Source organism: Kogia breviceps, chromosome 19 (genome assembly GCF_026419965.1).
Source record: "Kogia breviceps isolate mKogBre1 chromosome 19, mKogBre1 haplotype 1, whole genome shotgun sequence".
Taxonomy (NCBI): domain Eukaryota; kingdom Metazoa; phylum Chordata; class Mammalia; order Artiodactyla; family Physeteridae; genus Kogia; species Kogia breviceps.
In genome coordinates, this window is record NC_081328.1 from 36,296,555 (window position 1) to 36,353,922 (window position 57,368).

At 52.5% G+C, this 57,368-nt stretch overlaps 2 protein-coding genes across 9 annotated transcripts in view; both read right to left on the reverse strand.

The window, feature by feature from the left end:
* Window positions 1-18,010: 18,010 nt before the first annotated feature.
* TBX21 (T-box transcription factor 21) lies at window positions 18,011-28,957 on the reverse strand. The gene is made up of 6 exons (XM_059046607.2): window positions 28,246-28,957; window positions 21,113-21,267; window positions 20,629-20,750; window positions 19,839-19,997; window positions 19,622-19,683; window positions 18,011-19,386 (listed from the first exon to the last, which is right to left on the reverse strand). The coding sequence occupies exons 1-6, from the start codon at window positions 28,734-28,736 to the stop codon at window positions 18,768-18,770; spliced, it is 1,608 nt and encodes a 535-aa protein (XP_058902590.1). The 5' UTR covers window positions 28,737-28,957; the 3' UTR covers window positions 18,011-18,767.
* A 19,990-nt stretch (window positions 28,958-48,947) lies between these two features.
* TBKBP1 (TBK1 binding protein 1) overlaps window positions 48,948-57,368 on the reverse strand; it is a 17,444-nt gene continuing 9,023 nt past the window's right edge. For all 8 annotated transcript variants that reach the window (XM_067021021.1, XM_059046520.2, XM_067021017.1 and 5 more), the window contains 3 exons: window positions 52,426-52,544; window positions 51,478-52,205; window positions 48,948-50,446 (listed from right to left, as the gene is read on the reverse strand). In XM_067021021.1, the coding sequence (XP_066877122.1) occupies window positions 50,318-50,446; window positions 51,478-52,205; window positions 52,426-52,544 (976 nt within the window). In that variant the 3' untranslated portion in view covers window positions 48,948-50,317. The remainder of the gene's footprint in view (window positions 50,447-51,477; window positions 52,206-52,425; window positions 52,545-57,368) is intronic.

Below are 57,368 nucleotides of genomic sequence, written 5' to 3' on the forward strand. Positions count from 1 at the left end.
TTGTGGTTTTACAATAAATGTGCATTTTTCTGAAAATGGTTTATTATATTTTCAAAAGGGGGTGAAAGTGTGTGATCTGCTGGTCCCCCATCGTATACAAATGTACACCTTTAATTCACAGGACTTGAGGTGCCTTTTCGTTGTCATCCTGCAGCCTCCCCAGCCCCTAAGTCACTAATTCTGAGGGGTAGAAGGTCGCCAGGACTGGGCTCCCGGGCCTGCCCTCTCTGCAGGGGGAAGCGCCGCAGGCGGGGGCGCGGTGCCGGGCTCTGCAGCGCTCGGTGCACGTGTTGGGTGAGGGGACCGGCGTGCGGAGGGAGGGCACGGAGACTCCGGTCGCCCCGGCGGACCCCGCGCCTCCCCCGCGCCCCGAGCCCCGCAGCCCACGGGGAAGCGCAGAGGTGACCGAGAACTCGGCCGCTCCCTCCCGCCTGGCCCGGGCCCCGCGCTCGGGCTCCGCCCCGCAGCTACCGGGCCAGCTGCACCCGAGCGGCCGGGCTGGGCGGCGCGGCTCTACCTCCGGGTCTTCTGCGAAGCTGGGTGTCCACACGCGCCCGGGCCACCTGCCACCCCGGCCACCCGTGTCGGTGCCACAGGTGAAGGTGAAGGTGAAGGTGAGGCCTAGGGCAGGTGCCCACTTCTGCCCCCTTAACCCTCATCTTTGTCAGCCAGGGACTTGCTGCCCTTCCAGGACTTTCTGGCCCCTTTTAGCCTGGAGTCTCTCCTGTGTCTGAGGTGGGTGGATCCGGAGCCCCTCACAGCCCAAGACTCCTTAATTGGGGAGGGAGATCAGTCAACTAACAGACACAGGCATGCCGTGTTCCGTCCCGTCCCAGGAACTGGTGGGGAGGGACCCACAGAGGTGAGGGACCCTGTCTTTTGAGGGAGATCTCAGGTCACTATCTGCTCTGTTCCAGCTGCAACTAAGCCGTTAAGTAATTTTAGGAACTGATTTGGGCAGTTGGCAGGACCCTTATCCCTCCCAGTCTTCACGCTTGGATCCCATCTCCTCCAGGAGCCAGTCAGCAACCCCATTGCCTGAGCTGGGTGGCATCCTTATCCCCACCTTAAGGATGAGGAAATTGAGACTGAGGGAGGTGACAACAGTCAATGACAGTGCCAAGCATAGAACCAAGGTCTCCTATAGAGCCCAGTGCTGTTTCCTCTGCCCCCTGACTCCCTCTGTTGTGAAGCAGGGAGGGGGGTGGGAGTGATTCTGCCCTGTCTGGGTCCCGGAGCGCGACATCCCCACACAGCTGGCTGCAGGAAGGTGGCCCTGGGCCTGGATTGTGGGGAGGAAGGGAAAGGTGGAGAGGGACAGTCTGTGGGACTTCCCTTCCCTACCCTCCACCTTCTCTACCCTCCAGCTTCTCTACCCCGTACTAGAGAGACCCAAGAGCAGTGGTGTCCCATGTTGATCCTGAGTTATCTGCTGAATCAGGAGCTGGGTGTAATCTCCCCACTTCAAACGTCAGCATCTCAGTGGGGCCAGGCCAAGGAGAGTCTCTGGTCTCACCACCTCACTCCCCCACCGCAACTTCTGGCTATCTCTGGAAGACCAGAGATGAGGACCAGAGCTGGACTCACACAACCCAGTCCAGACTCTGGTCAGGCTCGGGTAGCTGGGAGAGCAGGAGCAGTGGGTGAGGGGTCTGTGATGGCATGAGGGTAAGAACCATTTTGAGAGCCTGACGGGTGAGGTTAGTGGCGGGATCTGACTCCCGGGGGTTCGGTGGGGATGGGGTTGAGGGAACTAGCAAATATAGGCATGGAAGCATCTGGCACTCCCTTTCCCAAACATCCAGACCTCAGGGTAGCAGGTTCAGGGACAGTGCTAAAGGGTGAGGATATCTGGGTCTCTGAGGAGTAAGAGGTGGTGTGTATTGGGGTGCGCACAGCCTGAGTTTGGAGATGATTTTGTATGAGTCATTTATCATCACTGGACAGCACCTTCATCCAACATGGCTCATGGAGGCAGTAGGTCCCCTGAGGTTCTACATAACGAAGTGGGCTCTTTCGGGAAATTGGGTGCCCTCTTGTGGATACTTGAGGAAATTCACTATATCTTTTCCATTCTCCAAGTCGTTCCATGACCATTTCCACCCCTGCACTCACAGACAACTGAGGGGTCTCTTTATTAAGGATGAAAAGTGTTCTGGGATCCTATGATTGAATTTCAAAACATGAAACCCAAATATAGTCTAAACAAGCATCTACATAGCGCTTACTATGTGCTTTACAAATATCAACTCATGTGTCCCTCACAGCTACTCATGAGGTTAGTATTATTATTCCTATTCTACAGATGAGGCAGTTGTGGCACAGAGAAATTAGGTGACTTGCTTAAGGTCACACAGCCACTCTGGGTCCCAGACCCTCCACCACACTGCCTCTCAATGGTGGAGAAGCCTCTTACAGCAACACAGGCACAGCAAGAGGATGTGTGTGCTGCGATGGAGAGAATCTCCCCAGACCCCGTCCCTCACTCCCCCGAAGCTCACCCCACACCTCGCAAAGATTAATCTGCCACGTGCCTGCCACATGAACAGAGGGCCAGGAGATTCCCAAGAACCTCCCTTCTCTGACCTTGTTGGTTCTCGGAGGTGGACAGTGAGAGAGGAGGCGGGGCTACTTAAAGCTCTGCAGAACTCAGGGAGGGTCCGAGCTCTCTAAGGCAATAGGGTCCCATCACTCACTGAACCAGAAGCCAGAGCAGACACAGGCCAGTCAGATGGCATCCACACTGCCCTCCCACTCTCCACCCTCTTGGCATGGAGGGGGTCCTGGGGAGGGATCACAAGACTCACCTTTCTTCTGAAACCTGAAACCTGGAGGTGTGTGGGGTCAGAAGAACTCCCTTTCTGCCATTTAACAGAGAAGGAAATGAAGCCTCTTCCTAAGACCTCCACTCACTCACCACATGTTAGTTGACAGTATGCTGTGGGTGTTGGGAGATGGGGACACAGAGGTAGATAAAGAGCAGCTCTCTGCCCTTAAGGAACTCTGTCTAGCAGAGGAAGGACAGGTGAGTAAACGACAATTGAAATTCCGTGCGACGGGTGGACAACGGAGGCGACTGCTGCAGAAAAGAGGGCTGGACTCTGCTTGGGGGTGGTGGGGGGAAGGTTTTGAAGGAGGTGCCACTTGAGACTGGCCTTGGACGGTGAATTGGGATTCGTGGGCAGGAGGGAGCATTCCAGGCTGAGGCTCAGGCAAAGATGCAGCAGTCAGGAACAACAGGGCGAGCGCAGGATTGTGAGCATTTATCTGGCTGGCACAAAGGCTGCCTGGGAGGAGGACGGGAGATTGGCCGGCGAGTTGCGGTCAGATTGCAAAGGTCTCACTTGCCAGGCTGAGGAGTTCAGAATTGACACCATAAGTGCAGGCAGGGATGGTATCAACCTCTCCAAAGAGCATAGATTAGGAGGCATCTTGCCATGCTCAGAGGGAGCACGTGGGAGAGAGAGGCACTGTAGATGGCCCACTTGGTTTATTAATGCTTTCCTTGCACTTTTATGGAGTTCTCTACTAGTCAGAACTCTTTCAGTTCAAGTGATAGAAATCCACTCAAACCACCTTAAACAAAAAGGGAATTTGTTGGTTCACACGACTGGGGGTGGTACTGTGAGCGCCTAAAGGAGAGAAGGAAGGACAACACGAGCCGCCGGAGCTCCACTCCTGCCCGCGGCTCGTCTCCATCTCTGCTCGGCTCTGCTCTGCAGAGAGACTCCTTCACGTGGAGGGAAGGTGGTCACCCAGAGCCCCATGCCCGTGTCATCTCATCTAGCACTCCCAACATGAAGAGGACCTCCTTCCTGTGTCTGCATATTAATCCCAAGGAACGGTCTCATTGGTCCTGTTCGGTCAGCGATACACGTTGGTCTAATTATTGTTGCTGAGACTGTGATTAACCCAGCCTGGGTCATGTGTTCGCCTCTTTAGAGGAGGCAGAAGTGAGGGAGTACCCCCAACTCACAGCTCTTCAGGACCACGTGGAGTGGAGAGGATTCCCCAAAGAAAAGGGGGTTCAGTTATGAGGAGGTATGTACAAAATGAACTGGACAGCACAGAAAAAAAAAAAAAAAAAAAGGAAGCTTCCACTTTTCTGTGCCAAACCCTCTACTAGATGCTGGGGATTCAGAGATAAGATCCCGTCTCTACCATCAAATAGCTCCAGTCCAGGGCTTCCCTGGTGGCGCAGTGGTTGAGAATCCGCCTGCCGATGCAGGAGACACGGGATCGTGCCCTGGTCCGGGAAGATCCCACATGCCGTGGAGCAACTAAGCCCGTGAGCCATGGCCACTAGGCCTGCGCGTCCGGAGCCTGTGCTCCGCAACGGGAGAGGCCACAACAGTGAGAGGCCCGCATACCGCAAAAAAAAAAAAAAATAGCTCCAGTCCAGATGAGGGGTCGGATGGTTAGAAATTATCACGATGATGAGGAGATACAGGGACTCTCCAGACACCTTGGGAACCCAAGGGAGGGGCACCCAACCCAGACTGAGGCAGAAAGAAACCAGGAAACACATTCCCCCAAAAGTTGCCCCTCAACTGAGTTATGAAAAATGAACAAGAACTAGCCAAGGGGGGCTTCCCTGGTGGCTCAGTGGTTAAGAATCCGTCTGCCAATGCAGGGGACATGGGTTCGATCCCTGGTCTGGGAAGATCCCCCATGCCTCAGAGCAACTAAGCCCACGTGCCCTAGAGCCTGTACTCCACGACAAGAGAAGCCATCGCAATGAGAAGCCCGCGCACCACAGCCAAAAATAATTTAGAAAAAAAAGAACTGGCCAAGGGAAGAAAGGAAGAAGGAAGTTCAGGGAGAGGAAGCAACATACAGGAAAACGGCAGGTTCCTGGCACGTGCAGAAGGGAAAATTGCTGGCAGTTCCTCAAGAGAGGGACACAGAGGAATTGCAAACTGGGGTGAGAGGAACGGAAGAGGTCAGAGCGGCAATGAGGGGTCTGGGGGCCCATGAGTCTGTCAGGTGGAGAGACCAGTAGATGAGTGTGTTGTTTTGGATCTAGAGACTGAGAAGAAACTTAAGCTGTGGATATAATTTGGGGATTCACCCCAGTGGGTGGTAGCAAAAGCCACAGGAGGATGCTGTCACTCAGGGAGAGTGAGAGGAAAGCTGAGAACACCCACGTTGGCTGAGTGGGTGGACAGAGAGGACACAAAAAGGAAGGAGTCTGCGAAAAGGACGAACAGGTCAGCAGCACATGGTGAGAACATGATTTGTGCTCTCAGGTCCCAAGGCCTCTGCAGATGTAGTTCTCTCCCATTTGAAACTTTCTAAGGGAAAGATCAGATTACCTGCAAAGGAATGAAAATCAGATTGTCAACAGACATCTCATTGGCAACCCCTGATTCAAGAAGAAGGTAGAGCGAACCCTGTAAGGGAAGAGGGAGTGACAAGACTGCTACTTGTCCCCAGCGTCTGCTCCCTCATTCTTCCTTTGTAGTAGAACCTTTGGTGTTTAGCTGTGCACAGAGCCACCCGGAATCGAGGTTGGATTTCCAGCCTCCCTTGAAGCTGTGTGGCCATGCAAGTTCCAGCTGTGCCTTCCCCTTTGCACCTTCCTCCCTCCATACTGCTGCCTGGAAAGCTAATAAGAGGCCATCATCTCGGACTGTGATAACAAGGACCACATCTTACGTGTGGCAGAAAACTGGGAGGAGCCTAGTCCCCTGCCATCTTTTACATGAAAAAAAACCCCTGCAACTTGTTTGAGCCACCGCTATTTTGGGTCTCTTGTTTACAGCTGAACCTGGTTCATATTGATATTTAGGGGAAATTATACCCAGCCAATGTATCATTCAAAGAGAATAAAATGAAGTCATTTTTATATAGGCAACAACCCAAAGAGAAGTCAAGAAAGAGATGTTTAAATGTGTTATTTAAAGCCCTAAATGTAAGTAATAGAAGGAGTAAATAAATAGGTGACTGGCAGGGATTAGGGAAAGACAGGAAATGGTGAAAGCAAGCTAAATGCATCACCTTTCATTGCAGGGAGTCAGGAGATACTGTTTAAACTTGATGAATTAGGTAAGAGATATTAGCATATTTTCTGGCATCATGGAAGTATTATCAGGAAGGTGAGAAGGAGAAATGGTTGAAGATGATTACTTCAGGGGAATGGGCCTCAGAATTGATGGAGGAAGACTTTAATTTTTCAGTTTTACTATGTACACTTTAGATGTACATAGGAAAACCTCAGAAGGATACAGACCTCTTTTTTTTTTTTTTTACAGTACGCGGGCCTCTCACTGTTGTGACCTCTCCCATTGCGGAGCACAAGCTCCGGACGTGCAGGCTCAGCGGCCATGGCTCACGGGCCTAACCGCTCCGCGGCATGTGGGATCTTCCCAGAGCGGGGCACGAACCCGTGTCCTCTGAATTGGCAGGCGGACTCTCAACCACTGCGCCACCAGGGAAGCCCATTTCTTGGTGATTTTGAACAAGGAGCTGCTGTCAGCCATGAGGACTGTTGGGACTATAAGGGGAGTTATCCAACACTGAAGAAGCAGAATAAAAAGATGAAGAAAAAAAGAAAAAAAAAACCTAGGTTATGATTACAATGGATTGTTTCCTCTGGCTCCTCTTAACTTTAGCATAGAAAATAAAATTCAGCTTTTGCAATTACAGGTAACTCACAATTGTCTCTCAGTGATCTTAGATGATTGGTCTTAAGATCATTGGTTAGATCTTTATTAACAAAGCTAATTATCCAAACCTCCTCTGATGGTCCAGCTTAAAGGAAAGATTTTTGTTATCTTGTAGCACCATATGAAGACCACAAGTAGTACATCACTTTCAATATCTAATAAAAATATGTAATATTTTTCTATGAAACCGCCAATAATTCCACCAGCATTGGGCACATAGTCTGAGCCCTAAAGTATAACAGGAGATGGTTAGATGAGCTAATCCATTTCCATGAGGATAATAAAATTGGAAAGAATGTCTTTATTATTGCTTTCCATACCATTTGGCCAGGTCCACGTTTTAAATTCTGTGACATACAACACCCCACTTCTCGTACCAGATCTTCTTGGTAAAGATTCTCTTAGTTGCAAATAAAGCAACCTCACTCAAAGTAATTTAAAGAAGAGGGGGCTTTTTGGCTCATGGGATGGGAAAGGCAGGGGTATATTGAAAATAGGGACAAAATACTGCTCGCACACTCTCTCTCACTTTCTCTCAGTTGTCTTGCTTTCATACTCTGTTTCAGCTTAATTGTCTTCCAAGTTAGGGTGGCTTTCTGTAAGCAAATTAGAGAACATTGGCCACCAGTGGCATCCAGGATTGTACCTGACAACTCCATGACCAGAAAAGAAACAAACCTCCTGCATGTCAACAACAACCATAAAAAATCCCAGGAAGGGTTTTGATTGGTTTATCTTGGGTCATGTGTTACACCTATCATCCAGGAGCATAAGACGCTGTGATTGACTTGTACTAGATTATATATGTGCTCGTGCAACAGTTACCAGAAGAAATGGGGAAGGGGATGCTTAGAAGAGAAAAAAAAGCCACTGAAAAAATTTATGAAAAGACTGAGTAAAGTGTCCAGGTACAAGATAAATATATAGAAAACAATGACTCTATATACATTCACAATGACCAGTTAGAAAGTGCTAGTTAGTAATATCCCATTTACAATTAAAAAAAACCCCTGGGGCTTCCCTGGTGGCGCAGTGGTTGAGAGTCCGCCTGCCGATGCAGGGGATGCGGGTTCGTGCCCCGGTCCGGGAAGATCCCACATGCCGCGGAGCTGCTGGGCCCGTGAGCCATGGCCGCTGAGCCTGCGCATCCGGAGCCTGTGCTCCGCAACGGGAGAGGCCACAACAGTGCGAGGCCCGCGTACCAAAAAAAAAAAAAAAAAAAAAACCCCTGTAACTGTAAGAATAAATCTAACGAAAAGTGTTCAGGGAAACTATGGATCTTCAATAAAGAGGATAAAATACAGCATGAATAAAAATAAAGAGATTTTGATCTTAGATGGAATAACTTAATATTCTAATACAGTGGATACCCTCTCCTCTATAAATTTAATATAATCCCAGTCAAAATTCTAGTGGGATTTTTTAAAAAGGGAATTTGAAGTGCTAATTCTAAAGTTAACCTGGAGGGACTTTCCTAGTGGTCCAGTGGTTAACAATCCACCTTCCAAGGCAGGGGACATGGATTTCATCCCTGGTCAGGGAACTAAGATCCCACATGCTGCAGGGCACCTAAGCCTGCGTGCCACAATTAGAAAGTCCACGTGCCGCAACTAGAGAGCCCACACGCCACAACTAGAGAGACTGTGGTCTCAACTACTGAGCCCGCACACCCTGGATCCTGTGTGCCACAACTAGGGAGAAGCCCCCGTGCCACAACAAAAGATCCCGCATGCTGCAACTAAGACCCAGTGCAGCCAGATAAATAAATAAATAAATATTTTTAAAAAATAAAAATAGGGCTTCCCTGGTGGCACAGTGGTTATGAATCTGCCTGCCAATGCAGGGGACATGGATTCGAGCCCTGGTCCGGGAAGATCCCACATACCATGGAACAACTAAGTTCATGTGTCACAACTACTGAGCCTGTGCTCTAGAGCCTGCGAGCCACAACTACTGAGCCCACGTGCCACAATTACTGAAGCCCATGTGCCAGAACTACTGAAGCCCATGTGCTGAGAACCCGTGCTCCACAACAAGAGAAGGCACCACAATGGGAAGCCCACGCACCACAACTAAGAGTAGCCCCCACTTGCCACAACTAGAGAAAGCCTGCATGCAGCAACAAAGACCCAACACAGCCAAAAATAAAATAAAAAAATAAATATTTTTATTTATTTATTTATTTTGTGTGTGTGTGTGTGGTACGCGGGCCTCTCACTGTTGTGGCCTCTCCCGTTGCGGAGCACAGGCTCCGGATGCGCAGGCTCAGCGGCCATGGCTCACGGGTCCAGCTGCTCCGCGGCATGTGGGATCTTCCCGGACCGGGGCACAAACCCGCGTTTTAAAATTTTAAAATACATTGAACTAATTTAAAATGAAAAGAAAACATATCAAAATTCATGAGATAGAGCAGTGCTTGAGAGAGAAATTTGTAGAAAATAAGAAATGGTCTAAAAGATCTAAATACACCAATTAGAAGACATACTGGCACAAGGAGTGAAAAAATATGATCCATCTATATGCTCATTCTCAAAAGATTCATTTCAGATACAAGGACATGAAGAGGCTGAGGTGAAAGGATGAAAAAGATACTTCATGCAAACAGTAACCAAAAGAGAGCTGTGGTGCCTATATTATTGTCAAAGTAGACTTTAATTTTTTTTTAAAGTTTACAAGAGACAAAAAAGGAAATTTTTATATTGTTAAAAAGTTTGATAACAATTACAAACATATACGCACCTAATAACAGGGCTCCCAAAATATATGAAGCAAAAATTGACAGAGAACAAATTAGTGGATAACCCCCTAGGGGTTAAGGTGAGGGTGGGGTCAGAACGGAAGTGAGTGTGGTTATAGAAGGTCACAGGAGGTATTGTAGTGATGAGAATGTTCTCTCTTAATGGTATCAATGTTGATATCCGGGTTGTGATATTGTATCATAGTTTAGCAAGTGTTACCATTGAGAGAACTGGGTAAAGAGTATATAGACTCTCTCTGTGTTATTTCTTACAGCTGCATATAAGTCTACAATTATCTCAAAGTAAAATGCCATTTAAAAAGTGTATTATTGGTATAGTAATAGGCAAAGAAATGAGTTTTTAAAAAGAAAGTACCCAGAAAGATACCCATGTATCTACACCCAGTTTGATGTACGGTAATGACGGCTTTGCAAATAAGTGGAGAACTAATGGACTAGTCAACAAATGGTGTTATGATAATGACTATCTGTTATCTTTAATGCACATGTTTCCCCTGATAACTTAGTCGGGAGGGGGTGTATTGATTAGGACAGGTTAAGCTGCTGTAACAAACAGACCTCAATGTTTAGTGGCTCAGAGAAAATAATATACTTCTTTTCCTTGTAGATCTCTAATTTAGGGTGAGTAGGTGGCTCACCTCTGGGCACAATTAGAAGATATGTATTATTCAGGTGCCCCTATCTTTGAATATATGACACCAGACCCTGCCTGAATTTCATTTACAATCCCTCTCACTACAAATTTGGTCAAAAAGTTCTAGCTGGACAACCAGATAGGCTGTTCATTCTAATGTGATTCTCTCTCTCTCCATATATATATATGGAGTTATATATATATATATATATATATAAAACTATACTATATAATATACTATATTCTGCTATAGTATATTATTCATATATATGTCTTATATATATATATAAAATTTGTAGGAAAAGAAGGGGAAAGAAGAACAAGTTAAATGATACCATGAAAAAAAGCAGTCAGGGGACTTCCCTGGTGGCACAGTGGTTGGGAATCCGCCTTCCAATGCAGGGGACAAGGGTTCAAGCCCTGGTCCGGGAAGATCCCACATGTCGCAGAGCAACTAAGCCTGTGTGCCACAACTCCTGAGCCTGCGCTCTAGAGCACAGAAGCCACAAATACTGAAGTCCATGTGCCTAGAGCCCATGCTCCACAACAAGAGAAGCTACCATAATGAGAAGCCTGCGCACTGCAATGAAGAGTAGCCCCCGCTCACCACAACTAGAAAAAGCCTGTGCACAGCAACAATGACCCAACATAGCCAAAAATAAAAACAAACAAATAAATAAATAAATTTATTTTTTTTAAAAAAGCAATCAGATCCAGAAGGTGAGCTACTCCTCTACAGAGCAGCAGAGCAGCTGATCTGGCTTCTTAGAAAGTCAACAGCATGAAAGAAAAGGTGGGGGACTGTTCCATATTAAAATATGTTTAAGAGGAATAACAACCAAATGAAAGCTGTGGCCTTTGGGAGCTGTACAGACAAATCAATAGTGAAATATATTTGGGGGACAGTTTTGTAAATATGAATAAGGACTTAGTATGGGAACATATTAGGAATTGTTGATTTTCGTCAGTGTGTTAATGGCATTGCTGTTATGTAAGAACGTGTCCTTATTTTTAAAATATTTATTTATTTATTTTGGCTGCACTGGGTCTTCACTGCAGCACCTGGGATCCTAGGCTATGTCATGCAGACTTCTTGAGTTGAGGCAGGCAAGCGGGATCTAGTTCCCCAATCAGGGATCGAACCCAGACCCCCTGCATTGGGAGCACAGAGTCTTACCCACTGGACAACCAGGAAGTCCTGTAAGTGTCCTTATTTTTAAGAGATGCAGACTGAAATATTTGGAGATGAAATACCATAATGTTCATAATTTTAAATACATCTGGAAAGAAAAGATGAAACAATATGGAAAAATATCAACAGTTGTTAAATCTGAGGTGTTTTTTGTATGTTTGAAATTTTTCATAATATGTTTCAAAAGAAGAAAGCTGTCACTGAATATAGCATCCAAGAACCCCCGTGGCCCTGGTGATGTTCAAGGGCCACCTTGGAGAATGCCCTTGATCCCTGCCAACCTGCTGTCAGTCCCAAAGGCTTGATTCCCATCTAGATGAATCTGTCTTCTTTCTTTTTAAAAGACAACCTGCTGTTCCTCCAAAGTCACAGCATCCATCAAAAATGTATGCCCACTGCTTTTTCACTGACCTGCAGCGCTAGGTTTCTCTGGCTAATATTGAACATGAGAAGCAGGCAAGCCTTGGATATGACCCTCTACTTCAGCCTATGGTTGGGGTCCTCACCACCAAGTTAAAAGCTCTCACTCACCTTTAATTCCATGATCAGGAATTGGCTATTAGCTAAGCTTCACAAGCTTTTGCTACTCATATGGAACCCACAGCTCAGTACTTCAGCAAGACCTAGGAAAGGGGGGGCCTAGCTTCTGAGGAATCAGAAAATAATTTCCACAGAGGTAAAATGAGGTTGTGGTCTCTGTTCCCTCATCTTAACCCACCCTCACACTTTTTCACCTTGTTTCCTAATCCTCTAATATTACTTTGGGATAAGCTGGATACATATCCTCTCACTATTGGGACAGGATGTGAAACATCTCTTTCAACCTCTTACTCACAATGATATAATTTGCTGATTACGGCTAGGAAGGGATGCCTTAATCAATGTTCTCTTAGTAGTCTCAGACTCCTACTCCAAACTAAAAGGAAATTGTTGTTAGCACATGGATGCGGCTCAGAGGACAAGATGAAGTTCAATAGGACCTTAAGAGGAACTGGAACAAGGAAGTGCTTTCTCACTATCGCTCTTGCTATCACTCCCTCCCTCCTCTCTCATACTCTATTCCTATATATCTTTGCACATCTTCTTCTGCTCCAGTATCCACAAACTGCATTCTTTGTGTTTTCATATACTTGGCTGCCTTGTTGAACCACAGTTTGCACAATCTAAACTCAAGCAATACCCCAAAGTAACTAGTAACTCCCAACCCCAATTCCTTCATGCATCAATATGTCTTCCAACCAGCTATGATGGGGTATGAGGCAGGGCAGAGTCACACTATATAAGCGTGGCCTTCAGGGTCTTACCCCTGGAGGGAAGGGGGTGTCGTTAGAGTTTGCATAAAGGAGGAGTATGGTCCTAAGACACATATCTATTATTTTCCCCAAAACTGCTATTGTTCAATTATTCATTTAACTGATTTGTAGCTAATAATCCCAATTAGTAAGCTGCCTCACTCAACTATCTTGCCATTTCAAGATCCAAAAGAAAATTCCAGAGAACTATTCAGCATGCTCAATTAAGTAAAAGAAATCTATTAGGAAAGAATTGTTATCCAAGGTTAAGTAGGCCAGGATGAAGGAGAGATAGATGGGATAAGACAAAATTAAAAAGGAAACTCAAATCCAATATCCGAATTTAAACTCTCAGTGACGCTCTAAAGAGCACAATTGAACTGTGGGAAAAATGAATCAGTGTAGTGAAGGATCATTCTTCTTTTTTTTTTTAAGATTTATATATTATTTATTTATTTCTATATTGTTGATTTATTTTTGGCTGCGTCAGGTCTTAGCTGAGGCACACAGGATCTTCGCTGTGGTGTGCAGGGTTCTCTCTAGTTGTGGCGTGTGGGTTTTCTCTTCTCTAGTTGTGGCGTGCAGGCTCCAGGGCATGTGGGCTCTGTAGTTGTGGTGTGTAGGCTCCAGAGCATGTGGGCTCTGTAGCTTGGGGCACGCGGGCTCTAGTTGAGGTGTGAGCTCAGTAGTTGTGGCACGCGGGCCTAGTTGCCCTGCGGCATGGGGGAATCCCAGTTCCCTGACCAGGGATCGAACCGGTGTCCCCTGCATTGTAAGGCGGATTCTTTACCACTGAACCAGCAGCGAAGTCCCGAAAGATCATTCTGATGTGTGTGTTTTGACATGATTCAGCCACCTATCTTTGCCACAATTTCTCTTTCATCACAGAGGGAGACTTGTCATATAAGGACAAGAGCATAGGCAGTTATGTTTTCTCAGATATTTCCTGACACAATTCTTGTGTCTGTTTTCCCCACTTGGAGGAACCATTGGTAATATACATACAAGTAACTCAAACAGGCTGGGTTTTGCTAAGTCTGAGAAAAGATTAGACTAGTGTTTAATGTAGTTTCAAATCTTGAGCCCAACAGTTACTTTTATATCCAGCTATTTAGAACTCTTGCCATTATTAACTCTCATAAAACAACATATTAAACATAGTTGTAACCATAGATATTCACAAAGGCATTCATGTAAATTATAAGTACAGGTATTAACCTTTTGGATCTCTCTCCCCTAAGAAATTAGTCTCCAGCCATCCCCAAGTTCGTATTCCACTACTGCGAAAAATTTGGAAACCTCTCTCAGAGTACAGAATATAAATTTTAAAAGATGAAAATAAAGTCATAGGGAGAGAAAAAGAAGGTAGAGAGCAAGTCAAAGAATCACACATGTCCCTGAAAAATAAAAGCTAAGTGGATGAGAGGTAATCTGAGACAAAATTAAATAAAACTTTCCTAAATGGGGGGGATAAAAGCCCAAATTATAAAGACTGAGAGATTTACAAATTTCCATTCAAATTCAATGAAAAGTATTTAGTTTAAAAATAGTATATTAGTCCTGCCCCCGCCACCCTCACCCCACAACCAGCCACCTTAGGACACGAGCTCAGTTACCCTGGGACATGAGCCCACCCACCAGTGGGCTGGCACCAACCCCAGGACCCCTGGGATGCGCAGCCAGCTGCACCTGGACACAGCCCCACCTATCAGCATGGCTGCAGCTACTACACAAGACAGGGCCTGGCAGCCAACCATGCTGGGGGCTGCCTACCAGCTTGCCCACAGTAGTAAGTCCTACCACAACAGAAAGGCCCACACACCCTGCATGACGGGTATGAGCATATGAGCACCTAGAGCGTATACCTCTGGTGACCAGAGGGGAGTGTGCAGCTGGGCCCCCTAGGACGTCTCCTACATAAATCCACTTCTCCAAATCCAGGAAATGTAACCAACTTACCTGATACATAGAAATAAACACAGAGAATTAGGCAAAATGATGAGACAGAGGAACATGTTCCAAATGAAGAAACAAGACAAACCCTGAGAAAAAAGAACTAAGTAAGAAAGCACAGAGTCCCAAATAAGATGACCCCAAAGAGATTCACACCAAGACACATTATAATTGAAATGGCAAAAATTAAAGGTAATCTTAAAAGCATCAGGAGGAAAGCAACTAGTTACATACAAGGGAATTCCCATAAGACTATTAGCTGGGACTTCCCTGGTGGTCCAGTGGGTAAGACTCAGCGTTTCCAATGCGGGAGGCCTGGGTTCAATCCCTGGTCGGGGAACTAGATCCCGTATGCATGCCGCAACTAAAAGTCCGCATCCTGCAACTAAGAAGGCCGCGTGCCACAACTAAGAAGGCTGCGGGCTGCAACTAAGAGATGCCACAACAAAGATCCCACGTGCTGCAACTAAGACCCAGTGCAGCCAAAAAAGAAAAAATTAAACAAATAAATAAATAAATCTTTAAAGGAAAAAAAACTATCAGCTGACTTTTCAGCAGAAACTTTGCAGGACAGAAGGGATTGGCATGATATATTCAAAGTGATGAAAGGAAAAAACCTACAACCAAGAATACTCTACATGACAAGGCTATCATTCAGAATTGAAGAGTTTTACAGACAAGCAAAAACTACAGAAGTTCAGCACTACTAAACTGGCTTTATAAGAAATGTTAAGAGAACTTCTCTCAGTGGAAGCGAAAAGACCATAACTAAAAATATGAAAATTATGAAAGGAAAATATCTCATTGGTAAAGGCAAACATACAGTAAAGGTAGTAGATCAGCCACTTATTAAGCAGGTAGGAACAATAAAGGACAAAAGTAGTAAAATCACCTATACCTACAGTAAGTAGTTAAGGGATACATAAAACAAATAGATATAAAAAATGATGAATGATGTCAAAAACATTAAACGTGGTGGGAGGAGTAAAAAGGCAGGGTTGTTAGAATACATTCAAACTTGAGATCATCAACCTAAAATAATCACACACATATATATATAAAGATATATATATGTATAACATATACATACATATGCTAAGCCACAAAACAAGTCTCAATATATTTAAAAAGATTGAAAACATATCATACCAAGCATCTTTCCTGGCCACAGTGGCTTGAGACTAGAAATCAACCACAAGAAAAAAACTGCAAAAAAACACACACAAACACCTGGAGGCTAAACAATATGCTACTAAACAATATGTGTCACTGAAGAAATCAAAGAAGAAATTTAAAAATACCTGTAAACAAATGAAAATGGAAACAACAATCCATAATCTATGGGGCATGGTAAAAGCAGTTCTAAGAGGGATGTTTATAATGATACAAGCCTACCTCAGGAAATAAGAAATGCTCAAATAAAAAATCTTACCTTACACCTAAAGGAACTAGAAAAAGAAGCACAAACAAAATCCAAAGTCAGTAGAAGGAAAGAAATAATAAAGATCAGAGCAGAGATAAATGAAATAGAGATTTAAAAAACAGTAGAGGACTTCCCTGGTGGCGCAGTGGTTAGGGATCCTCCTGCCAATGCAGGGACACATGTTCGATCCCTGGTCTGGGAAGATTCCAAGTCCCATGGAACAACTAAACCTGTGTGCCACAACTATTGAGCCTGTGCTCTAGAGCCCATGAGCCACAACTACTGAAGACCGTGTGCCTAGACCCCATGTTCCACAACAAGAGAAGCCACCACAATGAGAAGCCTGTGCACCACAACAAAGAGTAGCCCCCGCTCTCCACAACTACAGAAAGCCCGCATGCAGCAACGAAGACCCAACACAGCCAAAAATAAATAAATTTATCTAAAAAAATAGAAATGATCAATGAAACTAAGAGCAGGTTCTTTGAAAAGATAAACAAATTCACAAACCTTTACCTAGACTCATCAAGAAAAAAAGAGAGAGGGCCCAAATAAATAAAATCAGAAACGAAAGAGAAGTTACAACCAACACCAGAGAAATACAAAGGATCAAAGAGATTACTGCAAACAATTATATGCCATAAAATGGACAACCTAGAAGTAATGGATATGGGCTTCCCTGGTGGCGCAGTGGTTGAGAGCCCGCCTGCCGATGCAGGGGACGCGGGTTCGTGCCCCGGTCCGGGAAGATCCCACATGCTGCGGAGCGACTGGGCCTGTGAGCCATGGCCGCTGAGCCTGCGCATCCGGAGCCTGTGCTCCGCAACGGGAGAGGCCACAGCAGTGAGAGGCCAGTGTACCGCAAAAAAAAAAAAAAAAAAAGAGGGAATGTGAACTGTGAGACATTAGACATTTTCCAGGCTCCAAAAGAATTGGAAGAACTCCTATACAGCCTATAATGATGTTCCCACGTTAGAATGGGGTACACTCTGGACTGGGGTGAGGCAAACAGTAACTCTAACCTCATAAGCTCCTTTTTTAACCTTCGAGTGCTCTTTCAGGAAATATCTCTTATCATGAAGGAAGATTTGACTTTGGCAATTGTCCTCATTCACTTGAGATTCTTGGGGGTTTTGATGGTTTGGTGGGTTATTATTATTAACTTCTATTAATGAAAATTCAATCGGTTTCATTAAGAAAAAGAATTTTCAGTATGATTCCAATATTATAAAAATGTTTCTGCCTCTCCAATCCATCTAATGTTTGGGGTTTTTTTTTTTGCTGCTCTGCGGCATGTGGGATCCTCCCGGACCGAGGCACAAACCCGTGTCCCCTTCATCGGCAGGCGGACTCTCAACCACTGTGCCACCAGGGAAGCCCAATCCATCTAATGTTAATGATAATTATTGATGGGTGGTAAGATTCAGGATAATTTATTGTTGTCTTTATAGTTTTCTGCATTGCTTCAATTCTTTAAAAGAAGCACGTATCATTTTACAAATGCAATTCAGTATGTGTATAAGGAGAGAGAGAAACAGCTAGAGAATGATAATAATGACAATGATGAGAGTTTACACTCTGAGTGCTTACTGTTTATCTGGCACTGTTCTAAACCCTTTACATGTACTAGGGTAAAATATATGACATTGCCAATATTTGGCTGTTTTTGACCTACAAAAACAGCAATTTCATGTGGTCCTGTTTACATTTACTCTGTTAATCCTTGAACAACCCCTAAGATGAAGATGGGGGATCCAAAGCTGCTAGAAATGCAGAGAGAAATCAAGTGCCGTCCTTCTCCTCAGACCCACCCGCCGCGATCCAGCCCCCACCCTCTGGCCTTGCCCTCACACCCTGCTCTACAGGTCAGGGTATCCCAAGACACCTTAAGAGGTGGCATCAGGACACGAAGCATTGCTCTAACTCAGTTTTATCCCCTGAATGAAGTCACCTCTGATTTCTAGAAGGTACATGGTCTTCGGAACTTCAAGTTCTGTTGTAGAGCAGAGAGAACAGCTTTGGTGCACTTGCAGTTCCCGGTAGAGTCCCCGCCCATGTCCCCCACCCAGGCACTAAAGCAGGACACACTTGATAGTTTCGTGTTTATTTTCAGAAAGTGATGAAGACAAAAGCAATATATCCGACACCACTCTCTGTACAATAAATAGCCTCCCCCGTTCCCAAAAAATAAAAAAGAAAAATGCACTCTCACACCCCCCCCCCAAGTCCTTGCTTCTTGAGTCGTGCACAATCCCCCCCCGCTTCCCAGCCCCTTCCTTGGGACCCCACTGCCTCTAAGAGGGTGTGGCTCAAGCCAGCTGCCCAAAGTCATTGGGTCCTCTCCCCTGACTGTGGCTGGCTGGCTGTTATAAAATTCATGTGTCTTTATTTCCAGATCAGGGATTAACACACACACACAAATGTTGAAAGTTACTCTGCAGAGGAAAGAGATCTGAGTCTCCAGTCTGGCTGTCCCACCTGATCCTGAACCCCCCATTCCCACCCCTACACCCCGCAGAAGGGAGGAAGCTCCTTTGTGTCCCAGACCTTCCATTGTCTGTTTTCTGTTCTCCAGCTGGGAACCCACAGCCAGAAGCAGCACCAGGTAAATGACTGTAGTTGGGACAGAGGAAGGGGGCAGAGAACACTCCTCGCAGGTTTCATGGTGGGCCAGGAGGCAGCAAGTCAACCCCAGAATCCTTCTTGGCCCCCTTCTTCCTCAACCAGCTACAGAAGGAGATGGGACAGAGGGAGCTGGGGACGGCTCAGTCCTGGGTCTGTGGTCTACGTTAGTTGGTGTCACCAACCTAATGACACTCTTTCTGTTCCTTTCACCATGTCATCTGCTCAATTGGGAAAATAGTTATAAAACTGGCCTTCGGTTTCCTTATCAAAAGGAGAAGGGGCCCCCGCAGGGGAGGAGCTGTCACCACTAGAAGGATAGGGGGACACACGCCTCCTCTTAGAGTCTCCTTCACCCAGTCCTGAGTCGCTGGACTCTGGCCGGATGGGGGTGATCTCAGTCCACAAGGAGGGGGAGCCCTGGTCTTCTGGCCCCCGCCCCTCTGAGGCTCTAGGGCCAGGTTCCATGGGCAGAGTTCGCGTGGAGCGGAACCAGCTGGTTGGGCCCATCTTGGGAGGGTACTGGGGGGTCACAGGCCAGCCAGCTCCAGGCGCCAGGACCTCCTGGCTTCGGTAGTAGGACATAGTGGACCCAGGGGCGGAGGGCAGGAATGAAGGCTTCATGCTGATAGCTCGAAACTCGGCCTCGTAGCTGTGGTCCCGAGGGGCCCCCAGCCAGTAAGGCTGGGGAACCACATCCTTGGCCTGGCTGGGAAGGTTGGGGTAGAAACAGCTGGGAACGGGATACTGGTTGGGGAGCAGAGGAGAGTAGTGGTCTCCCCCAAGCAATTGACAGTTGGGTCCAGGCGGGGAGAGGACACTGGTGTCAACAGATGCATACATGCTAAAAAAAACCAGGAAGCAAAAGACAGGGGTCATGAACAGAACTGGTCACTTAGGAGCCTGCCTGTCTCACGTCCCTCCCCAGACCCTCCTTCCGGACTTGCCCGCCGCCCTCCAGTACCCAGCCCACACTTCCGCACCGCAGAGGCAGAGAGGGGACGTGCTGAGCACTTGTCTGGTCTCAGAGGGACAAGAGGAGGCCTCTGCAAACATGAGATGAACCCAGTGGCACTTACGACTCAAAGTTCTCCCGGAATCCTTTGGCAAAAGGGTTATTATCAATTTTCAGTTGAGTAATCTAGAGAGAAGTGAAACAGAGTCACTTGAGTCCCGAGTCCGAGGCTGGGGGAACTTCCAAAATCGCTCCCAGGAAGACTGAGGGCTCCACTCTCCCCCTCGTCGTCCCCGCACCCTGCCACAGGCTCAGCCCACCCTCGCCCAGGGAGCCCTCACCTCGGCGTTCTGGTAGGCGGTGACGGCGATGAACTGGGTTTCTTGGAAAGTAAAGATGTGTGTGTTGGAAGCGTTGCAGGCCGCCTCTGGCTCTCCGTCACTGACCTCGACAATGTGCAGCCGGGGCTGGTACTTATGGAGGGACTGGAGCACGATCATCTGAGAGAGGGTAGGACGGCTGTGAGGGAGGGATGGGGGAGTTCAAAGGAACCCTCTCCCAGCCCCACCTATGGCCAGCCCTACAGCCAAGCTAGAAAGGACCCTGAGGTCATCGTGCCCATTCCTCTGCCCTGCCGCCACATAACTTCTCCCAGGCTTCCAACCCCAGTCCCTAGCCTCTTCAGGGCACCAATTTTATTCTCTTGCCCCTTCAGGGCACCAATTTTATTCTCTTGCCCCTTTACCTATCCCCAGATGTCCATTGTGACCAACATATTAGCACAAACAGGGCTTTTCAGGGATAAGGGCACTTTTAATAGAATTGCTCAACTCAAAGAAACTTTGCATCCGTTCCCTGGGACCACCGGTACCAACTCTATACCCAGTATGGTACACGAGTGATGGTAGCCCAGGATTCGGTGAAGAAACCCCCTGGCTGGTTTGGTCCGTGTTGGCCCGAATGTGACGCCTGTCTGCCCTGAGATTCAGCTTCCTCCCAAGGTGGGTGGAAAAGAACCCGAGTCAGAGAGGGAGAGAAGTCGCTCTTACAGAACAGAAGCAGCCTGCAGGACCCGCTGCGACCTCAGGGACAGGGAGGGGTGCGGGGCTATCCCACGGGGAGGAGTCCCACCTGGGTCACATTGTTGGAGGCCCCTTTGTTGTTCGTGAGCTTTAGTTTCCCAAATGAAACTTCCTGGCGCATCCAGTGGGCTCCAGTGTTGGGAGAATCTGGGTGGACGTACAGGTGGTTCCCTGTGGACAGTTAATCTCTTTGGCATGCAGCCTCTGGGACCAGACCCCTGGTGATGTGGGGTTTCTTTGTCTGTTCTGAGGGGGACGCAAGAAGGATGCCGGGGGAGGACAGACGGGAAAGGACAGGGGGAGGTGTGGGCAGAGGACTGGCTAGAGCAAAGGAGAAGAGATGACAAACAGAACGGAAGTGAGAAGTGGGAGGGGAGGGGGTTGGCTGGAGTGGGGTAGGGTGGGATGGGATGGAACAGAGAATGAAATCCTAGGAGTCAGGGCCAGGGGCTTGGGGGTTCCTCTTGGATCCACCAGGGGGCGCCCAGTATTAGACAAAAAGCATGCCCCCCAGTTCGCAAGGAGGCACGTACCTGGCATATTGCCCCCAGCCTTTCCACACGGCACCCACTTTCCGCTCTGATAACGCCAGTGGTGCTGGTCCACCAAGACCACGTCCACAAATATCCGGTAATGGCTGGTGGGCTCCAGCCCAGCCACAGTAAATGACAGGAATGGGAACATCCGCCTGGGGAGAACAGAGAGACGCAAATATCCATCAGCCCCCAACCCCCCGGACAGCCGTGCCCTGCGCAAAGGCTGTCCGTCACTGGTGTGCTGGAGTCGGCTCCCACACCTCACCAGAACCAGCTGGAGAAGTCCAGGAAGTCTGCCAGCCAGTTGTTAAACAGCCACGAAAAATTAAATCACATAAATTTACAATTAAATATATTACATTACAAGCCAAGGTAATAAATACTCAGAAAAATCGCTTCGCAATTTTTTTAAAACTACAGTTTACTATTATCTCTGCTCTTGGGATTGTTTACATCTATTGTACCTGTCCGGCGGAGATACCAGATTATGTGCACTACCGCATGACTCTTCCCAACTCCGCATTCAGTAATATCACATGGGCAGCTTACAAGCAGCCATTATAGGGGTATTTACCACGGAAATCAGCAAACACTATGAATCGGGGCTCTTTTCTTTTTTTTTTTTTGTGGTACGCGGGCCTGTCACTGTTGGGGCCCCTCCCGTTGCGGAGCACAGGCTCTGGACGCGCAGGCTCAGCGGCCATGGCTCACGGGCCCAGCCTCTCCGCGGCATGTGGGATCCTCCCAGACCGGGGCACGAACCCGTGTCCCCTGCATCGGCAGGCGGACTCTCAACCACTGCGCCACCAGGGAAGCCCTCAATCGGGGCTTTTAAAAATGTTTTTCTTTCAGAGGGTCAGTTGCTAGACATTAGCTGCACACCCCTGTCCCTAGCCTTAGCTTGCTCCCTAGAGGGGGAGCAAAGCCACAAGCCAGCCCCACACAGGCAGTTCCTAGTAGGTCCTCATCTCTCAGTTCCCTGAACCCTGGTCTGGCCTCAGTCTGTCATCCATCCTCTCCATCGTGGCTCTAACGGTGCTAACATGCAACTAGCCCCAGAGCACCCATCCACAGGCTCTCCCTGCCCCATCCTCCCGGGCCTGATGTCTGTAGCACAGCCTGCTCCAGGGTCTTCAGAGAAGTAACTGAAGTCCTAGCTGAGCTTCCCATCCACGTGGAAGAGGGACTCTATTGAGCACAATCCTCACGTTCAAAGTCCTGGTTCCCAGGAAAAGTGGAGGAAGTTGGATTTGGGATGCTGTACTATTGTGCTGAGCAATAGATTTCAGAGGAAGAAGCACTACCATACCACAACCATCTCCACCACCTCCACCATCACCACCCCATCACCACCACCACTAAAACCATCATGTCCACTATCACTACCCCCAACATCACATCACTACATCCAACGCCTCCACCATCACCACCATTACTACAGCCAACACCACCCCCATTACTGCCATCACTACAACCAACACCTCCACCATCACTACCCCCACAACCACCACAACCACCACCTTCCCCATCACTGCCATCACTACCCCCACCCCCTCCACAACCACAACCACCACCAGCCCATCACCACCATCACTACAACCAACACCTCTACCATCACTAACCCCTCACCACTACTACAACCACCACCACCCCATCACCGCCACTACAACCACCACCTCCACCATCACCACCACTACAACAAATACCTCCACCATCACTACCCCCACCACCACTACAACCACCACCAGCCCATCACCACCACCACAACCAGCACCTCCACCATCACCACCACCACTACAACCAACACCTCCACCATCACTACCCCCACCACCACCACTACAACCACCACCAGCCCATCACCACCATCACTACAACCAGCACATCTATGGCTTAGTCTTTCTCTTCTAACCCAAGCAGGAAGAGCAGAGTTTTTAAGCTGGCAGAGTCAAATCCTCATCAGAATTACTTTTCATTCCCACACACTTCTCCCTTCCCCTACAAGAAGCCCTGCAGGTTGGGAAGAAAGGGACTGGTTCATGAGTGAGGAAACCTGGGGGAGGGAGAGTTCTAGGGGCCTAGGAGCACTTTTGGGTGGATTCTAGTCCCCAGAGGGTCCCAGATCAACATCGCTAATAACCTTGGGAAGATCTCCTGGGAGGGTACTGTCACATTCCTGTCTTCCCAAGACTCTCCTGGGCTGAGAAAAAGAGACTTAGTGGCCCTATGGCCTTGGATAAGTTAATTCCCAAGCCAAACCTCACTTTCTTCACCCATAAATGGAGATAATAACTCCTGTCCATCTTTCCTCCGAGAGCTGTTAAGGCGTTTGAAGGATGTGAAACTCAGCTCACCGTCTCTCCCATCCCACCCCCATCCCACCTTCTCCCAGGCCCAGAACTATCAAAGCCCTCTGGCCTGGCTGAAGAACCCCAAAGCAAGAGTCCAGAGTTCTGGTCTGAGGCCCTCAGTCCCAGGAGCTCGGTAGGCCAGTCAACTGGAGAGATCAAAGGTTAGGGATGAGACTTTGAGCAATCGAGGGGTGGGAGAATATTTTCAACCCATTTCTACCACCAGCTCATTCTACAACAGTGGTCAGGTCATTCATGTTTCCTATATTGTAACCAGTTCCTATCTAAACATGTAGTAATAGAGAGAAGGGAACATATTCATTCAAGTGCCACTACTTATGCAGCAGCCAGTTCACTGAACCAGTCCTTTGAGATATAAAATGTTATTTCCAATTTATACTTGAAGATAATGACACTCAGAGAGGTTTGGTGATGGCTCCACGGTGGGAGAGCAGAAATGCGGTCTCCTGACGGTAGCACATGCTACCGTCTCACCCCATCCTGCTTATCGCTGGTAGAGTGAAAGGCAGGAGACACGGGAAGACTGTGGGGAAGAGGGAGAGGAGAAGGGAGGTCTCAACTTTACCCTAAAAATCTAGACTCACCACCAGCTGGGATCCCCAAATAGCCTCTGATTTACACGACACTTTGCTGGGAAGGAACCAGGAGTGAAGATGGGTCTGGTGCCAAACTGAGCCCCTAGGAAAGACCGCTCACCACTCACTCAGCCCTCAGAGGACAGGGTCCAAGACCCCAAGTTCCTCTGCTGCTTCTAAGGACTATCCAGTTTGAAATGATTCACAAAGTCATCATATCCCATCCCCATCCTGTACACCTCTGACAATGCTCCAATTCGCCATCGTTAAGTACAAATTAAAAGATGGTTTTTATCAGTCATGTTGGCAAAATGTTTTCAAAATTGACAATATCTAATGCTGATGAACCTGTGGGATAATGGGTCCTCTCGGCCACTATTGGTGGGAGTGTAAATCGGTACCACCTTTGAGGAGGGTATTCTGGCAATGCCTTGTACCAATCCAAATGCAAAAAGCACTCGGGCATCAAGGGATAGCCTCTTCCCGCCAACCTCGGACCCACTGAATAGAAATCAGACAGCCACCAGCAAACGATGCAAGAGAAAGCAAAGCCGTTTTCACCTGCTCCAGAAGAAATAAAGCCAGTCAGCCCCAATTAAAGCAGGCTTAAAGCTAAAAAATAAAAAAAATTTTTTTTAATTTTTTAATCTAAAAAGTTCTTGGAGTTGGAGTGTAGAGAAGAGAAAACCAAAAGGGCTGAGGCCGGTGATCGAGGATGGTACGGGACTGAAATTGTTTTATCAAGCCCTAACTTCGCACACACATATACCAATGCAAACTGAGCTGCTTAACAACAGAGTTACCTTAATTATAATAATCAACTAATTACACCCAGAAAAGTGGGGATTGCCGGCAATTACTGCACACCCACACACCCACGCACGAGACAGCCGCCTCTCTCTTCCTCTACTGAGAATGTCTACCATCGACTATCATACACCGGCCGACTTGGGCGCAGCACACAGACTGCCTCCCAGAAACAACATGAGGCCGGGCAACATGAGCGGGCCTATCAGGCCATGAACCTCCACAAACACACAAACTTGAACTCTCAGCCTTCCAGCTGGCCAGTCCATCTTCTTGTCCTCCGTTCCCCCTCCCAGCCCCATCTGAGCTGCCTGGATCAGTCTCTGGACCCTGGAATCACCCCCTGCTCCCCACCCCATTCTTGCCCATGGAGGAGAGCATTACTGTGTGCACACCAAGCAATGGGTCTAGGGTCGGTGGGAGAGGAAGCATCTGGGAGGGAGTGAGTCAGCCCAAGGCAAAAGGCTACGGGGCTGTGGGTGGGCCTGGGCTGGAAGGATTTTTCAAAAAGGAAGAAAGCCGTGGGTGATGTGGTGGTGACTGGTGGGTCACTGGAAACCATGGAAGGACAGGCCAGCCCACCAAAGCAGGAGGACAGAAAGGGAGCTGTTCTTTGAGCCCAAGTGTTCCTTTTCAGAAGCCAGTAGCAGAAGGAAATGGCTGCCGACTTCCCAGATCACTGGAGCCCAAGCTCACAGTCAGGGGTGCTGAATTGGGGGCGGTGTGTCCTCCGTCCTCTCCACCCCACCATGGGGCCCCCAGGGCCTGATCCAAGAGGAGGCCTCAGAGGAAGTGGTGAGGGGCCACTGCCCCCTTCCAACGGCCCCACAGCCCACAGTGTCCGAAGCAGTCCTTTAGGATGGATTGAAAGTGTGAGGATTGTAAAACATGTGTGCTCGCTCACACACAAAACAATCAGGGAAATTTGATGATATTTAAGAGTTTCTTTTCAGGTTTGCTAATGGCATTGTGTTTATTTTTAAAAAGCCATTTTTAGAGGTGCACGGAGAACTACTTAAGGATAAAGTAATACAGTGCCTAGGATTTACTTACACTATCACTAATATAGTTTCAGACCACAAGTTAAGTGAGCGAGGATAAAGCAGAAACAAGATTGGACCAGTATTGACAGCTGTTGAAGCTGGATAATGGGTAGATGGAGATCTGTTACATGTTTCTCTTCACTTTTGTATATATTGGAATTTTTCATAATAAAAGAAATTAAGTGTGTGGATCTAAAAGAGAGACAACAAAACTTGTCCAGAGAGGATTATTCAGCAGGAAAATAAAGGAAAGAAGGAGGCTGTAGGTGTAAAGGAGGCAACCAGTACAGAAAGACGCATCCACCTAAGACCCCCAGCTAGCCCTGCACCCCCAGAGCCCTGAGGTTCTGCTGAAGCTCCATCTACCTCATCCTTCAGGACTGGAGGGGCTGGGGCCTGGCTGCAAGGCTGTGGGGAGACCCCCACCAGGCCCCAGGGTGGGAAGGCTTCCTGACCACTCAACAGAGTTCAGGCCTGAGCCTGAGTTCAGGTCTGCCGTGTAACCCAGTGTAAGCCACCAGCTCCCCTGGGCCTCAGTGCCCTCAGCTGTAAATGGGGAGGCTGCTTGGCGTACCTAGCACACAGTGAAATAATGGAAGTGAAAGCACTCTGAATGCATCAAGGCCTTCGGACAGTGTGGGTGGCTGTTTTTACTCCTGGTTGTGGGGGACCAGAGAAAGAAACCCAGGCGCATAACATCTGCGTGCTGGTGCCAGTTCTGCCAGAGAAGAATGTGCTGTGTAACCTCAGAAAAGTCTCTTACTGTCTCTGTGTCTATTTCCCTCTCTGTCCAGGGAGAAGATGGGACAGGATCTTCTGAGTCTCCTCCAATTCAGACACGATAGCCTAGAAGCCTAGGCTATGCCTGGGTGCACCCAGACAGGGGCTAGGGCTGGGGGAGCGGAGAGGAATTATCAGAAGGCCTAGAAGATGAAGGCCGCGCCGTGAAAGAAAATGCCAACTTTCCCGGGTTCACCCCCGAGAAAGAGGAACAGTTCGGCAACTTGAAGCCGCTTGTGGTTGGTGGACAGGTCCCTCAATCCCAAGCCACCCCACCGAAATCATCCATCAGGAGGGAAGAATGTTCCAGCAATGCCCAGATTGAATGCCAACCCTCAGGCCCAGCATGGCCTCTCCCTTCTCCCTCCCCAAGCCCAACCCTTGGTATCTGCTCTTTAACACCTCCCAGGTCCACTGATGACATAGCCCCTCCACACAGAGGCCCTCGCTGGTCCGCCGCCCACACGGGCCACCACCGGGAAGGGTGGGTGCTCACTCACACACCAGACACAGGCAGGGCCCACTCAGAGTGTTGCTTACTAAACAAATACCACACAAGTTGCAAGTTTCTCTTTCTTTCCCCTTGTAGGAGAACCGCTCCGGAAACAGCACCCTTGGCCCCAAACCCTACCCCGCAGGCACGGAGCTCAGGGGACCCTGAACCATGGAACCATGGGTTCCCCAGGATGGACTGGTGAGTATCTGGATAAGGGTGGGGCAGGCTTTCAGGGACAAGCCTTGAAGGGTACAGAGTGTGGGACTGGCTGCCAGCTGGGACCCATGGGTTAGCTTCACCTGCTCAGCCCATGGACATCTGTGCCCTCGGGGAGGGGACTGTGTCTGGAAGGAATCTATGCCCCCTCCCACTTTACCCTCTCCCCCCTGCCAACACATGCGCACACCAGACATAGGATCTCAAAATACTACCGGAAAGAAAACTTGGCGACCACTTCTCCATGTCACCAAATCCCAGTTTTACCACACACACACACCCCAGAGCTGACCTGTACACAACAGCAGCAAGGGGGCTGGGAGAGGTGGGCACAAGGGGCCCCGGAGATGAGGGCTAGATTGCTGTCCACCCCACTGTAAGACTGCCCTCCGCTCCGTTTCCCCACCCATAGGGGCTAAGAGGTGCCCTGCTCTGTCAGACCCACAGCACACACTCCCCCTGCGCCCTCCGCGCCCCCCACCAGGCAGGGACCGCACCCCAATGCTGAGTGAAACCATAGGCACCCTCCTCCTAAACGAGACGACGGCTCACTGCGCCCCTCTCCTCCGTCTCCCTTTTGAGTCGTGCCTGTTGGTCCTGAGAGTAAACAACCCCCAGAACTTTCCTGTCCGAAACTCAACTCCTCTTTCCCCCCAAAGCCTGAGCCAAAACTGTGAGGGACACAGAGACACTAGCAAAGTCTAGACAGAAAAAAAAAAAAAAAAAAAAAAAAAAAAAATAGAAGAAGAAAAGAAAAAAGAAAAAGAAAAGCGCGTCGCTGTCCGGGCCGGCGGGACCGAGGAGGCTCCCACAGCTCGGCGCTCCCGGCGCGCGCCTCACTTACCGTCCCTGCTTGGTGATGATCATCTCCGTCTGGTGCTGATTAAACTTGGACCACAACAGGTGGTTGTTGAGCGCGACTCTCAGCTTCCCGGATACCTCCAGCCCCGCCGGCAGCGCACAGTCCTCGCGCGGCCCCGGGTAGAGTGTGGCGCGCGGGTCCGGGGCGGTGTAGGCGTCCCCCGGCTGATAGCCCTCGGCGCCCGGCGTCGGCGGGAAGGGCTCGCCAGCCCCGGGGAAGCCGGTGGCCTGGGGTCGGGGCGGGTAGGCGTAGGCTCCGAGGAAGCGGCCCGGCGGGGCAGGCACCAGGGCATCCCCGGCGTAGGGAGCCCCCAGGCTGGCGCCCACGCGACGGTCGGCCGCGTCCTGTGCGCCTGGCTCCGGGTAGAAGTAGCGGTTCTGCGAGTCGGCGCCTGGCGCCCGGCCCTCGTCGCTCGCCGGCATCGGGTCGGTGCCCGTCAGCATGTCTCGGCAGCCTGGCTCCAAGATGCCCATCCGGGGCGGGCTGGCACCTTCCCGCGGCCGTCGAGGACCGGCCCTTCTCCGCGCGGGGGCGGGCGCGAGGGATCGGCTGGGAGGAGGCTGGCGGGGGTGGGGCGGGGGCGGGGGCGGGGGCCCCACCGGAGCCCGGGCTCGGACGCCTGGGTCCTGCGCCCGCGTTTGGCGGGCGCGCGGCAGCTCCCGGGCTCCGTCTTCAGCGGGCCGCTGTCACTAGCGTCGCAGCGCCTTTGCTGTGGCTTTATGAAGCTCTCTGGGCCTCCCCCCCACCCCCCTCGGCCCCGCCCCGCCTCACCCCGCCCCTCGTGGCTAATACTCGGCAAATTCTAAGCGGTTGGTTAGGACTGCAGGGCCCCCACCGTGTAGACCAGCGAGTCCCCGAGCGCTTTGTAGTTCGCATACTTTGCCTTCTGGGAGAATCAACCCCTCTCCACCTGAAACGCCAGACTGTTTCTCTTCTCTGGACCCTCTGGAAATTCCACCCATTCTTGAAGGCTCAGCTCAAAGGCCCCCTCCTACGGGAAGCCTTCGGTGATGGCCCAGATGGGCTTACTCGCAGGCTCCGAGCCTCTTCGCCCGTGGGCATGTGACAGATGTTCATTGATGCTCACTGTGTGCCCAGGCTCCGTGCTCAGTGGCCTTGTGTGAAGTGTTTGCATTCTTTCTCTTTGCCAGAGACCCAAGTGGATTGTGTCCGATGCATCTTGTTCCTTCAGCCCCAGGGCAGACCTGGGACCTGGTGGGCAGCAAGAAGAGTTCCTTCAAACGAATTGCAACAGCTGAGGGTTTGCAGGGTCCTAGGCTGGTCCAGGCACACAAAAGCTCCACCACCGGGGCCTGGCAGCCATGCGCACTAGAAGTAGCACTGGGCTGCCAGTACTGAGTCCCAGGACTGGCTCTGCCCCTCACTCAGTTATGTGTGAACCTGGGCAAGTCACTCCCCTTGCCTGAAAGTCAGCCTCAAGTGCCTCAAGTCCCCTAGGCTAGAGAAAACAAACTGATGTACTTTTCAGAGGGGCTGTGAGCCTTACATGAGAGGGCACACCTGGGCAGCACTTTCCAGTCTATTGTTATACCTGGATGGAAAAGCCAGATTGAACAGATTCAGATTTGAACAGATTCAGAGCTGGCTGACAGGAAGGAAAACCACCACATATTCTGAAGGGCCGCCTTGGTGATAGGACTACAGGAGCTTTTCTTTCTCTGTTTTCCTTTTCTGCTGACTAATGTACTTATATTCCTTTTATCATGAAAACAATCCTTTTTCCCCCCCGTTGAAAATATCATCACTGGGAGTTTTCCTGTGTGTAAAGATAAAACATACTCATATAGAAAATTTCAGCAGTAGAAAAAAGTAAAAATAGGACTGTATAAATCATGCCAAATTCTACCCCCCAGAGGCAAACAGGATTAAGATTTCGGTGAACACCCTTCCAGACATCACTCCTTGCACACCCCCCCTCTGTCTTTTGCACATGCGCACACACACACATATATGTGTGTGTGTGTGTGTATATATATATATATATATATATATATATATATAAAATTTTGTATAAACACCACACGTGCTGCTTTGTAATATATTTTTTTCACTCGACAAGGTGTCGTGGAATTTTTTGCATGTCAATATATAGATAAATCTTTACATTTGTAAGAGCGTTTTGAAAAATAACGTCTTTGGGGCTTCCCTGGTGGTGCAGTGGTTGAGAGTCCGCCTGCCGATGCAGGGGACATGGGTTCGTGCCCCGGTCCGGGAAGATCCCACATGCCGCGGAGCAGCTAGGCCCGTGAGCCAGGAAATAAATTAATTAATTTTTAAAATAATAATAATAACAGTTTCATCATGTTAAAAGTTAACCTATTCTCTCCCCCCTTCCACCCCAGCCCTCCTCAATTCTCCCCTGGGGGCTGGCCCCGTCTCTGCATCCCTGCCCCAGCCCAACAGGGCTTCACCCTTAGGGGCCCATGGGGACTCTCTGCTCCCAACTAGAGCTGAACCGAGAGGCAGGTTGGCAGGTAAAGGCAAAGCTGGGGACCCCCAGGAGGCGGGCATGACCCAGGGAGGGAGGAGAGAGAATTAGTGTATCCCCGAGCATGGAGGCCAGCACACAACAGCACCAGAACCGGGGACTGGCCTCCTCCTGGCCCTTTACCTGCCATTCCCCATTCTTACGGAAGGGGGAAGTTTCTGCCTGCTCTTGCAGCCGGGCAGCATTGCTTGAAAGAGAGGGTAACCTTGGGACCCTTGGCTACTTTGGGGGAAATGTGAAAGATTTTAGTAAGTCTTCCCTGAATGACTGATTTCCCCAGGAGACATGAGACTGTTGAATGCTGACATCTCTTTTGGGAGACATTTTAGCTAAGTGCTTGGCTATGGAGGGCCGAGCAGAGCCTTGTTCCTCCCTCTCTCTCCCAACTCCTCTTCTCTGTGCTAATCCTCAGGTCAAGGGATCCATCCCCCTACCTCTGAACAGAAGGACCTGAGCTCCTACCCAGCTTTTGGGGCAGGAGGGATTATGAATCTCAGAATCAGGTGGACCTGGGGACTTGTCCCTGGGGGAAGAGGGTGGCTGGGGGCACTCTTTCGTAACTTGATGGACTGTTAGAGGGTCTTACAGCCTGGCTCATCAACCCCAGATTCCTCACCCCCTCCCTCCAATTCCTTCTACCCAAAAAAGAAAGTACTTGTGAAAAGCGGGGGCTGAGTGGCCCTGGTGTCACCAGTGCCAGTCCTGCCCCTCTGCCAGCTTGGGTGAGAAGAATTCTGGCAGTGACACCTCCTCCTCCTGTTGCCACCTCACCCTCTTCCCAGGCCCCAGGGCTGGAGAGGTGGGGAAGGTGGAGAAGGCTGTGACGAGGCCCCCTGGGATCCCCTCACTTCCCATCACTGCCCTTCCCCCCTACCTCATGAGTCGACCCACTGAGCATCCAGAAGGCTGGCCCTGGTGGGGCAGAAGCAAAGATACACAGGGTGTGTGTCCAGGATGGGAGAGACACCGTCTCCAACAAACATCAAATATTACGAGACAGGCTGGATGGTAAATATGGGAGGATGAATGACTTACCAAACTCTCACATCCCATTTGTAGCAGAACCAGGGCTGCAATCCTGGTCTCTTGACTCCTGATCCAGTGCTCTTCCCACAACAGTGTTTGCCTTCCCATTTTGAGGGAGAACAATCGTAATAAATGAAAAGTCATATGATCACATCAGAAAAGGTTTGGAAACCAGAAAAGAAAATTGCTTTCCCCCCACCCGCCACCAGCCTGGACAGAGGTCTTCTTCACCCTGTTGTCCTCTGCCTGTATTCAAGGCTTCTTTTCAAGTCATTTCTTATCAAGACTCAAATTGAGCTTGGCTCACCTGATGCCACACAGTACCTGCCACACCTGTGGGTTGCAGACGGTGCCAGGAAGCTGTTAAAATGTGGATTCCTGGGATGGGCCTCTAGAGATTCTGATTCCCAGGCCTGTGGTGGGTTCCCCCAGAATCTGTATGTTGAAGGACTCCAGGTGATGCTGGACCCCACAGAGTCCATGTATCCCACTCTCAGGCCCCCTCCCACTTTGCTATTCCACCTCCAAGTTATGTCCCAGCCTGAGAAAGCCTGTGCCCTGGCCCTGCTTGCTGTGTGCTCCTCGGCGCCTGGAAGACTGTGTAATGGCTGAGGATGGCCACTACAGGCATTGAGAAGATTTTCTTATTGAAGCTTCAGGATCAGTCAATTCCTCACCCCAGAATCTAACAGTCACCTGGGTCCTCTCCTTAAAATGTGTGGGTGCTAAGCCCTCTTGGGACCCAGAAGGCTCTCTTTTTTAAAAACATATTTATTGGAGTATAATTGCTTTACAATGTTGCGTTAGTTTCTGCTGTATAACAAAGTGAATCAGCTATATGTATACATATATCCCTGTATCCGCTCCCTCCCGCTCTCCCTATCCCACCCCTCTAGGTGGTCACAAAGCACCAAGCTGATCTCCCCGTGCTATGCAGCTGCTTCCCATTAGCTACCTATTTCAATCCTGAGAAAGAAAAACGGAGTTGGAGGAATCAGGCTCCCTGACTTCAGACTATACTACAAAGCTACAGTAATCAAGACAGTATGGTACTGGAAGGCTCTTGAATGGGTTTATACTGTAAGATGCAGGGAGGGCTGAGCGGCCCGTGGGGGAGTTGGGGAGGGGTGGCTATTGGTGGAGACCTAGAACATAAAGACAGCAGGGCCAAGGGTTTCTGCCCTTCAAACTGCTGGGCACAGCCTGAGAGGCTGTGAGAGGGTAGATGAGTGAAGAGGGGGTGGTGTGTTGGGGATGAAGCAGTACAGGAAAGAGAGAACACAGAGTGAGGGGTCTGGGCTGAGTTTCTGAATGATTCAGAGATGGAGAGGGACAGGAACCACAAAGTCAGAAACCCAGAGTGTGACTTAGTGAGAAAATCTCAGGCCAGGAAAAGGGGGATGCAAGAAAGAAGAAAAGAGGGAGATGAGCCAGGGAGAGGTGGAGACACCTGTGGGGACTGGAGGCTGGGGCCGAGGGAAATGGGGTAACAGGCTTGGAACCCCAATTCCAACTGTCTGTGTGGCCTGTTCAAGTATCTTCACCGCTCTGGTTTCCTTGACAGTAAATGGAGCTAACAGACATTCTGCCAGGACAAGCCAGGTCTCAAGTGAGGTGTAAGGTAGTGTAAAGGCTGAGGGGGTCTTCCCCAAGGCAAGAACAGAGCAGAGGCACGGGCTGTGCTAAAGTGCCTCCTCTTCCCCTCCTCCGAGCTGCCTGCTGCTTCCCCTTCCTCCCTCTGGCATCCATTTGTTCCCCACAAAGTGTCTTTCAATTCCAGACTCCAGCTTCCCCTAAGGGCCTTGGGCCCAGAGAGAACCTCTCTGTTTGTAAGACCCCATCTCAGAAAGGACAGCCTTCCTCTCCTGATGCCCATACACCATTCCTGGGGACTGGGATAAGCCAGACCCTGGGGACTCTGGGATCACAGAGATAAATTAGGCTCAGCTTCTTCATCCAAAGAACTCCTAGCAAGGTGACCTGGGAGTCAGAGTTCTCCCCTCAGGGCACTTGTCCTTCAGATGCAGACTTGAAACACAGCAGCCTGTGCACCTACAACGAATGACGCCCATGTGTACACAAGAGCTTGCGCATGCACACACACACACACACACACACACACACACACACACACACACACACACGGCCCACAGAGCAATGCTAGACAAATCCCTGCGATCCAGTTCTTGCAGCCACACCCCTCTCTTGTCCCACATGCAGCCTCCCTGAGCTCCTTGGCATCTGCCCTGCTCACCCACACCCGCCCTGAACCCCCTCCCGTTCTGGGCCGAGACTGCCAGTCCTTCAGAGAGCAAGGCCGGAACCATTGGCTTAACAGCCAGAGAGGGCAGAAGGGGAGTGACAAGCACCTGTAGAAGCCCCTCCCCCCATGACAGCTGGAGGAGTTCCGAGTCCCCAGCACCCAGCACCAGGTGGTCAGTGTGGGCTCATCCTAAGGTCAAGGGCTCCGGGTTCTCACCCCAAGGCTGGTTCCCCTTCCCCACCCCCTACACCCTTCAAGGCTGGGCAGCCTTACCCTTTGGCTCCAGGCCATGCCTGGCTCCTCCTGCATTTCAGTCCTCCCTCCATGGGCATCCTATCTCAGATCAGCTTTTCCCTTTTTCTCTAACCACGGTCACCCCAGCCCCAGCCCTTCATACTAGACCCCCCCCACCCCCCAAAACACACACACACACACACACACACATGCACAGAGCACCTCAACCCCACTGTGCTCCCGGGCTAGGGTCCCTGCCCCTCCTGAAGGGACCTTAGGTTGTTGGGTACTTGAGCAATCTGTAGTCTTGGGGGTATGCCAGGCTATGGGTGGGCAAGCCTGAGCTCCAGGGAGGCCGAGGAGAGACTGTGTCCCTCCCCTTCCTGGGGAATCTCAGCAGACAGGCCCTTAATCTCAGGCAGGAAGCAGGGTCCGGTTACCAGGAGTGGGGGTGGGGGGAATACCCAGGGCTTTGGGTAAAGGGAGCTGGGGTGGGGGGCAGGAAGGAAAAGAAGAGCTGAGTAGTGGGATGCAGGCCAAGGGTTGACCCCCTCCGCAGGCAGGCTCCTCTCTTCTCTCCCATCCCGTGCTCTTGGAGACTGCACAACCCCCTGGCACAGTCGGGCTCCGCCAGGCCAGGCCACCATGGAAGGCCATTCCCCGGGGCCTCTGGCCACAGGGCAGCCAAACAGCCCCTGCCTGGTCCCCTCGCTCTCCAAGGCCCTCGCCTGGCTTCCTGTGAGCTGTATGTATCCCTGTTTGCCCCGTGACTCTACTGGTCTCTCAGGGCTCTGAGTCTCTGTGTTTCTCTGCTCTGTTTGTCTGATTCTGTGTCTCTCGGGGTCCCCAGTGTTTCTGCCTGCCTGGCTCTGAGTATTCTTTACACTCACCTCTATCTCTGGGATCTGTAAAATCTTAGTGTGCTTGTCCCGAGTGTAGGTTCTGTGTCCATCTCTCTGCGTCTGTCCATCTGCTTTTCTCTGGGGCTGAGTCTGCAAAGGTCTCCATGTCTCTGTCGGTGCCTTGAGGTCTTTCTAGGTCTCAGTGTGCCTGCTGCATGTCTGTCTGTCTGGGACTGGGCCCCCATCTGTGAGTCTGCTCTGGGCCTGTCTCTGGCCTGAGGCCCTTTGGCTTGTGCATCTGGTTAACACTGCGGGGTGGGGACTAGATGGGGCAAACTTATGCAGTGGACCAGGGATGGACCAAAGAGGAAGGGACAAAGGGGACACAGGCGGTAGTGGCGGGGGGAGGAGATGAAGGGACAAATCCCTTTCCTAAACGTTGCCTGAAGCAAGCTGGATAGCCCCGGAAAACCAGGAGGAAGCTCTTCCAGGCCAGTGGGCAAGGGAGAGAGGGACATGGCAGGGAACACTTCTGGTCAGGGTCAAGGGTAGAGTTGCACAGAAACTGAAACAGACGTCAAATGGGGAGGACTCAGAAGTAAATGGAAATACAGAAGGGGAGCTCTGGGTTCTGACCCTGGCTCCACCACTAGCCCCCGATGACCTTGGTCTGGGTGCTTTCCCTCACTGTGCCTCGGTTTTCTGCTCTGTAAAATGAAACAGTCAGTCGAGACCATCCTCCTGAATTCTGTGAGAGAGCCAAGCGGGCAGCAGACTTCCCTAAACCCAGGGCAGGAGACGGGTTGCCCTTTTCTGTCCCTTGAGAGGTATTCCAAGGTCCCTTCCAGTACCAACATCCTCTGTGTCTGTGATTCAGCTCCCAGCCAGCTTAGAGGGAAGAATGGGGGTTAGATAGCAGGAAGGACTTCCTGCCACACAGCAGGAGGGTGAGGAGGCCCCAGATTCTCCTCCCAGCGGGTCCTGGGGCACCTCCATTGGGGCTGGGGGTGGAGGCCTAGCAGCTGGGGAATTAGCCATCACTCTCAGGCCCTGGGGGAGGGGCCGGCTGGACTGAGAAACCAACGCAAAGTGACAGGGGCAGTTTTGACACGTGGTGAAGCTGACGGGCCCAGAGGGCCAGGGCTTAGGTTTGGTGGTGGTGGGGGATCCCATCAGATGATTAATAAATAGGTCAGAGGGAAGAAGCCGCAGCCGGCACGGGGGTCCGTGGTGAGAACGCCATGTAGCTTCCCCAGGGCTGTGGGCCAAGATGGGGTGGGGGAGCTGAGGGACGTCTGCCGGCGGCGGGAGCGCTAGGAGGGGCAACGAGGAGGCTGCAGGCCCAGCAGCTGGCCCTCTGTCTCCCTCATCCCTATCTCGTGGGGCACTTTGGAATTCTACCTGCAGTCCCCCTCCTGGCCTTCCTGTTGTGCCATCTCCTCCTCAAGGGCAGGAAGATGCAGATCTTCCTCTGTCCAGCCCTACCCCACCCACAATATACATACAAATCCTGTTCCAGAAACACCCAAGACTACTGCCCGCTTTGGAAACCCTCCTTACCTTCTACCTCAGGTCCTCCTGCTGTAAAGGCAGCTTGCCGACTTATCCTACATTTCTTGCCTGTCTGAACAAATTCGCCTGCTTGGGATCCACTTTGGCCCTCCAGATTGTACTCAGGGCTTCCTTTTATCCCTCCTTCCCTCCTTTTCCTCCCTCTCAACTCCATGAAATGTAACAGTGGCCTGGGAATGGCATAAGGCAGAGAGCAAGGAGGAGTGACGTAGGAGACCCAGGAGCCTGGGGCAGGTTGATCTCCCGGCACTTCATAGGTGGAGGCTAAGTGATCGCGTCCGGATTGTACAGAACTCTGAGACACCTGGTAGTGTTCCCTCCGTTTAAGCAGTTTAGAGCCCCCTCCCACCTCATCCACTTAAGGCTAAGAAGCTGTCTTCCCTCAGCCCTTCATACTACAGCTCAGTCTCATTGCCTTTTCTGAGATCCCCCAAACCTATGGCGAGATTAACACCCCCAGCTTGGGAGTGGAATGGAGGCCTAGGCCCCGTATGCTGTGCTCCATTCCTCATAAATCCCAGGCACGGGCAGAAAGCAGGCATACAACCAGCGTCTGGGCATGGGGACAGAGCAGGCATTAGCAGTGCCATCTCCGGCTGAGTGGACACCTGGGTCCCAGCCACTGCAACAGTGGGCACCCAAGGCCAGGTAGGCGTGGACATAGATTGGTTCGGTCTGACCTTGAGTTTAACCCCACTTACCGTACCAGACACAGATCCGCTCTGACACACAAGCCTGAGATTTCCCTGGGAGCCCGTTGTCTGTCGCCCACCCCCCTCAGTTACCCAGGAAGTGTCACAAGGCGACCTGCCAACCTCTTTCCTCCAGAGCCATGGGCAGCTGGCAGCCCCTGGACCCTCATCTCCAGCCACAGGGGGTCGTGAAGCTAGTGTGGCTGCCCGTAGCCTCCCCACCTCATGCCTGCCTCCGTTTCTTTCCAGTCACTGGCACCAGAACCTGCCATGTTCTGTGGGTTGGGGAGGGATGGCTGTGGTTAGGCGAGTTCTTAGCAACTGGACCAGTGGCTCGGGATTGAGATACCGGGCCCAGGGTCTTTGCGTTTCACAGATACACACACGCGCACACTGACCTGACCTGGAATCACCACCCAAGGCTCAGGGCCCCAGGAGTGGGCTGTGTACCAGGGTTCTCAGGCTCCCACTACCCTGGACGTAGCGCTGAGTCCGGCTTGTACTTTGTCTCATCCCTTGACTCCCAGTGAGTTTGGAAACTGGAAACACCCGAGTTCTTCCTGGTGCTCCTACTGCTACTTAAGGGCACAGACGATGAGAAAAGAGAACACTCCCAGGCAATGCATACCCTTGATTTCATTAGGCTCCACAAGGCTGCAGGTCAGTGGGGCAGGGACCACTGTACCCATTTTGCAGGAAGGAAACTGAGGTATAGAGAAGTTAAGTACCTTGTCAAGCTGGTGACCCTATGCTGAACCCTGATGCTCGCACTGTGCCCTTCCCATGACCCCACCTGTAAAGAAGATACTATCGTTCTTCATTTCACAGATGAGGAAACTGATGCTCAGAGGGTGGCTTTATTTCCCCAGGCTCTCAGTTATTTTTATCCCCTATCCCTCTCTGCTCACCAAGTATCCGACGCACCCCAGTTCCACCTCAGAATCCTTCCCCTCCCTCTGGAGAAAGGCAAGACCTTAAGGCCTCCCCAGGTCCCCTCTGGTGTGTGTCCCCTGTACTTTGAGAAGTCATTCCTAGTGTCCTTTTCTGTCCGACGGCCCTGCAGAATTGAGCTCCATTTCTCAGCAAAACCCACCCCACTTATGGGGCAAGACGCCGAGGGGGAGAGGGGGGCCGAGCAGGACTGAGGAACGAAAAGGGGCAGGGACTGGCTCAGACGCACAGCCCAGGCTGCGCTGGGCATGGTGGCCGTGGAGGAAAACGGGTCCAGACAGAAGAACCCAGGAGTCCAGGAGTCCTGTTTCCAGGTGTAGGGGTGGGGGCAGGGGCATTCCTCACTTTTTTGAGCTCCCCACCCCTGAAAACTGGGCCCACTGCCACACATCCAAGCGGTTTGGTATTTCTGTGTGAGTGGGGAGGGGGCCTGGGCAGCTCTTAGAAATAGGAGGAGGACGCCACTGGGCATGCCCAGTGCCTACAGGCAGTGTTGCCCCCCTCTCTCTGCGTACTCCGAGGTTCATCACACGTTCAGCTCTGCCCTTCTGCTAATAGAACCTGCCTTTGCTCCCCATCTTGCTTCTCACCTTGGGACCTGTGAGCCAGTGGCCAAGAGGGGACCTGCAGAGCCAGGGCCGGCTGCCCCACCCCTCTCTATGCCAACCCAGCTGCCTGTGATTCTGGGGACCCCTGTATGCCCCTGCTGCAGCCTCAGTAGCTCTGGGACAGCAAGTGGGGCTTAAAAGCTCCTGTTCTTGTCTGGGAGGGAGGAAGGGGCTTTGTCTGACAGCTTATGTGGGGAAATCAAGGGCCCCATCCTCTGGCCTGAGACTGACTCTTCTCAAGACTTAAACTCCCTGAAACATACCATCCTTCCTGAACAAACCCAGGGAAGACTTCCAAAAAGATCATCTGAGACAGAGGCCTTTCCTTGCCTGGACTGTAAGTTCTTCCTCGAGCCTGTGATCCCTTGCAGAGGGGTGGAAGGGGGCAGAGATGAATCGCAGTTTCTTATAAACCTGGTGGCTTCTTGTTCCCCGACGACAATACAGCGGACGAGCTCTGTGGTTCTGGCTCTGAGTCAGGCCCCATCGCCTGGGCGTCCCCAGTGCCACCTTGCTCCGCCCCGCCTCAGACTGGAAAATCAGGCTCATGCCTCTGCCCGAGTCAGTGCTTCCCCTGCTTCCCCTCACGATCTCGCTTTCCCCTAAAGGGAGGTATTTCCTCGAAGCTGGGAAAAGTCAAGGGGGCAATTACCGGGAGGCGGATAGTGGGCATGGGGCATGGGATGGGGGTGGGGCTACCCTGCCTTCCTGCCCCTCCTCTCCCCTCATTCAGCCCAGCTTCCCAGTCCTGCTCTTCTAGCTCATGTGTGTGCGAGTGCAGGAGTGTAGTGTGTGTGTGTGTGTGTGTGTGTGTGTGTGCTTAACACACACAAACGGTTGGTATTAGGGGTGAGCCCCCTAACCCCCAAGGGTGAGAGTGGGGTGGAGGAAGGGAGATGTCATGCCTTTGGTGTGTCTATGAGTGTCACAGGTTTTTTTCCCCACATATGTTATTCGTATGTTCCTTGTCCACATGTACTCTCCATCCTTCCCAGAATCACAAGTCTGCTTCATGTGGGCCCTACTGCTTGCAGCCTGGGGTATTAAACAGAGTCCCTCCCTCTCCTGAAGTGAGAAGCCCCACCTTGGGCCTCTCCAGAGTTTGGGGAATTCAGGAATCAGTGAGGAGGTAGGTCCATCCCTTCACAGAAAAATGACCCTTCTTCCTCCAACCAGGGGACCCTCAACCCTCAGCTGGTCGGGACAGGTCACAGATAGGTCATGCAGACCCTCAACCTTCCCACCTGGTCAAAGGCTCAAAGAGATGTGAACCCCATGAACCCCACTCCAGGACCCTGGATGAGGGCAGGCGAGTTTGGGGAAACTGAATCCCCGGGAGGGGGCAGTTAGAAGAGCCTGAGTCCGCCATCTAGAACTCACGTGCGCCCACCCGCAGCCTGGGGGCGGGGCGTGGAGAAGGAGGGAGTGAAACAGGAAGAGAGGTGGAGAGACCGAATGAAAGCCGGAGGGAGAAACTGAGACGATGGACCGAAAGAGATCAGAGTCAGAAAGAGATCGAAGGGCAGAACTGGGTAGGGAGGGGGCCACTAGGAGCAGAACTGCGGTGGGTGGCGCGGGGCGGGGGGGCGGGGGGCGCGGGCCGCAGGGGTCAAGGGAAGAGTTGCCTTTTCCCTTTCTTCACCAGCATCACAGATGCACAAGCGGTCAGCGCTGAGAGAATGCAAGTCTTTCAGGTCAAGAAGGGGAAATCGAGGTTTAGTTAGCGAGTCACTTAAAAGGGAGAACCGAGCCGGGGAGAACCCACCCTCCTGCCTCCCGGACCAAGCTCGTTTTCAAAGCCCAGACGGTTTCGGAGGATCAGGCAGCCGGATGATCAGGCTCAGCCGTCACTCCCCACATTTTCTATGGTGGAGCTTGGGGGTGGCAAGGGGGAAGGAGACTGGACATTGGTCTTGACGTGTATTTGTACGGCAAGCGCACTTCTTCCTTTGAGATGTTACAGATCAATAAAAATAGCAAAACTTTCTAAATGATGCTTTTATTCCACTTTACATAACATAACATTGAGAGGAGAGGATGCAACCTTCTCCCTTGGTGCTGGCTACCACTGATGCACAGGAAGGAGGAGATAAGGAAAGGGGCCAAGAGTGTTTCAAGAGATAAGAAAAGGGGCCAAGAGTGTTTCAATATCCAGAAGAAAGAAAGAAAGTGTCTCTTTTACCCACGCCACCTCCATCCAAACTCAGGATCACCTGGATTGTCTCCTCCTGACTCTGGGAAGGATGGAGAATTAGGCCCTGTCAAACCCCAGACTATCAAACTCTAGGCAACACTGACCGGGGGGCTGGGCGTTCACAGCGCAGCCTGGCTTCTCCCATTTGCAGTACCCTGCCTGAAAGACCACCAGCACAATCTGGCCCAGAGAGGGGAGGGGACTGTCTCCGGGTCACGCAGCCATCTGGGAGGGAGGTGGGAGAACTCCAGCCGAGGACACTGATCCCAGGCCCAGGCACCAGCTGGGCTGCCAGGCTGATACCCAGGCCCTGCCCATGGGACCCACCATGCCCAGTCACGCCCTCAGCAGCAGCTCGGCTCCTGGCTCCCTTGAGGATTGGAATTGGAAGAGGCAGATTGAAAGGAGACTCATTGGAGACCTAAGTGTCCTCATCCTTTCCCCCTCCCTCTCCAAGCTGTTGGGTGAGGTAGCCCAGGAATAATGTTACCCTCCACCTTGGTGACCTCCCAAACCCTTGGGCCCACAGACATGCTGCAATACAGTGCCTGCAGCCTTGCCATCTGGGAGCTCAGATTCCAGCAAAAGCCTCCAAAAGAAACCACTTTTCCATGTCTGCCTCTGATTCCTCTGAAAATTTGGGGGGCTAATAGGAGGGGCTTCCACCCCCCTTAGTCATCCTAGGAAGCCAAGCTGAATAGCAGTGACTGATATTCACCCAACCACAAGCCAATTTTGTGGTTTCAGTTGTTTTCAGAAGGGGCAGCAATGCAGCAGCAGGAGGCTGTGGGCAGAGGAGTGGGCTGCCTCCTGGACCCCAGCCCCTGCCCGGGGCACTGATGGGGCAGAGTGAAGGCACTCAACTCTGCCCTGGCACGACTCAGCCCAAACTCAGGAAGGCCCGGAACTGCCCCCACCTCACAGAGTCACAGGGAAGAGTTTGTAACAACCAGGAACACCGCTCCCCCCACATCCTCTCCATGTCCCCCCAGCAACTTGACTGCTTAGGCTGGCTGCTTCCTGGATCCAGGGTGAACCCTTTTCTTTTCCTTCCTTTTTGTTTCATTTCGTTTTTCTTCCCTTTCTTTCATTTCCTTTCCTTTTCCTTCCATTCATTCTCTCTCCTTTTTCTTTCTTTCTTTTTTCCTCCCTTCCTTCCTTTTTCTCTTCCTTCTTTCCTCCCTCTCTCCTCTCTCTCCCTCCCCTCCCCTTTTCCTCTAATATGTGTGTGTGGCAGGAATAATTCAGGAGCCACAGCGAAGAGAACAGAGGCTGCTGGAAGGTCCCCCAGATGAAAATGGGCTGTCAGGCCGCAGATCCAAACCTACAGATGCCCAGGCCTAGCCTCCAGCTCCTTTGGCTATGGCACTCACTGCCCCCAGTCCCCAAACCATGTCTGTTCACTTCCCTCGTGAGCTGAGAAGGGATCCGGATTAGCAATAAGGGAGTAGATTTTAGAAGAATCTCAGAAATATAGAATGCCAAAAGGTCAGAGCCAAGAGGGAAATTAAAATAACCCAGTGTCCAGTCCCTTCCCTTTTTTTTTTCTAATTGAGGAGCATTGGGTAGAACGAGAGGTCCTCACTCTCAGAACAGGCTGTAAGCAGCGCCTGTCACTGCCCTACAAGGTGCAAATTTTCCCCCTTCTCAGCTTTTAAGGTTGACCAGACTTCTGGTCCTAATGACCAGGGGGAAGAATCAGGAAACGAGGGGTGGGTCAGGCACAAGGGGGCAGATACAGAGCATCAGAAGCTAGGCACAGAGAGGTTTTGCATTTTTCTGAGAACATGCGGCATCTCCTTGTCCTCTTCCTACTGGAAGCCTGCCTGAAGTAGCTTTGGGCCTGTCACCCTCCATACCTGGGACAGGAAGTGGGGTCTGGACAGGAGCGGGGTGTGTGGGGTGGAGAAGCTAGGGAAGGGGAGGCACCCCCATGGGGAAACAGCTGCCTTAATGAGTCACTGCTGCCCAGGGGCAGCCCTCCTGTGGGCTGCCCATCTGCGGTTAAGGTTTACCATGTGATTTCTACAAAGGATAGTGGAGTGGTGGGCTAGAGCTGGCTTACACCAGCTCGCAAGAGCTGATTATGTGTCTCTTCCCAATGCACAGTGCTATCCTAGTGGCAGCTCAAATTGGAGAGCCCGTTGTTGAACACTTACCAGCACACCACTGGATAACGGGGTCAACTTCAAAGCCAGGAGCATATGCACGTGGGACTTCATGCATGTGTTGGTGTGCACTGTTTCTGGGGTCCACGTGGGGTCATGTGCGAATGAATGGCAGGGCGTGCCCATGTCCCTGTGGCACCTGGGACATACTGTGTGGCACTCTGCTCCTGGTTGTCTGAGACTGTGCGTGCGGGCCATGCGTGTTGGGAAGAGTGTGTCTCTGCAGGTGGGTGTCACTGGGAGCCTGGTAAGTGAGGAAGGGTGTGTGTGTGCTTTGTGCATCTGGGGCTATGTGTGACAGGATGAGTCTAGAGGACCACCGTGGGGAAAAGACCCACATGTGCTCACTGTGGGGGACTAGGGCCACGCCTGAGACCTGAGACACACAAATCCCTGAGCTCGGAGACCCCCTGTGCCAAGTCCTGCTCAGTCCCTCCTCTGTCCTCAGGCTTAACCACCTGCCAGTTCAGGAGGGAGTGGGATGCCAGGGCAGGCAAGGGGCCCTCTGATCTCCCAGGTAAGTTCCTGTGTGTGCTGGGCCCACCATAAAGGCCAGCACCAGGGGGCACTGTCCTCTTCCCTGCCCCTCACCCATGCCCTCTGGGTGACCTATCTCCTTCACACCATCCCCTGATCCTCCCCCACCTCCCATCCACAGATTGCCTTTGCTGTTGGGGGGTGGGGAATGGGAGAGTTCAGCTCCTGCAACACCCACAAGGCCACGGGCCCCAGGAAGGTGGAGGGATGTAATCATCATTCAAGTGGCCCCATCCCCTTACTCACCGTGGGCTGGAAGCCTGGACTGGCCATCCCTCTGGAGCAGGGGGCCCTGGATGGAATAACACGGGCTCCTGCATTCCCCCCTGCCCCTCTGCCCCTCCGATCACCCCCCAGCTCCTCTAGCACAGGGAATTTGGCTCCAGTACCCCCATTTCCCCTGGCCAAGAAGTCCTACAGGCCTCTTGCTCCAGGCACAGGGGAAGGAGCCCATTCACTGTGGCTGCTTTCCCCTCCTCTCCTTCCCTCCCTGGTCTATAAGGGCCAGAAGAAGAAAAGTCTGATGCTAGGACAGTGGGAGAGGGACCGAGATGAGACAGGCTTTCTCACCTGTGGTCTTCTAACTCAAATCCCTCACCCATGTCTGGGGTGGGGACATATGTCTTCTGACACGTGAACCCACTCTCATCCTTCCTCCCTGGAGCCTTTCAGACGCCCGCTGCCTGCAGTGGGTCATTTTGCTCATCTGTCTGCCTCTGGCCTGCACTGCCTCAATGCCAGCCCAAACTCCCAGCCTTAGAGAGACGGAGGGATTCACTGTGGAAAATATGCAGGGGACCAGAGCCCTCGGTTCATCTGGGAAATGTGTCCCAGTGTCTTCACAGGAAGTTCTGCCTAAAGTCTAACCTAACATTCCTTCTACGGCAGCCGAGCCCAGCACCTTCTTCCCATCTCAGCCAACCTTGCTCCTTCAGATGAAGCTGAGCTCTCAGGCAGATAAGAGCCAAGCTCCAAAAACGAAAACAAAAGTCTCCCCTTGTCCCCAGTGCTCTCTACACGCTCTGCCCGCCCCCTGTCCCCAGCTACCACAGAAACCCGCAGGGCATTGGAGCCTTCATCCCAAAATGAGTCAGGGCCCCTCAGAAGGGTTGAGCTGGGGCACAGGAATTTCCCTTCATGCCAAGCAAGGCTCTAATTCACACTGACCTCTGTCCAGCCTCCTTCGCCCAAAAGAGCAAGATGGGCTTCCACCCGGAGGGCCTGGACCTCCTGTGGGTGAACCCAGCTGGCCCTGGAAGCAGCCTCTGCCCTGGTCTCTTTTAACACCAAATTCTCTCCCTGTTTGATGCTAGAGGGGGATCCATGCTGAGTGCCTAAGTATGGAGCTGGGGACAAGAAGTGCACAGGCCCCCGGAGCCGTACTCGGTGCCTGTCTCACCCTGTGCCCCATGGTACCTTCCACGTTTTCATTCCAAGGCAGTCATGGAAATAGAAGCTTCTCCCTAGGTCTGAGGACCCAGGGGACCCTCAGGAGGGTGCCGAGAAGCCAGCTGCAAATCTCCAAGCTCTTTCTTTCTCCTCCTGCGCTCAAGAGAGCAAGATTTTCCCAATGAGGAGGCAAGGGCTGGGGGGGGGGAGGGTGCGGGGGGTGTCCCAGGGCCAGTGAAGATGGCTGACCGGGCAGAGTGGAGGCAGAGGGGGGCGGGGTCCCGCTGATGCCTGTGGAAGCTGCCATACTCCCCCCACCCTGCCCCCTGCACTGCATATATTCTCTCCCTCCAAAATAGCATCTCTGGAGGGGAGTGGGGAAGTTCTCAGCTCATCCTTCGCTCCTCCCCACAGTGTGTTCACAGCTCTCTTGGCTGTCTCTCGCGACCTGGTTTCCCTGCCAGGTCCTTCTTCTCTGCCTCCACCCTCACCGTTGGCTCGTCCAGGTCCCAGGACCCTCCGGCAGAGGGTCCCGTCTCCACCTCCTCAGCCCATCACACGCGCCGCCTCCCGCCTCCAAGCCTTGGCTGCCACATCATTCCCTGCCCTCTTTGGGACAGAAGTAAATTCAGTGCATATAAATTGAGCACCAAATGTGTTGGTGGGGGTCGGTGCAGTAGTCCCTGGGGCAGAGGAAACATACGTCAGAATGGAACGGTCCTGGTCCCTTTTTCCAAGGATCTTACAGGGCAGAGACCTGACATCTAGCAATACCTCTGATGGACAGAGTCCTCTTCCAGTGGAGCTGGGAGTCCCCTCTCCCTCTCACCCCGTAGCCCTAGGGCTGGGGTCTCACACTGGACCCTGGTCTACCTCACACCAGGGTGTGAGGTGGAATCTACTCACAAGCTCCCCTGCTATTGTTTGGATTATTTCTCATGCAGAATGTTCTCTTGAGCAGCTCCCAGGTTGGCAGGGGCTGTCTGGGCCCTGCCCTGGGAAATGCCTAGTCTCAAGGGGGAGGCAGGAGGGTCTAGAGAGAACAACTCCTCAGCTGGGCAGAGCTGGGGTCAGCGAAGGTGTGAGGGGGGCTCCAGGGAGAGGGTTCCCAGAGGAAGGAAATGTGGGTGGCATAGGCTCCCAGGAAGGAAAGAGGCAGGGCTGGGGGCTCTGGGGCCAAGGGAAACGGGAGGCCGGGATGGGGTGTCTGGAGCAGCAGTAGGTGCATTTCCCTCACCAGGGGCCGGCTGTGGGGCTGCCCTCTTGCCCTCAGCACCGGGAGCTTGGAGGCAAGGAAAGAGAACCTCAAAGGCCCCCTCAGGGAATCACCTCCCCTTTTGTTATTTCGGGCTCCATTTTCTTGGTCCAGAAGGGTGTCAGCGGTAATGCAAATTAGGAGGTGTTGGAGGTGCTGCCTACACCCATCCTGTCCCCCCGCAGCCTCTGCCCTCCCTCCCTGCAGGCCCGCACTCACACAGCAGACTGGAACATCTGCGAGGCGTGCCTGGTTGCCTGTGCCCTTGGCTGAGTTGGCATGGAGGGTGGGCGACACTGTGGGTTCTCGGGGGGCCTCTGTCTCCACCATGAGGACAGGGCAGCCACCAAGAGGGACTTCGGCAATGCCCAGGCCTTCCCTTACCCCAGCTCCCTTCTGCCCTCAGCCCTGCCAGGCCCCCCTGGGTCGTGAACATCTGCATAGACAGTCAATGCCTCAAACCAGAGCCTCCCCTCCAGGCTGCTGATGTGAGGGACACAGCCTGGAACCTTCTCCACAGCACCCCCTCCATCACGTCCTCTTCAGATGTCAGTTAGATTTCAAAAGGCACGTAGGTCACTGCGCGGTACAGCTCCGAGTGGTGGGAATTTCTCTGGAGCGAATCAACATAGAGAAGTCAGAGGAAGGGCAGGAATAGGAGCAGGTGCTGCAGGATCTCACACCGTTTCCCCCCATATGTGGTCTCTGCCCAGACTCCTGGTTCCACCCCTTCCCAGGTAGGACCTCCCAAGGATGACCTGGACAGTTCATCCTTGTGTCTAACCTCCATTCTTCCTGCAGTAGCCAAAGTGGCTCTGTTCTTGCCCTTGCTAAGGAAGAAATGTGACTGGGGGAGCAGTCCTGCCACACACACACACCCCGCACCCCCCCCACCCTATAAAGATATCACTGACTAAAACCCCACCCTCCCTGATCTCCTTCATTAGTCCTAATCAGCGGGGTGTGGTGTTTCTCATTAACACGGCTGACTCACCCACATACCCCTCCCATTTGCTAGCTATCAGCTTCCCACCCCTCTACTCCCGCCCCCCCACGCCACCACCACCATCACCACTACAGCTTCTGAAAGGAGCTCTTGCTCTGCTCAGCTGATCGCCTGGCACAGCCTCTACGGGGACCCAGGAGAGACGCAGGGGTCACCACGGCCTGGTAGCTCTGGCTGTGAAATCAGAGATGAGGCAGGGAGGCCTGAGGGGCAGCCGGTGGTTGAAGGAGAGACAGGGCAGTGGGGCCGGAGCTGGGATGTTGGGTGTTGGCCTTTCACCGCGCACTCAGGGATGAGCTCATGGACAGCTTGGTGTCTGTGAATCCTCCCCCACCCCCAGCCGTCCAGCTCTGGGTCTGTGCTGATGACAGTGAATGGGTTCTTGGGTGTCTCCTCCAGCCTCAGCAGGATCTGCCCCCCGCTTTGCTCCTGCGCAAGTTCTCCCACCCTCCTAATCTGGGTGCTACCTTCCTCCACGGGAATTGACTGAGGTGGGAAAAAACCAGGGGAACCCATGTGCCAGAGGTTCTGGAAGCTTCTTTCCCAGGCTCGTGAGAAACCATGTCCCATAGGGATGTCTGTTCTCACCTTCCCTGGCATGCAGGACTCAGCTGCAGATGGAATCCAGGTTGGATAAACTTTTAGAGGCCAGCTATAGTTGCCAACTGCAACAGAAGAGCAGGGGAGGCTGGGACGTCTCCCCATGGGGGTCTGCACCTTGGCACTGAAGGGAAAGGGATGTTAGCCCTGGGTCTGGAGCTGAACCTTGGGCCTTCAATGAGCAACTGCCCCTGCCTTTTGTTTTTAAGTGAACCCTTGGCCAAAAGGGTCACGTGGAAATGAAAGGCAACCAGAGTTGATGAATAAGTAACTCAGGCCCTTTCTGCAGACAAGAGGGCACAGCCCCAGCTGAGGCAGAAGTCATGGGTTCACAACCTGGCTCTGACCTCCCAGGTTATGGGACTTTTCAAGGCAGCTGCTGAGCCTGGAGCCCAGCCCCTCCCTGCTCTCTGACCCATAAGGACATGGATCCAAATGTTCCTTCCTCTTTGAGGCCCCAGTCTGGTTCATGGCACAAGAAATCATTTGATGAAAAAATCGTGCTACTGATAAATGAATCCCCGGGCTACAGAACCTCTACCTGCCAGACCTGCTGGGAGAGAAAATTCATGAGTCCCTGACATCTGCTCAGGGCTGGTCACGAAGACACCCTCTGCTGCTCCCTACCTGTTTCAAATAAAGTCCACGTCACAAGTCACCTGTAGCCACTCACATGCCTGCATCTCCAGAATCACCTTGGAACATGGGTGCCCTGTGCATCCCCTACTTTCCCAATGCCCACCCTCCCATGGTTATGGTTACTTGAGACAGTTTCCAAGACCTTCTGCTACAAGGGTTTCCTCCCCACCACAGCCACAGAGGGCACAGACCAAGCGCAGATGGAACAGGTAAGTTTTATTTGGACTTTCAACTTGTTCAGAGAGCTCAGGGGCCCCACTCCCCTCTCCAGTCCCCCATCCCCATTTCCCCTTCCTGGGGGGACACTCAAGGTACAAGGCCATGTGTCTCTGGAGTCCTCAGCCCCTTCCCTGCCCCACACACCCCCTCATTCCCCTGCACTGAGGAGGGGGGAGGGGTGTGAGGAGGTGGGGGACCTGGAAGAGTTGGATCAGAATGGTACATGCACTGACAGTGGCGTCCACTGCCCGCACCGGGCTGGGACCCGGGAGGGGCTTGCAGTGGAGGGGGGCAGACTCATCGTGGGGTGGCAGGCTTTTGCCATAGCAAGCTCCACACCTCAGCCCTGGGGACCCCCTGGCCTCCTGCTTACCCGTCCTTCTGAGGGTTCGACTCTGAGGTAGATTTCACAGAGGGAATGTGGGTCGCTGGGGTGTGGGAAGGGGGTTAGCTCTTTTGAAGTTCATCTCCACAGCACCCTGAGCCCATCCTCAGGTTCTGGACTGGGAGGCGGGGCTGATGACACCCACCCAGCTAACAGAGGCTGAGTCACACCTGGGCTCCAGGGCACCTGTGGTGTCGGGGCTTGAGTGGGGTCAGGGTGGAGGGAAGCATCTGCCTTAACAATCTGTGCCTGGGTGCTGGGAGCTCCAGGAGGAGGGCATGGGCCTGGGAGGCTGGCACAGATAGTTCCCTAGCCTGAGGGTCATGGCGCCTCAGGGCAGCCTCTTTAGGCTGGATGCTCCCAATCCTCCAGGGGCCTCCCTCTCCTCTCCCACCCTCCCTATTCCCCAGGGTGGGCACAGGGAGAGAACAGGGCTGGCCTGCAGGGAATGCGAGTCCCGAGCTGCCTGTGGGAGGGAGAAACTGGCATCAGTGTGCAGGGAAGGCTCTGAGACCCCACAGGGAGGCATCCCCTGGACAGAGCACGGCCTGAGACAGATGGACATCTGGGGAAGTGCTAGGGGAGCTCCTGGAGTCTTCTGATAGCCTCCCCTCCCCCAGGCCCAAGCACTAGACACCTTCTTGGATCCAACCGTTTGAAAACAGAAAGGCAGAGGAAGAGGCTGGGTGGGATATGCCCCTTCCCACCCCAGCCCTGATCCCTACCTCCCCAGCAGAAGCCAGGGAGCTGGGGAGAGCCTCAGCTGACCTCCTGGGAAAAGCCAGGACTGAGTGGTGCCTGGACCAGGGAAGATGGCACACACGTTGACTCGGTAGCTAGTGGAGGTATCTGGGGGTCGCAAGGGGCAGGGGCCCCCTACGAGATTCATGCAGCATTCAAAGTGAGTGAGTGTTTGGGGGTGATGGGAGAAGGTGGAGAAACAGCCAGTGGGTGGGGGAGGCACCCTAGATCTTGCTGTTCTCCAGGTGAGAGTCAATGTGTTTGATTAGGGCATCATCGGGGTACCCGACAGGGAAACCCAGTTGGCAGAGGGGGCAGCTGCGGATATCAGAGCCCACTGTCTCCATCAGCAGCTGTGGGGAGAGAAGGGAGTCATTTATGGTCCACAACCCTCCCTCATGGTCCCCACATCCCAGCCTGCCCTTTCCTGGGACCCAAGGCAGGGAGGGCTGCAGCATGCAGAAGGCATCTAGGCACCCCTTCTCCTGTACCACCCCCTTCTTCCCCCTCCCTGACCACCTTCTACCAGTTCAGCATCCACTGCCCCGACCCCGGGCATAGTGTCCCCAGGAGGTGTGAATGGGGAGGTGGGTATGCTCAGCCTCCCAAGGCATCTGTGGTAATCAGGGAAGCCAAGACCCAGATATACCCTCAGACTAAGACACAGCTCTCAGATAACTCAAAGTAATGGATAATCCTAAACAATGTACAACCCAAAAATAACTTTCTGTCTGGCTTTGGAATATATTTTGGTCCTTTCAGGTGGCAAGAGTTGGCTCCGACATCCAGGAAACTTATTATTTCAGTGAAACGATGCAGCCGTGAGATAGGATTGTCTTCTAGGACAGACAGAAAGGGGCAGGGGCTCTGAGCCCTGATGGACAGAACTGGTTGAGCAGGCCTGTCCCTGTCCGGAACCAAGACCCATGGCATCGGCATAGCCTCCATCACCAAGTAATAGCAGATGTTTACTACCGAGCCAGGCACTGTGCAAGAGTGCTTTGGGCTCACTGCCTCCCTCTTAAGATCTCTAATGGAATTAGATAATAAATCATTGACCTCATTTTTGCAGATGAGAAAACTGAAGGCCAAGAAGATAAATAACTTGCCAGAGGTCCGTCCCAAAGCTATTAAGTGGTGGAATCCAGAATCATAGCCAGGACTATCACTCTAAAGACCTGGGCCTTTAACCGTGAGACTGAACAAGTTTTAATGGTGCGGGCCCCAATTCACGCCAACAAAAGGCCTCTGGAGAGAGAGGGGTTGCTGCGCCCCGGGAAGGGGGAGGTAACAAAGGAAGGGAGCCCCGCCCATCAGTCAGGAGTGAAAAGGGCGGCGGCCCCACCCCCCACCCCCGCCGGGTCTGAGGCACGTGCCCACTCACGTTGATGGACGGCCAGGACTGCGCGTGCTCGGCGTGGGTGTAGGCGGTGGCGGCGGGCGACTCCGGGATGGGGAAGCCCGCGCAGAACGAGGCGCAGCGGATGGCGCCAGCCTCCGGGCTGGGCGGGCTGATGGGCACGGCCCACTCCTCCTCCTCCGACGGCTGCTTCTCAAAGCGCAGGCGGATGCCCTCGAAGGCGCGCCGTGGGCTGAGGGGCCGGCCGGGGCCGTAGAGCTCGCTGCCGTAGGCCCGCGGCTTGGGCAGCGTGGCCGCCTCGGCCTGCAGCCAGGGCGGGGAGGCGCCCGCGTAGCCCGCGCCCTCCGCCATCTCCGAGTAGCTGCGCCGGCCCTGGAAGCCGGCCTTCACGTGGTGGCTGGGCGGCTTGGCGTAGGCTCGCTCGGCCAGTGTCCTCTCCCCGGGCGGCGGGGGTGGTGGGGGCCGGGGCTGCGGGGCCGGGCAGGCGGGAGGCCCTGGGGAGCGGCACTGCGGGCTGGGGGACTGGCAGGGTGGCGGCACCGGCGAGCGGTGCTGCGGGACGGGCGATGGGCAGGAGGGCGAGGCCGGCGAGCGGCGCTGCTGGGGCGAAGGGCAGGGGGGCCCGGGAGAGCGGCGCTGGGGGACGGGGGACTGGCACGGGGGGCAATGGGGCGCCGCTCGGGCCGGCGGGGAGTGCGAGGGACACTGGGGGGCCGGGGAGTGGCGCTGCAACAGCGGCGAGTGCCTCTGGCCTAGAAGAGAAGGGGGACAGTGGTGGGGAGAGAAGACGTCAGAACTGGGGAAAACAGGGCCTTGCCGGCGACCAGTGCCTACCCACTCTCCTCCGAACGCGAGTGGAAAAGGCCCGGGCATGGGGGAAGGAAGTGAAGGGTGGTCCCCAGATGCAGGACGGTGGCCATAGCTACCCCCTCCTTCCCGGTCCAGCTCCAGGCCTCCCCTGACCCATCTCACCACCACTCCGAGCCTGCTCCTGCAGCAGAGTCCTCAAGATCCTCCCCTGCAGGGAACTCAACTCTCGAAGCCGGCCCAGCTCCTCTGTCAGCTCCGTGTAAGCCAGCGCCAAATTCACCCTGAAGGACACCCAGTCACCCAGGTCAAGACTTGACCCCAGCCTGCCCTGACCCTGAGGTCAGAGGGCAGGGAGTGGGGGAGAGGAGAAGGGAGATGGGTTTACTGCCACAGCTGTGGAGAACTGCCTCTGCCCCAGCGTCTGGCCCTCCCCTCCCAGGCCCTCCTAGCCCCGCTGCAGAGATTCTCTTGGGCTTTAAGGGCCATCTCAAACGGAACCTCTTCCAGGGAGCCCTCCCCCGATCCCGAACCTTACCTTGGGCTAGGGCAGTGGTTCCCAGACTATGGGCTGGGGAGAGAGAGCTCAGTGATTTCAAGGGATCCCTGAAATTGTGTATTCACTGAGCATTGTCTGTGGCCTGAACACATCTCATACAGGTATGTGTGAATGTTTTTCTAATCTGTGCAGAAGCTGTGGTGACAAATAAAACACAGATTCATCAGAAAGCTGCACTGAATTTATAGTAGGTTTTGTCCCTGTGAATTTTCTCAAAGAGCTCATGGTAATGGTTTAAGTGCAATCTGTGTATTGGGGCCAGGGGGTGCCTGAGGAGTCCTCACCTTTGAAAGATTAGGGACCACTGCTGCACAGCCTATGAAGAGCCCCATTCCATAAGTGAAGGCATGGCCTTCTAGCTTGGCAGAGGGGCCAACTGATCAACTTGAACCCAAGTCTGCCTATTTCCAGGTGCACTGCTCTGGCTTCCACCTCAAAGCTGCCTCTGAGCTCGATTCAGCCTTGCAACTCCCAGGATCATCAGGGAACCCTTTACATGGAGCTGTTGTGCACCGAACACCTCCAGGGGGCGCCACTCACATTAAGCACCTAACAAAAGTTGCCTTGTTCTGGAACTTCACTGGGAGTTCCTCAAAGTTGGGGTCTATATCATTGTATTCGTATTCCCAGCATCTTGTCCAGGGTCTGGTACCCAGGAGCTGTTCAGTAAGTGAATATTGAATTGAGCCTCTCTGTCCATTTTTCTCTCTTCCCTTTTCTTCCTCGCACTTCGTGCTCAGGCCTCCTGGGCACCCACCCTCATGGAGCTGGAACAGACTTAGCAAAGACTTCAACCACTTCCTTTTCTCTCTCTTTCTCTTTGGGTCCCTGTGACCCAGAATCACTGAAGGTTATCATTCTCAGCACTGCCCCTCCCCTCTCTCCCACCCCAGCCTGCACACCTCCAAGGAGCCTGTCCTGATGTCACATGAGGCTCTGCCATGGCCTTGGGTCACTGCTTTCATCTCTGATCTGGGGTTGGACCAATCCTGGGAAGCAGGGGATTTTGTTTCCTCAGATCTTGCCCCCTCAATCCAGAAGGGACTCTGGAACTTTGTGGAAGGTGGAGCTGGAGGGAAGTGGCAGGCAGAGGCTTGGCCAGTCCAGAGGGATTTCCTCACAGGGGAGGCCCTCTTGCCCCAGTAGCTGAAGGGCCCTGGGCAGCAAGGAGAGGAGGGTGGAGGGAGTTCTCCATAACCTGAGGGCCCTGTCCTCATCCCATGGTGATGGACGTGTGAGAGAGGATGTATGTGAATGGGAGGGAATGAAGGGAGGTGTGAGACCACTGTGATGAGTGTGAGGAACAGGGTGAGTGTGTGTGTGTGTGTGTGTGTGTGTGTGACCCCGGAGAAAAGGAGGGGAAGTCGTGAGGTTAGGTCTTCAGAGGGCAGGAAAAGCCGAGGTGCAGAGGGTAGATGATGACTGCACTCCCTCGCTCTCCACTCACTGGCGGGCTCTCTCGCGCTCTCTTCCTAATCCTGGGGCAGAGCTGGGTGGAAGGGGGAACCCCTCCCACAACAAAGCTATTTTTAACCCATTTGGACCAAAGCCAAATTCTTGCAAATAGGCTGGGATTCTGGGGGACAAGCCCACTTCTAAAGGCGGGAGAGTGCCCCCTACCAGTCTGATGGTGGACAGGGATGGACAGGAGCAGAGAGGAAGGAGTCCTTTTGGGAGCCCTTGCCAAGGTGCTGCAGCCTCTATCCCATCACATCTCAGCCGTCGTGTGTCCTATGTTCCCCCACCCTCTTCTTCAGTGTGGGTCTGTGGGAAGAAATGGCATTGCCCTCATCAGACTGGGAGGCCAGTCTGTGTCCCACATTAAATGGGGGACTTCCCAGTGGAAGGCTCCCCTCTTCAAACCGAGGGAATCTGAGGGCAGGAGCTGCGTCGCCCCCGTTCAGACTGAGGGCTTTTGGAGGATCATGCTAGCCCCTCAGTGGTGGGGGCAGGAGGGAGCCCTGGGCAGGGCACTGATGGAACATCCCCTCTGACCGAGCAACCAGTTTCTCTCCCTGTCCGCCTTCACTGCTGTATCTCAGGTGACAGATACAGGTGGTCGCCTTCACACCCTGCCTCAGAGATCTCACCTGCCACACTCAGTTGCCAGGCCCTATCCCTCCCCGCTTGCCTTCCTCCCCATGTCAGGAGCTACCCCAGTTGCCACCGCCCAGCTCCTGGCACCCTCGTCGCAGCAAAACAGGGCAAGAGGAAATGGAAGGGAGAAGGCCCTAGCCCAGAATGCCCAGCCCTTCTTCCAGCTCTGACCCCATGTCCTCCTGGAGCTCCAGGCAGCCCTTGCAACGACCTCTGAGACCCCGGGCAAGGTGGGGGGACCTGACCTCCTAATGCGCCATGGCCCTGTGGGACCTCCCCCTTCATCGGGTGTCTCTTTGTCTCTTCCAACCTCAAGATGCACAGGCCCAGGCTGCTAAATGCTCTAACAACCTGAATGACTCACATTAGAAAACACTGCCAATTCAGTGGAAAAAAATCTCAACTTCACAACACAACCAAGAGTTGCACACATGCACCTGAATACACATTCCACTTCCTGGCTTCCTGGCCCACACCTGAGTGCTATCTTCCACCATCAGGCTGTTTGGGAAGGATGGGTCAGGTAAATGGCAGCAGACAGCTGCATTTGGGTGCTTCTTCATTGCTTAAATTATGGGGGAAAATCCTGTCTGAGTCTCTCAGAACTTGGGAAGGACTCAGGGAGAAAAGAATCATAAACAATCTGTATGAGCCCTTATGGGCCAGGCATTGTGCTAACAATTCAAACTTCACAACAACCCTACAGTTACCACTCTTATCTCCATCTTAACAGATGAGAAAACTGAAGCTTACAGAGGTTAAGTCACTTGACCAAAGCCATAAAGCCCAGTAACAGTGGAGTTGCTGGAATGGGAGCTCCCGTCTCCTGGACTCCAAAGTCGAGGCTACTGACCTCTAAGCTATCTACTGCTTTCCAAAAGGATCAGGGAAGCGGGGAAAGGAGAGGTGGGAAGGCAGAAGGGAAAGATGAGGAGGAGGAGGAAGAGGCTGGGGACCTGCAAACTGGCCTGGGAGCCCTGAGCATCACCAGCCCTGCCCTGGGAGGGGAGAGGAAGGCGCTAGACACGTGTGGAAGTGCAAGGACAGAGTTTATATTAAGAGGCCGGGTCAAGGTCACACACAGAGCAGTGGTGGCACAGAGCAGGGATTCAAACAGGCTCTTGGCACCTCAGCCTGCTGAGCTGGCACGTTCGGAAGAGCCAGAGTGCAAATGGCAGCGTTGGCAGGAAAGAGGGCTCCCACCACTGCAAACCTTTCCACCCTTTGCTGACTTATCCTTTCATTCATTCTTTCCACGAATAATTGAGGGAGCTCAAAAATTCATCTGGAAACAATCATCTTCACTGTTATTGACAAAGCAACTGAGATGAGAAAGGTTAGAGACCTAAGCGTCTGCCTCTATAAAAGGCCTCTTTCTGCCCCAAACCAGCTGGGAGACACGTGGGCTTCCGAGTGCAGTGTCTTCCCCAGGGAGGTTCACTGGGTGCCCTGTGCTGCGCTGGAGCCTCCGTGAGGATGCGGACTTGGGTGCAGACACAGATGCGGCAGGGTCGAAATTCAGACCAGCACTGGGTCATGGGATTAGAACTAGGGATGGATGGGCTCAAGGTCAGGATTAAGGCTGGGGTCGGGGTCAGATCAGTTCATTTTCAGTCAGGATTGTAGATGGAGCTGGGGGCAGGATGAGGGATAGGGTTACAGGGAGGGATGGGATCAGTATTCGGGTTAGGACTGGGGTAAGGATCAGAGCTGGTCATGTGGTCAGAATCCCTGGCTGACAGAATCAGCAGGAAAGCAGAAATCCAGCATCCCCACCCCCCTGCATCCTTGCCCACAGCTGCCCCCTGCTGCCCCCAACCACCTCACCCCCGCGGGGGAATTGAGGGACCCAACTTTCCACCACCCACAGGCACACCCAGCATTAGTCTTCCCACCCGGCCCGACCCTCAGGGAGGGGACCACAGGCACTGGGCCGGGGAGGGACTTGAGGTTGCGGGCCGGGCGAGGAGGAAGTCGCATGCAACAACCCAGCGCTCCACCACTTCCTTTCAGGCGCCTTGAGCCCCTTCACTCTCCTCGGCCAGCTATGACTTGCGGTCCACAGAGCCCAGCTCTTCATGGCAGTCCCTGCCATGCCTCCAGCTCAGCCAGATGTTCTCTGTGTCTAGAAAGCCTCCCTAGATACAACCAAACCGAGAGGCTCACAGCAGGGCTAGGAACCAGAGTCCCCATTTCGGTGGGGGGGGCCCACACATCCCAATTTGCCCAGGGCTGTCCTGGTTCACAGGCGTCACCTGGCATAATTAGTAATAGGGCCCCCTTTCACTTTTAAAAATGATCAGGTTTAGTCAACTAATCATCTGGCTGCCCCTCATATAAGGGCCTCCTACTTGGATCAGAATGTGAACCAGAAAAACACCACAGAGGTACCGTCACCCCATCTGCTCAGGACCTGTTTGGAATTTGCACTTAACTTCTCTGATTACTTCTT

Bases quoted from the DNA above. Each gene is read 5' to 3' on its own strand.
- TBX21 (XM_059046607.2), bottom strand. From the start codon at position 28,736: ATGGGCATCTTGGAGCCAGGCTGCCGAGACATGCTGACGGGCACCGAC. The intron at 20,751-21,112 runs GTACGTGCCTCC...AACTGTCCACAG, and splicing joins GGCTGGGGGCAATATGCCAG to GGAACCACCTGTACGTCCAC. The intron at 19,387-19,621 runs GTAAGTGCCACT...GGTTTTTTTTAG, and splicing joins TTCCGGGAGAACTTTGAGTC to CATGTATGCATCTGTTGACA.